The sequence below is a fragment of the Eptesicus fuscus genome (assembly GCF_027574615.1).
Source record: "Eptesicus fuscus isolate TK198812 chromosome 1 unlocalized genomic scaffold, DD_ASM_mEF_20220401 sc13_unplaced_1, whole genome shotgun sequence".
Taxonomy (NCBI): Eukaryota; Metazoa; Chordata; class Mammalia; order Chiroptera; family Vespertilionidae; genus Eptesicus; species Eptesicus fuscus.
Window position 1 is genome coordinate 754 of NW_026557622.1, and position 72,089 is coordinate 72,842.

A 72,089-nucleotide genomic window follows, 5' to 3' on the forward strand; every position below is an offset into this window, starting at 1 on the left:
CAGTTGTAGTTTCAAAATTGTTGTGGTAGGCAACAATCAGGCGCCTGCCCTATGCAGCCATCTTGGTCCTCCAGAAGATTCTTAAGTAACCTTATAAATGTGGTTCTGAACACTGTGTCGTCCATTAGTTTACTTTCCTTCATCCCTTCTATTCGTGACCTGCTTCGGTGTCTTCACCTTTTGTCTGCCTCCCTATAGCTCAGCTTCCCCAATCTCCCTAGGTGGTCGCTCTTGATACCCCCCTTTGTGGGCTGAGTGCAAAGTCTTGGTGTTGTTAAGGCTTGATTGCTGTTGGTACACTGGGAGGATTTGACCTCCAGTCCAATTGGCTGTGAGGATCAGCTGTGTCTATGATGGGAGACAGCCTTATTCAACTAGACTTGCAAAATTGTAAAAGCCTCTGTGCTCAGCTTGGTTGGGGCGGAGTTTCAGGGTGGAGCCTACAGCCTTGGCTTCCTGTGAGCCCTGCCTATGAGGTTCCTGTGTCTCAGTGTCCCTCTGTACTCCCTGCAAACACCTCTGAGAGAAAAGCGCCCCTGGAGTTTCACCCGCCGCCAAACCGTCTAGTCTCTCTCCCAATGAATCTGGATTCCCAGATTCTCGCCCGGAACTGGGTTTCAGTGTAGTCGGAACTGGGGCTCAGCGCAGTCTGGCGCTTTTGTCTCCTTCCCACCAGGGCAATTCAGCGGCACAGTCAACAGACCATCCTCTGCGCGCATTCCCATGCGCGCCTCCGGTGCTCTGCCCTTCGCCACTTCTCTGCGTTTCTGCCTTACAGCCCTGATTCCCCCAGTATGAGCCTGGCTTCCCAGGGTCTTGCCCGGAACTGGGGTTCAGTGCAGTTGGAACTGGGGTTCAGCACGGTCCAGAGCCCCTGTCTCCTCCCTGCCAGGGCAATTCAGCGGCACAGGCAAAAGTCCATCCTCTGCTCACATTCACGTGTGCGCCTCCGGAGCTCTGCCTTTTGCCGCTCCTCTGTGTTTCCGCCCCACAGCCCAGATTCCCCCAGCATGAGCCTGGCTTCCCAGGGTTTCGCCCGGAACTGGGGTTCAGTGCAGTCGGATCTGGGGTTCAGCGCAATCTGGAGCTTTTATCTCCTTCCCGCTAGAGAATGCCGGCCAGGCCGTCAACCGCCCCGTCCTCTCTGGCTCCGTCCTCCCCGCACCCGCGCATGCTCGTGTCTCCGCCCGTGTCTTCATACCTCAGGCTTTTACGGCTCCTCTGATTTTCCTTGTGGTTTTCTCTTTCCTTCTAGTTGTGGGCATTTCAGTCAGCCAGCTTTCCTGTGGTTCTGGATGATGTCCGTTTTGACTTTTAGTTGTATTTTTGAAATTGTTCTGCTAGGCTGTAGGTTAGGTGTTTAACCTATGCCTCCATCTTGGCTTTCCCCTCATTGATGTTTCTAACTCTCCCTTCCTCTCTGTAAAAATTCAATAACTGCAGATGAGACCAGTTCAAACACTTCCAGCATCACATCGCAGTACAGAAGTCTCTGAGCCTCATCAAGGAGCCCCCACTCCTCCTGAGAGAAGGCAATGGCCACGTCCTCAAAGTTCATCTCTGTTCTGCGCGCTGCAGCCTGGGCTGCGGGGGCTGAGCAGCGCCGACCCCGAGGCGGGAGGGCCGATGGGGTGACGCTAAGGGAACAGTCCTGCCAATTGGGGGTCAACCCGCCTCAGACACTCCTGCCCAGTGGGGCGCGGCCTCCCACACCTCCTCCTTCCGCCACAGGAGCGCTGACGCTGTGGGTCTGTGAACTCACAGAACAGGCCACAATCTCTCTGGGCTTTTTGAACTTGAGTGACTTTTCTTCACCAGCTTAGGGATGTCCCTTAGATTTTCCTCATTTTGTTCAAGTTTCTTTTCTTTTACATGCTTTGCTTAGGTCCTTGATGTTATCTTGTCCTCTAATTGGCCTATTCGCACCCTCTGCTTCATGTAACCTGCTCTTGATTCCTTCTAGTGTATTTTTCATTTCAGATTTTGTATTGTTCATTTCTGACTGGTTCTTTTTTATGATGTCTGTGTTTCTTAAAGCTTACTATCTCTTTGTGTAATTTCTTACTGAGATCATCCATTCTTCCCCTTCAAGGTACTTGAGCATCCTCATAACCATTGTTTTCAACCCTGTATTGGTTATTTTGGTTGCTTTCACTTCATTTAATTTTTTTTCTTGGTATTTCCCTTATTCTTTTGTTTAGGGCATTTTTCTTTGTCTCCCCTTTTTTTTTCTGTTTCTTAGGGAGATCTATGACTACCAAATTTGTTATGATGGATTTATGAAGAAGGTGTCTTGTTGGGCTCAGTGGCACCAATCATTCAGATCACCTGAACTCTGTGTTCCAGGAATTATTCTTGTGGTTTATGAGCACCCCCTGTTGTAGTTGTGTCTTGAATGCTGTTGGTTCTTTTGTGTGTGGAGTTAACCCATCAGGCTGGGTGACTATAAGGATTAACCTCAATCACTGTGTTTGGGATGCTGTGCTGGGGCTGCCACTCAAGGTGGGGTTGTTCCCAGGAGGGTCTGCTTCCTGTCAGAATTCTTATTTGGGTGTCCCACTTGTGTTCCTAGTTGGGTCAAGCTCTGGAGTGGTCTGAAGCACACCACTGTTTGTGTTGGTTCTGGGTCTACTTGGGTGGGATTCAGGTTCAAGTTTCTATCAGACATTTTGTGTAACCGGCCTAGAGCTACCTATTTGGAGCTACCACTCTGTTCACTATTTGTGTCTGAGTGTGCAATTTATGTCAAAGGGTCAGCTTCTTCCAGATTAGAGCTGGGGAAAGATATGTAAAAGGACTGAGGCTCCCTGAAGTCTGCCACCACTTGTCACCTACTCTGCCTCACCCTGAGTTTGCCTAGTCTTTCCCCATAGCCTTCTGAAGAGAAACTGTAGGATGAGCCCAGGCTAGCTGAGATATACAGCCCTTTCTACAGGTTTAGACCTCTGTAGGGCAGAGCAATTGGGGTTGGGAGGAGAGATTTAGTTGGTCACTGACTTGGGTGGGGATCACGCATTCAGGTACTCAATGAGGGGAAAGTGGCCCCTGGTTCAAAGCCAAACTGCTCATTTTCTGCTAGAGTCTCCAACTCTGGTGGTTCCACCTGGAATGGCTCACTGCAGGTTCAGGTTGAGTGCAGCCAGCCGTCCCCTCCATAAGAAGAAGCAACCTCAGCCAGCCCAGAGTGAGGGTGATAGATCAAAAGAGTCTCTTTTGGGTATGATGCTGGCCCAACCCTTGGGTGGGGGCTAAGCACTTTGTCCCAATCACAGACAATAGCTTTGGAGGGACTCATACTTGGAATGTGTCTGCATACCGCAGGGGTATCCGGGACTTGGCAAGGATGATCCAAACAGTCGCCCAGCCTGACTGGCATGGCTCAGTGTTTGAGCATTGACCTATGAACCAGGAGGTCACGGTTTGCTTCCCAGTCAGGGCACATGCCCGGGTTGTGGGCTTGATCCCCAGTAGGGGGCATGCGAAAGACAGCCAATCAATGATTCTCTCTCATCATTGATGTTTCTGTCTTTCCCTCTCCCTTCCTCTCTGAAATCAATAAAAATATAAACATTTTAATAAACTAAAAAAAAAAAAATACCGTCTCTCATTGGTGGTGGTACCAGCAAGCCTATAAGAGGGAGGCAAACAATTCTAAACCTTCCTGGTATAGCACAGGTGAACTTGCAGGGGAGATTGGATTTACCAACCCAAAATATAGCCACACAAGCTCAGCACTCACCCGTCTGGCTCCAGAAGTCTCCACAGGAGACCCAGTACAAAAATTACAGCTCTGCATGACTCCCTGGTCACCTCATGTTGCCAAACCAAGCAGGACAGGGTACGTGGTTTCTCTCAACAGGGTGTGCCAAATGTCTCAGTTCAGTGTGGCACCCCTGTGCTGCTGAACTGAGCAGGAGTATGCCAAAAGTCCCAGCCCTGCATCACCAAACTCAGGGAAGTGGGACAGACCAAATGACTCAACAGGATTTTGGGGGGTGGGGCACCAGCTACGCACTTGAAGTAGAAGAGATTGGTTTTCTTTCCCAAGCCACACAGTTTAGTCACTGTCTGGATCTCTGCCAAAAGGCTCCCCAGAAAATAGAGGGCCCCTTAAAGTCACTGCTGGGTGTTGGCAGCAGACCCCTCTGCAGGACGTAATTATGGCACCATGATCTTGCCAGCAGTCAGAGTCCAGGCTGTGAACTCCCCAAGCTGGTGCTGTAACAATAGGAGTGTTCTTCCCTGGGAGTGTGTGGTCTGAGTCTCCCAGTAAGACTAGATCCCCACTGATTTTCACCCCCAGGTGCTATGCGGGCTCCTCTTCCCATCTCTGTTGCTCTTACTTGCAGATACCTGAGAGGTATTGAGACCTTACACTTTTAGGGGGAGAGATTTTTGCAGCCACCATACCCCTCCAGCTTCTCAGCCAATGCAGCACCTGCATACAGGTGCTATCCCTTTCTGGGCCTCTGCCATTCTTACCAGTCTCTATGTGGTGTCTTCTGTAATCCTTGCTTTTAATATTTCAGTGTAGGTAGCCTTCAGTTGGTTGCTCAGGTTGATTGCTTTGTAATTTAGGGGTGAATCTGGGTTTGGACCAGGAGCTGGTGTGCAGCCTACATCTAAACTGCAGCCTCCAAAATTTACCTTTGAATCTTTCCCCCTTATTAACTTCTAAGGCTATCTGATCACTTGAGGCTATGAAACCATTTATTTAATAAAGTTGGTAATCTTTACCCCATTCTTTGCTTTGCTGTTTAACTTTTCTTTTTTACTTTGCTTTTCTGTTTAAGTGTTTCTAGTTATGAAACTGCTTTAAAATGTGTGTGTGTGTGTGTGTGTGTGTGTGTGTGTGTGTGTGTGTGTGTGTGTGTTTTGTGTGTTGTATCCAACTCAGCTGCTTTTGGACTCATGCCTCCATTTTAAATAGACAACTTTAGCTTAAGGAAATCTTAAGTTCCAGGAATATCTTTCAGCCTTACTAATGTTTTTCCCTCTCCATCTGTTTATACATCTTGATCCCTCTGCCTTTGGCAATTTCCCCGTTTCTTGCAAACAACTGCCCATTTCTCAATGTCTGAGATATGGCTCAGAGACAATCTTTTCTCAAACCTCCAAGGCAGAGAGAGATACATCTTTCCTCAACTGTAATCCTATTATGCCTTGATCAAACTTCTCCATATGGCTACCAGACTCTGGATTGCAAGCACCAGGCACCAGCCCAAGCACATAGCAAAATTACAATGAAATAAAATGAAGAATGAATGAAATGGTTTTTCATTTTTGAGGAACGAGGAATATTAAATACTCCATGGATATTAAATACTCTAAACAAATGATGTGTTGCTAAGAGATTCTGGGTTTAATGGCAAGGAAAGTGCAGTATGAGGGGAAATACAAATATATTCTGAGTGAGTAACATGGTTTATTAAAGAGATACAAGTCTAAAAAGGGTAATTACAAAAGAAAGCCCTTACTGGGAAACCTCTTAGGTCTTTTGACATGGCCTGAGTACAATGTTCCCCAAATTTGTATATTGCAGTATAGCCTTGTTTCATTTGAAATATTCTGTATGGGACTCTACAGACAGGGTGACTAAGGGAGTCTAAATAAATTCTGCAATAAGAAAATATGTTGAGAGTGTATAAAAGAGAAAGGAGAGAGGGAAATATATAGCTTAAAGTTCTCAGTCTCCAAAATTTATCTGCACTTGTGATATAAAGGGTCATTCCCTAGAGGCTATGGAATGGAGACAATGAGTGATTCCTTGATTGTGCTGGGTCTGGATGTGATGAAAGAAGCTCTGCTTATTCAAAAACACATGACACTGAACTACACACCCAGGGAGAACAGTTAGATGTAGTATAGATTGAAATGGTTGACCAAAAATAGTCAGATTAATTTAAAAATATTATAGTTGTTACAAAATTAAATGTGAAAAAATTAGCTTTCGTTTTCACAAAAGCAAGAGGTGTTTATAATCCCTCTCCTCAGTTCCATTTTTCTTTTACTATCGGAAGGCTAAAGGGATTTAAAAACAATGATATGTGAGGATTCAAACAGAGATGTGATTAAAGTCACAAGAAGCTGTTATAGGGTAACTTACACAGCAATTACAAGAAGTGTGGCAATTTACAAAGGAACAAAGTAGAGCAACAAATTTGAATCTAAATGTAGCATCCTTCTTCCTCATTTAAATAAATTAATAGAAAGGCATTGATTGTAGTAAAGAGGTAATAATCAAGATGTTTACTAAAAGCTATACCTCCTGCAGTGTTTGTGTTTCAGAAATAAAATTTTGCCTCTGTGGTTTTTCTGAACACTTGATGTCTTACAGAATATGGCAATATATCAGGGACAAGACAGAACAAAGATTGTGGCATAAGTAAACACCATTACTCGCCACCTCCCACAACCACATCAAAATTACAGCTAAAATACAAAACAACCATCATTCAGAACCACCTGAAATCTAGCTGAATGGAAGTCTTACAAGTAGACAAGTAAAGAAGAAAGCACGTTGAGACTGATATCCAGGAGGCATGGAACTGGCTGGTGCAACAACCATGTGTGGCGTTATTTTTCATTGGGAGGGATAGCAGAGGCCTCCTGTGAGAAGCAAGGGGACCCTGCCCCACAGCAGATCCCCAGCTCAGGGCTCCAGACCTGGGAAGAGAAGTTCCCATAACTCTAGGCTATAAAAACAAGCAGGTATTGTGTCTGAGTGACACAGAGTCTCCTGGAGACCCAAGCAGGCCCTCTTAAAGGGGCCAGCACACAAACTTACATGGACTCACTCCTTCTGATCTCCAGTGCTGGACAGTGACTTGGGGGGTATCCAGGGACATACGGGGATCAACTGCATTGTCTGGCATCGTAGCAAGAATTTGGAGGTGGCTTTCTCTCAGGCAAGAGTGTTTGCAGATGTCACTGTTTTTATGTTGAGACCTCTCCCATCACAGAGCTGACTGACAGCCATTTCTGAGTTTCCATCAGCCTGGCTCACACTGTTCACTCCACCCTGGTGATTAGCCTGCCCCATACAATTATCAGCCCCATCCAAGCTGTTTGCAGTGAATGTTCCATATGAATGCCCTGCCCTGGCTCAGGTTTCAGAATTTGTTAAAATCTCTCAAACAAGCATGCCCCAAATCTATCAAGAAAAGACCCAAGACCGGACTCTGGCACCAGCCTGCCTTTCTTCATAGCTTGGCCTCACCTGGGTACTTCTTAGACCAACAGATTTAGCAGACATCTGCTGATCCCTCTATAGCTCCTTCAGGGTGGCCCCAGGCAGTGGTTGCCTTTGCACCTCCTGGGAAACCCCAAAGCCAGTGCACCTGGTGGACAACTTCAGACCATACCAGATTACAACTCTACACATCCAAGAGTGACACACTCAAGGTGCAGATTCAGTGAACACCAAAGCCCCACTGAAGCAAGTCTTAATCCATAGGGGTATCTCCTGCATAGCAATTATTCCACTGCAGTTGAAGATGGTCCTCATAGCCAATTGACCTGGAGGCCAATTCCTTTCAGTGATGCCAACATCAATCAAGGCTCAAATATAACAAGACTGTGCACACAGCCCACACAGGGGCCCACCTAAAGTTCCCAGCTCAGGTGACTGGGGAGGCAGGGCCACTGGGCCCCACAGGACACCTATTACACAAGGCCTCTCTACCAATTCCAGGAGAAGCAGCAGCTCTACTTAATATGTAGGGACAAACACAGAGAAGAAGAAAAATGTGGAGACAAAGAAACATTTTAGTGGGAAGAACAGAAGAAATCTCCAGAAAAAGAATGAAATGAAATGGAAGTAAACACAAGTTCAAAACAATGGTTATAAGAATGCTCAAGGATCTTAATGAGAGCTTCAAGGGACTTAGTAAGACTTACAAGAATGGTAGGGAGAATGTCAAAGACATGAAAAAAAGCCAGTCAGAAATTAAGCATATACTAACTGAAATAAAGAATAATTTACATAGATTCAAAGGTAGACTAGAGGCTTCTGAAAATCAAATCAATGATTTGGAATATGAGGAAGCAAAAAACACCCCATCAAAAGAGCAAAAAGAAAAAAGGATCCACAAATCTGAAGATAGACAGGAATTCACTGGAATTTCTTCATGTCATCTGCTGCATGGACTGAATGGGAGAGAGGTTCAGGCACAGATGTGAGTTTCTGCTGAAACTGTATCAGAGACTTTTTGAAGAGAAGTTCTTCCAATTAAAAGGATCCAGTCTAGACATTAAAAATGGCAGCAAAGTGATTGGATGCTGCACCGACATGCTCCCAGGACCAAACTGGAATTACAACTAAAATACAGGAAAAAATAACTTCCTGAATAATTAATAGAAGTCTCTCCAGAGAGAGCCCTAATGACCAAGGACAGAAAGTGGAGACCACATAGAGATTGGTAGGAGGGTTGGAGGCACAAAAGGGCTGGCCAGGTTCCCACAGACAGCAACTGAAGTTCTAGAGAGATATCTCAACTGTGGGGGGTTTCCACTGAGAACTCTGGGGTCTAATCCCCAAGCTTCCCCCGTTTGCCAGCAGAGAGCAACAGAACTGAGAAGGGTACCCGCATAACATCTGGCTGTGAAAAGTAGCTGGTTGCTGTTGGCCAGGGAGAGATGGCTGGAAATTCAGGCACCATCTTAAAGGGCCAATGTACAAAATTCCCGGTGAAGCCACTCAGCCTGTGCTCTGGCAGAGGGAGGGCAGAGTGTACTGGAGCTCTGTGAGCAGAAGCCAGGATTGGGGGATCTGGGATTAAAGCTCAGAAGGCAGACACCCCAGTTTCCTGTATTGAGTCATTCCAGCGCACTGTGGAGGTCATCTTTCTCATGCAGACATTTAGTGTACAGGCAGCTTTGCCTGAGGGGAAGACAGTTGACTCACCCTCTTAAAAAACACCTTGCCATGCAGTGCAGAGTTTCTGAAGCCCATTAAGAGAATGAGAATAACAATTAGCCTCCAGGCAGAAGAAATTGCTCCACCATGTTGAAAAAATCTCACCACACCTGTGGGTGATTGCCTGAGGGCAGTTCAAGATGGAATCCTATCAGTCTATAGGCAGAGGCGGTCTTTGGAGGCTTTGATTCTTTGCCTGATCTAATTAATCAGAAACAGCATTTGACACTGTCCTGCACTAGAGATTGAGAGGCATAGCAGAACTACCTAATACACAGTCACAAACCCAAATAGGCAACCAAAATGAGGAGACAAAGGAACAACCCCCAAATGAAAGGAGAAGAGAATTCTCTGGAAGAATAGATCAATGACATGGAGATAGAAATTTATCGGATATAGAGTTCAGAGTAATGATGGTAAAGATTCTCAACAATATGTGAAAAGATACAGTAACTCTGTAAACAGAAATGAGGAATGACATAGCACAAATAACACACTGGAAGGAATACCCAGTAGATTAGGGGAAGCTGAGGATCAAATCAGTGAATTAGTGGACAGGGTTAAAAAAAATCACTCAATCAAAGGACCACAAATATGAAGATAGTGTAAGAAGCTTCTGGGACTTCAAGCATATGAACATTCACATTACAGGGATGCCAGAAGGAGAAGAGAGAGAGCAAGATATTGAAACTTATTTGAAGAAATAATGACAGAAAACTTCCCCTACCTGTTGAAAGAAATAGACTTAGAAATCCATGAATCCCAGAGAGTGCCAATCAATAGGAACTCTAAGACACCCACACCAAGACACATCGTAATGAAACTGCCAAAGTTTAAAGACAAAGAGAGAATCTTAAAAGCAGCAAGAGAAAAGCACTTAGTTGCCCACAATGGTAAGCCAGTACATATGTCAGCTGATTTCACAACCGAAACTTTATTTGCCAGAAGGGAGTGGCAAGGAATATTCAAAGTGATGAATAGCAAGAACCTACAACCAAGATTACTTTACCCAGAAAAGCTATCATTTAGAATTGAAGATCTGATAAAGAGCTTCACAGATAAGAAAAAGCTAAAGGAGTTCATCATCACCAAACCAGTATTACATGAAATGTTGAAGGGTATTCTTGAAGAAGAAGAAGAAGAAGAAGAAGAAGAAGAAGAAGAAGAAGAAGAAGGTGGTGGAGGAAGAAGAGGAGGAGGAGGAAGGAGGAGGAGGAGGAGGAGAAGAAGAACAAGAAGAAGAACAAGAACAAGAAGAACAAGAACAAGAAGAACAAGAAGAACAAGAAGAACAAGAACAAGGGCGACAAGGGGAAGAAGAAGAACAAGGGGAAAAAGATAAAAAATATGAACAATAAAAGCACAATAAATACATATCTAAAAACAATTGAATCTAAAAATTAAAATAAATGAACAAGGAAACTAATGAACAAAATAATCTGATAAATGAAATAGAACCAGAGTCATGGAAACATGGAATAGACTGACAAATCTCAGAGGGAAGGGGTGGGGGTGGGAAGAGATTAACCAAAGAACCAGTATGCCATATATGCATTACCTAGGGACACAGACAATATGGTGGTGAAGGCCTAGGACAGGGCTCGAACCAGGTGGAGTGGGGCAATGGGGGGAAAAGTGGGGACATCTGTAATACTCACAACAATAAAGATTTTATAAATAAATATATCAGGAGCAGAGGACTATTTGTCTGTGCATCGTGTTCTAAAGTTAGGCAGCATTTTTTTAGTAGGCAAGAGAACTGAAATTTACCTCTTATTTTGAAAATAAATAGCAAATTGATATATGAATACTCTTTGGGATTCATTTGTTCTAACAATTCAGGTGAAAGTTTGGTTTAGACTGTGAACACATTTTCCACATCAATTGTTGTGATTATCTCCCTGGTTTAGATACTAAAGCATGAATTCACTCCATATTGTAGAAAAATTCAACTATCAAATTTGGTTTAAGGCCTGTGAGAAAGGTAATATAACAGTGGAGAGGATGGAAACAATCTGGGCAAATTAATGCTAAGATTCGAATATCTTAAAGATCCTTAATTCTCTGAGAAGTATTCATCACTTAAGCGCACTGCATTACATTGGTGTTACCGGTCAATTATTTTAAAATAAAAAAGGGAAAATGGTAAAAATAAGAAGCTACAAGCAACTAATTGTTTTGATAAGCACATCTGAAGTATGTGGAATTTTATGCTGAACCTGTCGCTCTAAGTGAATTAAAAATTTCCAAACAGTCACATAAAGCGTGTTTTGGTGAAGGCATATGTTTGAGAATGGTCCACCAGCAGAAGAATCTCCCTTTGTGGAGACCTGTAATATGGTATCTACTAGTCATATGTAACTATGTAAATTAATAAAAAGCAAATAAAGTTGAAAATTTATTCTCTCCGTCTCAATAACCACCTTGGAAATGCTCAATAGTTGCACGTGAATAGTGGGTACAGCAGTATGTACAGCACAAATATAGAACTTTTGTATCAGTGCTAAGAGTTCTGTTAGACTGTTCTGTTCCGTAATCAGTGGACCCAACTGAATTTTTACCCTTCCTTCAGCTTCTGTATATAGGGGTAACCTCTAAGTCAGTTGGTGATGTTTGTTGCAGTAGGGAGGAGTTAGAAAATGGAAATACAAGAGGATGCAAAGTGGTGGCAGAGTAGGGGGAAGTTACATTCACCTCTACCCAGGACCAAAGTGGAATTTCAACTAAATTGTAAAACAATCAACCTGAATGATCAACTGAACACTAGCTGAACAAACATCTTATGACCAAGGATTCACAGAAGAAGCCATGTCCAAACTGGTATAAAGGGCAAAGACAAAAATTGCTGGCCCCACTCCCATGTACAGCAGTGGAGAATCCAGAGTGATGTCTCAGCTGCAAAAGGCCTCACTTTGGAGCCAGAGGTCTCAACTCCATACCGAGTTCCCCAGCCTGCAGCACCAGTGCCAGGAAGAGGAGCTCACATAAAATCTGTCTGTGGATATAAGCAAGGATTCTGTCTGTCAGGGTGAGACAGGAGATGGCTAGAAACTGAGGTGTCCTCTTAAAGGTCAGCAAGCAAAATCTCATTTCTGGCCATTCACCCCGGGCTCTGGCAGAGAGACAGCAACTCAGAGCAGAATGAAGTCATAAAGGGAGACACTAGATTATGTGGTTTTGAGGAGAAAGCTAGAAGGACAGCAGCCAATGTTACTGTGCCTAGTCCTTCTCTAACACTGCCCACAGATGCCATTTTTGCTTGGTTAAGCATTGCTTTCCACACATCATCAGACTTGAGCAATCCATTAGGCTCATCCTACTGATTCCCTGTGGCCCTGCCCCATGAAGCTCACACTCTGTGGAGGAATCAGTTAGCTGGGACCATTTGGGGCCTCTGGTGCAGTTTTCTTGGAAGGCTCTCGAGGTGGTCCTGGCAGACTCTGGGTGTCAGAGATGCACAAGGAAAGACTGAGCTTTGTGGTTCTAGAGTGAGCCATTTTTCTCCCCCACACACACCAACTGATGCCATACTTCCCGTGCAGAGCCCCTCCCCCACGTCCCTCCATACAGACAAATGTTACTTTGTTTTAGCTATATGAACTCTACAGGCTTCAACCTAATGACTCCCCATCTCAAAGGTCCATGGGCCCCAGGGAGGTGGGAGTTGGCCTTGGTGTACCCTGAGATTTTGCAGTGTCCTCAGACCTAGCACTGGCACTAAGTTTGAATTTCTATCAAGTTTGTGAACAACACTCGCCCCTACCTGGTGACTCACCGATAACCTACTTCATGCAACTCACATATTGCCAGAGGCTTTTTAAGTGACTGAGCCTAACAGCCAGCCAGGAGGTGGAGGCAAATCACAGGGAACTTTTGCTGAACCTTCCCCAGGCTTAGTACTGGTGGGAGTCAGTCTTGGTATGCAGTTTGGCACTTCCCAAGCCGATCCAGACCCAGGAGAGGCAGCCACAAAATGTGGATCACTTTATAGCCGCTAACACGTAGCCCAATGGCAGCTTCTGACATTGACTTGCACCAGAGTCCCTCCCAAGAGGACCCTAAAAATCAAAATCATGCCAAGTGATGGCTTTCAGACCACATTAGAGCACAACCCAATTGGCTCCACCAGCAGCATACTTAAAGAGAGATCATGGTAGAGAGACTCTGCTAAGGCAAATTGTACTTCATGTGGTCAGTGCTCACAAAGCAGCTCATACACTGTGATTTGGGTCAGTTCTCACAGCCAGCCAACCTGACAGGCCAATGGCAATCAAGATGCAACTACAACTGTAGGGCTCACATAAGCAACACATGACAAACTCCTGGAGCACCTAATTGAAGTGATCAGGGAGACTGCACTGGTGAGACCCACAGAACACCTATTATATAAGTCCACCATATCAGAAATAGGAGATGTAGCAGATCTACCTAATACACAGAAACAGAGAGAGGCAGGCAAAATGTGGAGACCAAGAAACATGCCCTGAATGCCAAATAGGAGAAATACCTGCCAGGGTTCTTGTCCCAGCATTACCAAGGGTTCAGCAATCTGTAGAAAGGCTATGGGTAGATTAAGTAGGAGTCCAAGGATGAAAGATAGTTATGAAAGGCATTGGGGGTCACAGGAGCTTCAGCTAAAGGAGCTAAAGGATCTCCTTGTCTCAGGACCACATGCTTTTTATTAACACAATTTGTCCTAAGGCAAGGTGGAGACATAAACTTCAAAGGGTAGGGTTTACAGAAGCATTGTCAGATTGGGGAATAGACTACAGCTATTCAGGTGTTTGGCCAACAGGAGGCAATAACATGTAGATTAAGATGCCCTGAGCTGTCTGGCAGCAAGCAATCATCCTATTCAGGTTTGGGGGAGGTGCCTATTAGCCACTCCAACAGGTAATTACATATGTGACTCAGCCCTTATTGAGCCCCCAAGTTTCGTCAACCTTTTGATAAAACTCTTGTAATTATGATATGCTGGAATTGGCTCCCAGCAATACCCAGAAAAAGAACTAAATGAAATGGAGGCAATTAACTTTCCAGATACAGAGCTCAAGGCAATGGCTATAAAGATGCTCAAGGAACTTAAGGAAAGAATGGAAGTGAACAAAGAGATAGTAAGCATTAAAAAGACCATAAAAAAACAATTAAAAAGAACCAGTCAGAAAGGAAGAATTCAATATCTGAAATGAAAAATACACTAGAAAGAATCAAAGGCAGATTATATGAATCAGTGATTTTGAAGACAAGGTAGCAGAAAATACCCCATCAAAGCAGCAAAAAGAAATAAGATTAAAAAAAAAAAATAAGGATAGTTTAAAGGACCTCTGAGACAACATCAAGCATGACAATATCTGCATCATAGGGGTACCAGAATGGGAAGAGAGAAAGCAAAGAATTGAGAATCTATTTCAAGAAACAATGACTAAAAGCTTTCTTAACCTGCTGAAGGAAATAGATACACAAGTCCAGGGGCACAGAGAGTCCCAAAGGAGATGAAACCAAAGTGGCCAACATCAAGATACATCATAATAAAATGGCAAAATTTAAAAACAAGGAGAGAATCTTCAAAGCAGCAAGAAAAAGATAATTATCTACAGAGCAGCTCCCATAAGACTATCAGCAGATTTCTCAACAGAAACATTTCAGGGAGAAAGAATAGGTATGAAATATTCAAAATAATGAAAAGCAAGGACCTATAACCAAGACTGTGCTACCCAGTAAGGCTCTTATTGAAAAATGGAAGGAGAAATAAAGAGCTTCCCAGGCATGAAAAAAGCTAGAGTTCATAACCTCCCGACTTTTGAGAAGATTTTCCTGGGTTAAAAAGTTGTCTTATATGCCAGAGGAAAGTATGGTAAATGGATTAAATGTTCCCTCAAAGACATAGGGTATGGATAAGAAAACACTGTCAATACTTATACAGTCTATAAGAAACTCACTTCAGATTGAAAGGCACATAGATACTGAAGGTAAAGGGGTGGAAAGAGATATTTCATGCAAATGGAAATGTAAAATAAGTTTGGGTTGCAATATGACAAAACAGACTTTACAACAAATGCTATAATAATGGACAAAAAACACTACCTGTTGATAAAGGGATGAATGAAACAAGATATTATAATCCTTGTAAATATGTATGCACCCAACATAGGACCACCTAAATATATAAAGCAAATCTTGATGGACATAAAGGAAGAGATCAACAGTAATATACGCATATTAGGGGACTTTAACATTCTATTGACATCACTAAATAGATCTTCCAGGGTCAACATCAAGAAGGAATGAGTGGCCTTAAATGACACACTAGACCAGATTGATTTAATTGATATTTTAAGAACATTTCATGCCAAAGCAGCAGATTATATATTCTTTTCAAGTGCACATAAAATAATGTCTTACATAGACCACATGTTAGGCCACAAGGAAAAAAAAAAATCAAAAGTTACATTGACACAAGTGTAAAAAATAACACAACAAAAAATCTATAGGATACAGCAAAACCAGTCCTAAAAGGGAAATTCATAGCACTACAGGCCTACCTTAAGAAATAAGAAAAATTTCAACTAAACAATCTAAAGTTACATCTGAAAAAACGGGGGGGGGGGGAAGAAATAATAAACCCAAAGTGAACCGGAGCAAGGAGATAATAAAGGTCACAGCAGAAAGAAAATACAGTCCAAAAAATACCAAAGAACAATGAATCCAAGAATTTGCTCTTTAAGAGATAAATAAGATTGAGAAAAGTTTAACCAGACTCATCAGAAAAAGAGAGATGTCCCAGTAAATAAAATCAGAAATAAAGTAATAGCAGACACCACAGAAATACAAAGAATTATAAGAAAATATTATGAACAACTACATGCCAACAAAATGGACAATTTAAGAAATACATAAATTCCTAGAAACATACAATCTTCTTAGATTGAATCAAGGAGAAACAGACAATCTAAACAGACTGAATATAACCAACAAAATCAAAGCACTAATAGAAACAAACTACCAACCAACAAAAGTCCTGGACCTGAGGTCTTCAGAGGCGACTTTTACAAAACATCCAAGGAAGAACCAACACCTATCAATCTCAAACTAGTCCAAAAATTCAAAAGGAAAAAAAAAATACTTCCAAGGTGATTTTACCAAACGAGCCTTATCTTGATCCAAAACAGATAAAGACACTACAAAGAAAACGATTGGCCAATATCCCTGAAAATATGGATTCAAAAATTCTCAACAAAGTATTAGCAAACCAAGTTCAGCAATGCATTAAAAAAATCATACACCATGACCAAGTGGGATTTATCTGTGGGACACAAGGTTGGCTCAATAGCAGCAAATCAATGAACATGATACATCAAATAAACAAAATGAAAGATAAAAATCAGATGATCATATCAAGAGGTACAGAAAAAGCATTTGACAAAATACAGCACCCATTTATGATCAAACCTATCAGCAAAATGTGAATAGAGGGAGCATAACTTAACATAATAAAGGACTTATATGACAAACCCTCAGCTAACATCATGTTCAATGGGGAAGAACTAAAAGCTTTCCCATTAAGGTCAGGAACAAGATAGGGATGTCCACTTTTAGCACTCTTATGCAACATAGTGCTGGAAGTCCTAGGCACAGGAATCGAACAAGAAGAAAAAAATAAAAGGCATCTAAGTTGGAAAGAAAAAGGTAAAATTGTCATTATTTGCAGATGGCATTATATCTTTTTTTAAAATATATATTTTTATTGATTTCAGAGAGTGAGAGGGAGAGGGAGAGAGAAACATCAATGATGAGAGAGATTCATCGATTGGCTGCCTCCTGCACGCCCCCCACTGGGAACCGAGCCCACAACCCAGGCACATGTCCTTGACCAGAATCGAACCCGTAGGCCCCCAGTCTGCAGGCCAACACTCTATGCACTGAGCCAAGCCTCCCAGGGCGGCATGATATCTTAAAGATTTCACCAAAAACCTACTAGAACAGATAAATAAATTCAGTAAAACAGCAGGATAAAAATAAATATCTATAAATCAGTTGCATTTTTATACAATTATAAACTACCACAAAGAGAAACAATTCCATTTACAACTGCATAAAAAAAGAATATGGCTAGGAATAAATTTAACCTAGGAGGTAAAAGACCTGTACTCAAAAAAGTATAACACACTGAAGAAAGATATCGAAGAAGATAGAAATAAATGGAAGATAGACCATGCTCATGGATAGGAAGAATTAACATCATTAAAATGGCAATAGGCAAGGCAATCTGTAGATTCAATGCAATTCTTATCAAAATGCAAGTGGTGTTTTTCAGAGAGCTAAAACAAATAATCCAAATACTTATATGGTATCACAAAACTTTCAGAATAGCCACAGCAATCTTGAGAAATAAGAACAAAGTTGGAGTTATCATGCTACCTGGTATCAAACTACATTTGATGGCTATGTGGTGAACAAAGCAGCATGGTGCTGGCATAATAACAAATCTATAGATCAGTGAAAGTATATAGAGAGCCCAGAAATAAATCTGTGCGTATGTGGTCAATTAATATATGAAAGTAGGCCAGAATGTACAATGGGGTAAATACAGTTTATTCAATATATGGCATGGATAAAACTGGACAGATAGCTAAAAAAAATGAAACTAGATCATCTTCTAAAACCATAAATAAGAATGAAAAAAAGAATAAATTCAAAATGGATTAAAAAGTTGAATGTAAGACTCTAAAACATAAATCTTTTGTAAGCCTACATAGAGAGTATAATCTCTTATAGTTTTCTCAGAATTTTTTTTTCCTGATATGAATTATTGGGTGAGAAAAATGATAGAAAAATAAACAAATGGGACTACTTCAAACTAAAAAGTTCTGGCACAGCAAAGGAAAAATTTAACAAAACAAAAAGACAGCCTTCTTAATGGATGAAATATTTGCCAGTGATACACCCTATAAGGTGTTAATATACAAAATTTATAAAAAACTCATACAGCTCAACATGAAACAAACCAAAAATCCAATTAAAAATATGGCAGAGGATCTGAATAGACAATTCTCCAAAGAGGACATATTTATGATTGATAGACAAATGAAAAGATGCTCAACGTCACTAATCATCAGAGAAATGCAAATTAAAATCACAATGAGATATCAACTCACACTTGTCAGAATGGCTATCGTCAATACGTCAATAAATTATAAGTGATGGTGAGGATGGGAGAAAAGGGAATCCTAGTGTATTGTTGCTGGGAATGCAGACCGTTGCAGTGACTATAGAAAATAGTATGGAGGTACCTCAAAATGACCAGCCCAGCAATTCCACATGTGTGTATATGTCCAAAGAAACCCAAAACACTAATTTGAAAGAATATACACACCCCTGAGTTTACTGCAGTATTATTTACCATAGGTAAGATATAAAAGCAACCCAAGTGCCCATCAGTAGATGAGTGGATTTAAAAGATATGATACATCAGTTTATGTTGTATCATATCTTTTAAATCCAAGCATCGATCAGACCGTCAAACCTCAGAGGGAAGGTAGTGGAGGGTGGGGGTAAGAGGGAGAGATCAACCAAAGGACTTGTATGCATGCATGTAAGCCTAACCAAGGGACACAGACAACAGGGGTTGAGGGCATGAGTGGGGGGTGGGAGGGCAGTGGGGGGATAAGGATACATATGTAATACCTTAATCAATAAAGAAAAAATATATAAAATATATGATACATTATACAATGGAGTGCCACTCAGTCATTAAAAAAAAAAATGAAATTATAGTATTTGCGACAGCATGGATGTCCCTAGAGGGTATTGTGCTAAGTGAAATAAGACAGTCAGAGAAAGATAATGCCATATGATTTCATTTTTATGTGGAATCTAAATAACAATATAAACAAACAAACAAAACTGAAACAGATTCATAGATATAGAGAACAGACTGATGGTTGCCAGGTGGTAGGGGGTTTGGGGGACTGGGTAGAAAAGGCGAGGGATTGAGACATACAGGTGGGTAGTAGCAAAAAAGTCATGGGGAAGTAAAGTACAGCATAGGGAATATAGTCAACAATATTGTAATAACTACGTTTGGTGCCAGTTGTGTGGTGGAAATATATGGGGACCACTTTGTAAAGTATATGATTGCCTAACCACCATTCTGTATGCCTGAAATTAATACAAAATAACATTGAATGTAAACTATAATTGGAAAATAACATTTACTCAGAGGGAAGAGAGGTGCGGGGGCTGGGTTGGAAGAGATTAAACAAAGATTTTACATGCATATGTGCGTTACCTATGGACACAGACAGTAGGGTGGCAAAGGCCTGGGGTGGGGTGGGAACGAGGTTGGGTTGAGGGGGACAATGGGGGAAAAAAGATGGACATCTGTGATACTTTCAGGAATAAAGATTTTTTAAAAAGGGAAAAGAAAAGAAAAATAACATTTAATAAAAATGAAACTAAAACAAACCATGGTATAGTCATACATTTAAATTGAATGACCTATTTATTGCTGCATGAGACAACTTGGACAGATCACAAGGTATACATAATTTCTCTTATATATATTCTCAAAATAACATACTTATGGGGAATCGATCAGTGGTGGCCAAGATTTGGGGCTAAGGTAGTTGTAATGGAATAGTTCCATACCTTGATTATGGTGATGGTTACACTAATCTATATATTTGTTAAACTTCATATAACTTTATGCAAAAAGTATAAAACCTACATTTTACAGTGTGATAATTTGAAAAACTAAAATTTTAAAATAATCGTGCTGTCAAGGATATGGAGGAACTAGAACTTGGATAAACTGCTGGTGGGGATGTCAAATGGTACAAGTGCATTAGAAAAATGTATAGTGATTTGTCCATTCAGGCTGCTACAAACAAAATAACACAGACTGGGTGGCTGATAACAGAAATGTATTTCCCACAGTTCTGAAGGCCAAAAAGTCCAATATAAAAGAGCTAGCATGGTCATGGTTTGGTGAAGGCCTTCTTCTTGGTTGGTACCAGGTGCCTTCTCATTGTGTTCTCACCTGGTGGAGGGGTGAGCTAGTTCTCTGGGGCCTCTTTTACAAGGCTATTAATGGCATTCCTAAGGGCTTCCCTATCATGACCTAATCACTTCCCAAAGGCCCCACCTCCTAATACCAACACTTTGGGCATTACGGTTTCAAAATATGAATTCATGGGGGAAACAAACATTAATATCATAGCAGGGAGATTCTTAAACTATTAAGCATATCATATGATCCAAACATTCTTAGTGCTAGGAATTTACCCAAGAGGAAGGAAAACCTATGTACAAACAGAGGCTTCTATATTAATGTTCAGAGAAGAAGCGATATTTGTAATAACAAATAATGAATCATCTCTAATGTCCAACACACAAATGGATAAACAAATTGTGGTATTTCCATATAATGGAATACTTGTAGCAGTAAAAGGGAATGAACTTCTGATACATGCTACATTAATGGATCTCAGTATGCTGAGGACCAGAAAAAAATGAGTATGTACTCTTTGATTGAATTTATGTGAAATTCCAGAAAATGCTAGCTAATGCATATTGACAGAAATCAGTGGTTGCCTGGGGACTGGACGGAGTTAGGAGAGGCGGGAGACAGAGATTACAGAAGAGTAGGAGCAGGGAATTTATCACATCAAAACTTCACTGTGCCACGCCAGCACAGCCAAGGGTTCGGCGAGCCTGAGGGAGGTGGTGAAGGATGGAGAAATGATAGACAAAGAGGAAAAGCTGGGTCTAGGTGGATCTTCTGTGCCTTGCTGAGGCCACAGACAGATCCAGACTGCAAAGCTGAGGCTTTATTTATTGCCAGGGACAAACAAGGCAATTGACAATGTTCTTGTAAGTTTCACTTGTTTTGGCAGCACTTGCTACCCCTCCCACAGCCCACTAGCTACCCAGGAAAGATCTAGGGAGCAGTCACAAGATCAAGCTGGGACTTGTTTGTGACTTTGCCAGCAGGTCAGTCTGAGGCTTAACCCTATAACTGCACCCTACATCTCACCCTTTCTTTTGAATTTAAGCTACTAATAACGGAAGTAAAATTTAAACATCAAGAACAAATTTCTGACTTTTAAAACATGAACAAAGCAATGCCAATGCAAAACCCAATTACAAAACAATGAAAATGCAAAACCCAGACATGGCTAAATAAAACAATGCCAATGCAATACAACAATAATGCCAATGCAACATAACAATAATGCCAATGCAGCACAACAATAATGCCAATGCAGCACAACAATAATGCCAATGCAGCACAACAATAATGAAATCAAACTACAGTAACATTTTCCTACTAAATGAAAGTTTCTTTTGCTGATTTACTCAAGAGTCTTCAGACTTGGCTGTGAAAGAGTTTGCAGAAGACTGGCAGCTAACCAATGCTAGCATGGCCAGAAACATGGTTGAGGGAGTAGTTTCTACTTCCTGCTTTTCTTGCCATCTGCTGGGCCTCAGTTGTTAACGTCTTCAGCTGACCCCATGTTGGCACCTCGGTCTCTTGTGTAGTCTTCGTCATCTTCCTTTTCCACTTTGCTGTCATCGGGGTCAACTTTCAGTCTTTTGAACGATGGGACAAGGAACTTCTCTGGGTCCATTGTGGTGATGCACATAACGCTCTGGCACCCAAATTGGCTGCGCAGCTCCTTCTGGAAAGATACAAACACAACCTCTTCCCCACATCATTACTGGGTCTGGTCCAAACCATTGTCCAGTTTGTGCATCCTTCCATCAGGCTAACCCCGCAGATGCTATTGTACAGGAGGCCCGATGCCTTTCGACTGCTGTATGAACCTCTGCGTCGCAATTCAAAAAATTTAAAGTATAAAGAACATGACTGAGTTTGTTTTGAGGTGACACATAACATCCATCTCCCCCTTTCTGTTTTAGTAATTGCATTTTAAGGGTACGATCTGCTCTTTCCACTATTGCTTGACCTTGAGGGTTGTAAGGGATACCAGTTTTATGACAAACTTGATATTGCTGACAAAAATGTTGAAAAGCAGAACTAGTGTATGCTGGTCCATTGTCTGTCTTTAGCTCTAAGGGAGGACCTAGTACCGCAAAGGCAGCTAGGCAATGATTAATGACATGCTTGGCACTCTCTCCCGTTTGGGGAGTCACAAAATAAAGTGGGAGCAGGTATTTACATTAACATGCACCCATATATGCTTACCAAATTCTGGTATGTGGGTGACATCCATTTGCCAAATTTGATTAGGTTTAAGACCCCTAGGATTAACCCCCAATGATTGTACAGGGCAATGAATTACACACTGAGAGCACTGCTTAACAATTTGATGAGCTTGCTCCCGAGAAATACGGAATTGTTTGCGTAAGGCAGAAATATTTTGATGATGCAAAGCATGGGAGGACTGGGCAAGAGAAAATGGGGTAGCCTCTTGCATTACACCAAGGAGGTGATCTGTAGCATCATTGCCTATAGCTAATGGACCAGGGAGACCTGAATGAGATTGGATATGACCGATAAAACAGGGAAATTGTCTTTCTCTAATGACTTTTTGAAGGTTGAAAAATAAATGAAAGAGTTACTCTGAATTAGTGTGCCCTATAGTAGCTGTTTCAATAATTTTGGCCATACTTACCACATAGGCACTATCACTATATAGGTTAATGGGCTCTGTAGCAAAATATGTCGAGGCATAGATAAGAGCTTGTATTTCTACCCGTTGCGCTGAAATATAAGGGGTTTGAAGGACTTTTACACCTCTGCTGCAGTAGTATCCAGCTTTTGTAGAACTGGATCCATCTGTAAAAATGGTTAGTGCCTGAGGTGTAGGTTGTGACTTCACTATCTTTGGGAAGGTAAAGGTAGTAACTAAGAGAAATCGTAAAACCTTTTTTGCTGGATAATGGTTACCAACCTGTTCGGAGTAATTAACAAGTGCAACTTGCCAATTTGTTGACCGTTGCCAGAGCCAGTCTTGCTGTATAGCTGTAAATGGCACTACAATAAGGTCAGGGTCTTTGCCCATTAATTGGCCTGCTTGAAGGCAGGCTCGAGCTATTAGCTGGGAAACGGAATCATGGAAAGGAGTTAATAACTTAGTTGGGAGAATGAGCCAAATATAGCCATTCAACAACTCCTGGAGCTTGCCAAATGACCCCAGTGGGTGTATGTGTCGTAGGAAAAATTAAAACCTGTAAGGGAAGGGTGTAATCAATTCTAGTAAGTTGTGCTGAACTTAAAGCATCCTCAACTTTATGTAAGGCTGTCTTGGTTTCCTCTGTCAAGCAGTGTGGGGATGATGGTAATGAATCTCCCCTTAGTATATGAAATAAAGGGCTTAAGTCAGCAGTGGTTAATTTTAAAGCAGGCCGAACCCAGTTAGTATCTCCTAATAATTTATGGAAGTCATTTAATGTAAGTAAAGTGTCAGTCCGAATTTGAATTTTCTGAGGTTTTATTGTTTTCCCCTCAATAATGCTGCCAAGATAAGAAAAAGGAAATGTCTTTTGAACCTTTTCAGGTGCTATGCATAATCCAGCACAATGCAGGGAATCCTGCAAATCTATATAGTTATTATTTAGATGCGTTTCATTTTTATGAGCTAAGAGAATGTCATCCATATAATGAATAATATAAGCCTCGGGATATTTTTTCCTTATAGGATTTATGGCTGCAGCTACAAAATCCTGACATAAGGTAGGACTATTGGCCATGCCCTGAGGCGATACTTTTCATTGATACCTCTTTATGGGCTCTTTAAAATTTATCACAGGGACACTGTTATGCCCAGAGTTCAGGGTCCCCAATAATCAACCACCAGGGAGCCTTTTCTCCAATGCAAAAGCAAAGAGTCTTTATTCAAACCCGGGTTTGACTCCAGGCCTCTTTCTGGCATAGCAGTGAGACCAAAGAGAGAGGGCCCCGGGAGAACGGTAGGTTATAAAGGGTTGGTCATTTGGGTGGGCTTAGGGAAGTGACGTGGGTTACAGAGATTGCCTAATTTGGACTGAGTCTACTTCTCTACATTCCTATTGGCAGGTTTATGCAATTGTTACATTCTCGCAGTTTTCTAAGAAAAAGGAGTCATATACATACTTATACAGGATGGTGGGTACAGTACATTTTGTGCTGTCCTGCTCTGCCCTTTCAGACACTAAATGCAAACCTTTGCAATCCTCATGATGGAGAGGAATAGTAAAAAAACAGTCCTTAAGATCTAAGACCAGTAAATGATATTTCAATGGGATACCTGTAGGGGATGGTAACCCTGACTGAAGGGGACCCATAATCTCCATGGTTTTATTAACTGCTCTTAGGTCTTGCAACAGTCTCTATTGACCAGACTTTTACTTTATTACAAATATGGGCGTGTTCCATGGACTGTGAGTGGGTTCAATATGCCCTGCCTCAAGCTGTACTCGAACCAATTCTTGTGCAGCTTTTAACTTCTCTCCTAATAGGGGCCATTGATCAACCCAGAGAGGGGGTATCTGCAAGCCAGGTAATTTTAGCTGCTGTACGTTGGGTTGGAGAGATATTTAGTTACTTCATTTTTCCCTTCTTAGAGGAAAAAACCTTCATAACATTTAAAATATATTTATTAATTTTTATTTGATAAGGCTTTCCATGCAATTTCAAGTATATTAGATCTGTTAAATTTAAAGATTTCCTTTAAGAAGAGAGAATAAATTTCTTGTATTACTCCAGGCCCTTGGAGCTTTCCAAGAATCATCTCTGTTAAAGCCTTGAAATTTTAACATGGAAAAAACCATCAAATATATATATATATCCATATATGATTTAAATATTATAATACATTTTATAATTATCTTAACATATCAATTAGATTTTAAACTAGTTTTTGCATAGGAAAATTTTGGTTGGGATCACAGAATTAATCCTCTTTTTTAATTAGACCAATAATTAGCAACTTATTTTGAATTCCTAATTATTAAAGAAAACACATTTTATTTTCTCAAAAATAAGTTCTTATACATTAGGCATTTAATTACCACAACTATATAATTTCTCCCAATTTAATTTGCACTTTTAACTTTTAAAGCTGGCAAGTCAAATATATTTAGCATTTCCTAGATTAATAACACTTTACATTTTTAAGAATACAAGCCTGCAAGTATTCAAATGCAAAGATTGTCCTTAAAGAATGGCTACTGGTGGGAAACTGATTTCAAAGGTTTTTTAAGAATTTGCCACCCAGGGAGGGGAAAAAACTTTTAGGCTACTGAAACAGTAGCCCCAGCTGCTTGACTTTTCAAAATGACCAAGATTTTTCTGCTGGGGAAGTCAAGAAGCAAAACTGTAGCCATTCAAAGTAACACATTCTTCAAAGATAGCTGCTGGCAGGAAACTGGTCTACCTGTATGCTGGGGGAAGGGCAACTCCCCTTCTTCCTCCATTAACAAAGGGCGTAGCCAGTTACCTGGGCTATTTAGATCTTTATAATTAATACATTATTTATCTATATTTCAACAATTTTTGAGGTCCAATTCCAATTATTTTAAGGCATTTACTTTGGATAAATTCTATAACAGAGAATTTACTGGTTTTCTTGAAGTTAACTTTTTAACAAGGTTCATGAGTATTTTGAAAACAAGTCTTTATTATGGAAATGCGAATCCTGTTGCAGGAATTTGTTTGAATTTCTTAGGAGAAGACCTTTTTGCCATTTTTCTCAGGAAAGGAAAAAAAAAAACAGTTCTGGGTTTTTCATTTTCTATAGCTTTTGCAGAGAGATTCTAGCTTAAGACAATCTAAATGTCCGAAATGGGACCATGTGCACATTCTGTCCTACAGCTAGGTGCTCCCCCCACCAGCACAGAAATTCCTGACATATTTCTAAATTTTTAAAACTTTTTCATGGCAAAAAAAGGAAACTTTAAATTAGCATACTGAGAGACTGGGCTTCCATATTGGATCACCCCATGTTTCCCTTATGCCACATCCTGCTTACTTAGGGGGAAGTTTCAGCAAAAGATATTAATTTTTTTCTTTCCTTTTTGCTTTCTGAAGTAATAACTAATCACCCAATTTGGGCACGATTTGCATTTCCCGGCCACATTCCTCCACTCCCCTTCTGGAGTGGGCTCTAGGCAGTCCCGAATCAGGGACCACAGACTGAAAGCAGAGGCAGGCATTTTCTCTGGACCTTCAGCTATATAACGATTGCAATATTGTTTTCCTACCTTTTTCCATGCCTCTATATTTACCTTTCCTTCCTCAGAAAATCATGGGCAGGTTTTACTTACAAAATCCAAAAAATCGAAAAGCTGTTCATACCTCACAGAACAGCCCCTTGCTTGGAGCATAGCCTTAAGCATGGATACGCATACATTCTTTCCCTGTGATCCTGAATTTCCCATATTTAACACCTAGCTAGTACTAAATTGTGCTCCTTACCTTCCTTTTTGCACGTGCTTCACTGGAGTGTCCTTTTACCTGACAATCTGCAGTTCCCTCACACTCAGGTTCGCATTGAGTGCCACTTGGGCCGAACTCAGCACCATGTTGGGTACCGCTTGTGCCACGCCAGCACAGCCAAGGGTTCGGCGAGCCTGAGGGAGGTGGTGAAGGATGGAGAAATGATAGACAAAGAGGAAAAGCTGGGTCTAGATGGATCTTCTGTGCCTTGCTGAGGCCACAGACAGATCCAGACTGCAAAGCTGAGGCTTTATTTATTGCCAGGGACAAACAAGGCAATTGACAATGTTCTTGTTCACTTGTTCACTTGTTCTTCTTCACTTGTTTTGGCAGCATTTGCTGCCCCTCCCACAGCCCACTAGCTACCCAGGAAAGATCTAGGGAGCAGTCACAAGATCAAGATGGGACTTGTTTGTGACTTTGCCAGCAGGTCAGTCCGAGGCTTAACCCTATAACCGCTCCCTACACATCACATTGGTATTTGTCCCTTGGAGGGGGGGGGGTGTATGAAAAAAAGGGCAAGAAGTAGGATAACCCAGGGTGTCTCTCAGTTACACACAAAATTTCAGTTATTAGAGCAGTGATCACTCATTCCAATTGATTAACGTAGAAATTACACACAAAAAAATTATACACCTTTCTATATGTGAAAAGCATTTAGAAATTGCATGGAAAATCATGAAAATTATGTATCTAATTCATTTAAACAACTGCAACTATAGAGTTATACTTCCAGCCAGGGATTCATTCAGTTTTAGAGATGGATGAAGTACTGTAAACATCAACTGTGAACTTCTCAGTTTATATGGAGAATAGTAAAAGGACTTGCCTCAGGTCAAATAGGATTCTGGGTGCCAGACTATTCTGATTCTGCTTTGACTCTGCTGGCCATTATGGTAACCATGCCTGACTTACCTTTGGAGGTTGGGTGACAGCACTTGGCCCCTGCTACTTGCTCCCATTGCCTTTAGGTTCCCAGTTCAGTAGCTGCAGTTCCCACTGTAAGTTCTCATCTACAGAGAAGAGTGATTATGGAGCTCTTCAAGGATGCTGGGGCTCCCCTCATACATTCATTTCTCACAGCTGTGGTGAAAGGTGTGTCCTGAGGACCCTTTCAGGGCGGGTGAGCAGGTTTTGAATAACAAATGCACTCTAAAACTCCAATGTCCCCAAGCCTTTGAATCCTTTCTTCTACAGTAAACCAAGGTCATTTCTAGTTTACTTATTCTTGGCCACATTTTAGGCCATGTGCTAGCTGACCATCCAAACCAACTCTTAGAACCCTTCATAACTCTCCAAGCTGCAACAAGAAAAGCAGAATCTCTGCTTAGTCGGTCAGTAAAGTCACCCTGGTCCAAATTTATGTTCCTTCCACTGTTGTCCTACACTTTAACATCCAACCCGACCCATGCCTCCCTACTTATGTCTGTATAGATTAGAAAAATCTAGTAGCTATTTTGGAGTACAGCACACCTTCTCATGGGTTATACTTTTTAACCTCACCTTAAGAGGCTTAGTGAGACTTGAGTCTTGTTATAGATGTAGAAGCACGAGGGGAGAGGGTGGGGGTCCTGTGGAGCATCAGCAGTGTCTTTCAAGGACATTTCCTCAGGGGAGGCCATTACACTTTGCTCTGGCAATTAAGGGTTAATTTCCTCAGACTCGGGTGGGGAGGCTGCTTCTACAGGGCTTGGAGAGGCTGCTTCCACTGGTGAAGATGACTCATGAGTATTTAGGGGCTCGATGTTCCCAGCTTCACCACTGTCTTCCCACATATTCCCATCCCAACATTCAGGACCCCATTCCTTCCCATTCAATGCCTTCACTTTAATGGTAGATACACAGTGAGGTTGGGAATTCAATTTGCATTGTAATTCAGCCACCCACAATGAAATTCTGCGTTTTGTTTTCAGCAAGCTCAGCCTCCAGGCTCCAGAAAACTGGGCAAACATAGAAGCTTTTAGGTCTTTTGTGCAGTGTTGGAGCAGGGAATTGAAATCTCTGAGCTCATCCTTTTCCTGTCTCACTTTGTTCAGTGTCATTAGGAGCAACTGGACACTCTCATGATATTCTTGAGTTTGACAAAAATGCTTGAAGGTATCATATACATGGTCACTCAGTTCCTTGCATCTTATAAGTATTTGCTTAAGAGTATCCAATGATGAGACTTTGTGTATCTCTATTGCCACATCACACCATGGACTCTCAGGGTGCAAATTTACTGCTGGAGATACAGTCATTAGTGCTTTTAAATATAATCATATTTGAGAGCTAAATCTAGAACCAATTCAGAAAATTCATTCTTAAGATTCTGTTCTTTAGAAACAGCCCTGGTGCCAAAGTTTGCATGAGTCGGTTCTTAGAGAATCAGAACTAATAACATGCACAAGTGTGTGTGTGTGTGTGTGTGTGTGTGTGTGTGTGTGTGTGTGTGTGTGTAAAGGGGGAGAGACAAGAGAGAGGGATTTATTTCAAGGAATTGGCTCATATGATTATGGATACTGGCAAGTCCAAAATCTATAGGATGTGCTCACAGACTAGCTACCGAAGGGAGAGCCAAGGCTGTAGTTTAAATCCAAAGGTGGTCAAGCTGGAGACACAGAGAAGAGCCAGTGTTGCAGATCAAGTCCATAGGTCATCTGCAGCAGAATCCCTTCTTGCTCAGGGGAGATAATTTTTTTGTTCTGTTCTGGCTTTCAGTGGATTGGATAAGGCCCACCCTCATTATACATGGCAATTTACCTAAAGTCCATGGATTTAAAACTTATCCTCATCCAAAAGCACCCACACAGAATCACCCATAACAATGTTTGGTCACATACCTAGGCACCATGGCCCAGCCAAAATGACACATAAAATTAACCATCACACTTTCTTTCAGTCTTTTCTATTTCATTCTCTCTTTGTCTCTTTCTCTTTTTAACACAGAGTATTGTATGGAAAGATGTTCTCGGCTTATGATTTATATAAACTTTCCTTCACTTAAAGTATTCTATGTAATTGCCACCACAACTCTATGAACTAGATAGCAAAAGCATTTATATTTTATTTTTACATGCAAGAAGACCACATCTCAGGAAGGCGCCGTGACTTGCTCAAGACTAAACAGACAACAATAGCCCCTTCCAGGAGTCAAACACAGAACTTCTGAATTAAGATTCCTAGCTATTTCAAATGATGTTTAGCTCCCAAAACCTCAGCTGTGAGTGCACTGAAAATTGCAACACTGCCCATATTTTAAACCACTTATTAACATCCATAGTATCCCTGGGTCACCCTGTGTCATTTGCCGGGTATGGGGCAAAGGTCGTCATTCTCAGCTGCATGTTCCAGATCCCCCTTTATTATTTCTGTCTGTATTATGTTAGCTTTGTGTTGCCTTGGACTGTAAGCAGCACTCAAGAGAGCCTGGAATTGATGGTGTGGTTATAGCAGGAGCAAGATGGATAAGGTTCTTCTTTCCATTTAGCCATTTGACCTTTCAAACTGGAACCACCAGAGAATTGGTAAGAAAAGAGGACCTGAAGCATTTTCATCCTCTCATAAGACTGCCAATTTGTTTGCTCTTTAGCTTAGACAATGTGATTTATTAACTTTCATCATGAGCCTAGATGGACTGTGCTGTCTTGGGTTCAGCCCCATTTTGTGGCTGAAGCAGCAGATATTTTAGTTTTAAATGATAAGCCCATGGATCAGACGGTATACCTTATACCTGAATTAACCTCCAGCTCTTAAATAATAACACTTAAACAATATCCTTCACAGGATGGATGAAGTGCAAAATAAAGAAAAAGAGATAAACAGAACCTGATGATTTCAATAAAAATAATACAAGGGGCTCAGCAAATTAAACCGTAAGCTTGAACAAGCAATTCATATCATATTAATTTTTTCACAATGCCTTTCTTCTTGCATAAAATACACCCGAACCAGGAAGGTTCAACTGATCTCCATGATGGCTCCAAAGCACTTTCCTGTCTATCATGAAAACAACAACAGGATACTCAAGAGGACATAGTCAGTCCAACTCAGTGAATTTATGTTGTGCCTGGCAATGTGCTAGCAACTGTAAGGAATTCAAGGATGAAAAAGAGGCATAGGTTTAATGCACAAGCACACATGTGCGGTGGCCATTTATACGGCCAGCCCTGTTCCAGGCATCATGTTACCTGGGAAGAAAACTGAGAGAAAATAAATAAATAAATCATTAGTGGCCTTAGAATTCAGTTGGAAATAATAGTGAGACAGAAAACCTTACACATAGGAAAGCAGAGTAGCCATTAATCGTAGGCTATAAGTGCAACTAGGTTTCCGAGAAGAAAGACAAGGAGGTGGACTAGTCCATTTAAAATGGGGGTGGCAGGGGATTGCAAAACTGGGACTAGAAGAGCGAGTAAAAATTATACAGATGGAGGAGAGAAGAAAAAGTATTCCTAAGAGAATGAGGAAAAGGGGAACCCAGGCACAGAGATGGGAATGGGCATGGCAAATGTGGGAAGCAGCAAGGAGAGTTATCAGGACATGAAAAAAATAACTGTTGCCCTGGCCGGTGTGGCTCAGTTGGTTGGGTGTCCTCCCATGCACCAAAGCTCCCCAGTTTGGTTCTAGGTCAGGGCACATGCCCGGGTTGCGGGCTCGAGATCCCAAGTAGGTGCCGTGCAGAAGGCAGCTGATGGAAGTTTCTCTCTCGCAGCGATGTCTCAATGTCTTCTCTCTCTCTCTCTCTCTCTCTCTCTCTCTCTCTCTCTCTCTCTCCCTCTCTCCCTCTATCTTCTCTCTCCCTTTTCTCCCCAATAAAAAACATTATGTAAACATATACAAGTATGTATATGAAAGAACTATTGACGGCATCATAGAAGTGGCCTCATGGGGCCACGAAGGAACAGTGGACTAGGAATCAGAGGGCCCTCAGGTCCAGAGGCATCATCCTAGCTTTGTGCTTATTATGTGTGTGGCCTTGGTTAGGTCAGTTAGCTGCTCCCTGCCCTGCTGCCCTGGCTTACTCTGTCATGTGAGGATACTGACATTAGCCTGCTGCTCTAACTCTTGCTGTGAAAACAATAAGAGATGATGCCTGAAGAAGTGTTTTTTGTTTGTTTGTTTGTTTGTTTATTTTTTAAAGAGTGAAATAAAAATCAAGTCCCTTTCTTCCATTTTCTATTACATCAGCATAGTGAAGAAATGGTTCTTGATTTGCTCTCTGTTGGGCTGTAGGCAGGGTATTATGTGTGTGTGTGTGTGTGTGTGTGTGTGTGTGTGTGTAAGGAGGAGAGAGTGGGTACTGATTAATTGACATGAAGGCAAATTTTTGCTCTGGGAGAGTGACAGGCCCGGGAGTCTGGACACAGGGGAGACAGGTAGGCCTTGCAGGAGGTATTTCTTTGGTCCCCTGCTGGGTTGTATGAGACCATTACCTCTCTGAAAGAGGTCACTGGTCTCTGACATCAGATGAAATAGGTGACAGAACTATACATGAAGACCAGTGAGATGTGGTCAAAAGAGACCTGAACCTGAAGTGAAACTTATCTGAGATAAGTTTCCACCCTATACTAAATATTTGAATGTAAGCAATCAACTTCCTGTCTCTGGGTCCGGGTCCTCATCTGTCAAACGGAAGCAAAAACAGTACCTGTCCCACTTCCTTATAGAGTGGGTTGTGATTACGATCAAATGCACAACATATGAGAGGTTTCTATAAACTCTAAAATGGCAGGACAACACCGCTTATTTTTCTTGTCAATAAATGAAAACTGAGTTTTATGATCAGTTACAATCTACTATCTCAGTGTGCTCTGTCCTCACCTGGGAAAGGCTATATTTCAGAAAGCTAGCTGTACCTTAGCACAGTATCCTGTGCTGACATTGGTTCAGAATAGGAATAAAATAAAACACACTCCCACATAGGCTTTGGGAAGCCAGCTTGCAGGTACTCTGGCTGCAGAGTTGGAAGGAGGCCCTTGGGCAGTGGATAGACATTCTTCCCGGGTTCTTCCCTGACACAATGAGATGAACCACAGCGAAGAACTCAGGCAGGATCAAGGCTCCATCACAGTCAGCATCACTAAGCTCCCATATATAAGATACTGAAGTTAGGCTGAAGTATGAGGGTTTCTATATAATTAAATCTGAAGACCAATTCAGGATGAAGATCAGACAGCTATTTGAAAAACAAAAAAAAAGTTTGTATTTGCAGTTAAACACAAGGGAGAATTGCCTGAACTCTGTTTCACTCTGTGAGATCATTTGCTTTATGTAGGCAAGAACACAGAGTTCAACAGGGTTTTCAGAATATTCTAGTTACAAAGGTGTTCCTACTCAGAGTCCCTGCTTTAGAAATCTAGCATCAGTCTAGAATATAAACCTGCACCAGTTTAATGTCCTCTCAGTACTAGAGTTCTAGCCCTGGCAGGTTTCCTCTGCCTCTCTGCAGGAAAACAAAACAAAACAAAACAACAGCAACAAAATGAGACAGTGGGCTTCTTTGATTGGGCGTTCATTTCATGTGGTTATCATTTACACAAAATGCGGTTGTCTCGAATTACACAAAATGCCTCACTCACAAAGGGGGCACACAAGGGGTTGGAAGAGGACCTGGGTTTTGCCAGAGAGTATGTAAGAAGTGCCCTTAGAAGGCTGTGGATCTCCCCAGCCAAGGGAGAGGGATGTAAAGTGGGTCCTCTCTTCACGTCCACTCAAGCAAGCAAAAGGGTCTTCAAGAAGACCACTCCATAGAGCTTGTGTGTGCTCCTTCTCTACTAGGAACCAACCAAGAAGCGCTGTGATGTGGAGCCAGGAGCACGTGGCAGAGCTCATATGCCCCGCCCCCTAGCTAGAGGAGAGCCTAGAGCCCCATTGAGACGTCACCCCCTGCAGCCCTGTTCATCCGGGTCCTGTTTCCTAGGAGACGCTACAGACCTCTCCCAAGAGCCTCAGTGCCAAGGAGAGTCCTCAGGCCTGACCTAGACCCTCCCAGAGCAAGGCTCCCGCCTCCAGAACCACCCCCACCCCAACCCCGCCCCCCACTCCCACCCCGCCTGCCCAACTACCTAGGAGCAGATTTCCCTGCGACTCTAGGAGCAAGAAGAGAAAGGAAGGCCTCATGAGTGAGGCAGGAGAGGCCACCCTCACGGAGGTGGCCGCCTCCGTCTCCCCCCAAGCCATCTCCCCCCAAGCCGTCTCCCCCGAAGCTGGGCAGAAAGATCTGTCGTCCTTGGGAGGCGGAGATTCTGTCCAAGCCCTAGTCGCCAGCCACCTCAGCGGAGACTCCGTCCCCGAGGCCACCGTGGCAGCTGGCACCAAGGAAAAGGCGCCCAAGAAAGTCATCGCCAAGAGGGTGAGTGGATCCGTCAAGTGGTTCAATGTAAAGAACGGGTACGGTTTCATCAGCAGGCATGACACCCAGGAAGATGTATTCGTTCACCAGACGGCCATCACGCGGAACAACCCCCACAAGTACCAACGCAGCGTGGGCGAAGGCGAGACCGTCGAGTTCGACGTGGTGCAGGGCAAGCAAGGCATCGAGGCTGCGAACGTGACCGGGCCAGGTGGCGCCCCAGTGGAGGGCAGCCGCTTTGCTGCAAACCGCCCCCGCTTCCGCCGTGGCTTCTACACCCGCCATCGCGCGCCACAGCATCGCAGTGCCAGGGGCCCCGAGGGGGATGTCTATGACTACGGCTATGACTACCACTACAACTACAACTACTACTATGACTACTACGACTACTACCACTACTATGGCTACTACGGCTACTATGACTACCACTACCAGTGCAGCAGAGAAGACTTCGCCTTAGCCCAGGGCCAGAGGCGCCGCCTGCCCCGCCGCCCCCAAGACCAAAGGCTGAGGCGCTTTCCGCCCTTCCGCAGAGCCAGGGCTGTGACCCGCCGCCCTTCCACCTTCGCTCCCGCCAGTGGCCCACGGGCCGCCCAGCTGCCTGGGTCTGCACCAGCCACCAGGCCTGAGAGCTCACCACCACGCCGCGGACCTGGCCCTAGCTACCGCTTGAGTCGCCCTAGGGGCCGAGGCATTGCCCCTGGTCCAAAGTCCTCTGAGCAGATGGAGGCAGAAAACAAGGAGAGCGGGAGCGATGCTGGCTCTGCAGCCCTCAGCCCCAACAACCCCCTCCACCACCCACAGCAGCCGCCTGGTGCCCAGAACCAGAGCCCTGAAGGAGGAGAGGAGGAGACCTGGAAGGGCCCTGCTGGAAAACCCGCTTGCGCTGCCAATCAGAGCAGCGCCTCAGAGGAGGATGCCGCAGTTGCAGATGCCACCTCTGCTGCACAGGCCCAGTGACACTCCTGCCCCCTCCCAGGGACTCCCTGGCCTGGGGCTGCAGGTGATGTCCTCTTGAGGTGCCCTTTGACGCTACACAGTCCAAACATCCAGATTGACTGTTAGATTTATGCCCTGAGAAAAAGACACAGCCCTTCCCCAAGGTTTCAAGATAAACGACAAGATCTGTATATTTCTGAACTCCCTCTTACCATCTGCCTTGGAAGTTTCTGTACACACACACACACACCCACCACACACACACACACACACACACACACACACACACACACACACCTGTATCCATTCTTTTAAAATATCTGACCAGGATCACAACTATGATTCTACATCCCCAGGTGAATTAGATGGAGCACTTAAAAATGTTCTTTCTAATGCAAAAACAAAGATGATCTGATATTGAAGATTACCTGACATTGTGTGATATTATTTAACTGAATGGTCATTTCCTCAATAAATCATTTCATGTTCATTTTATCTGTTATCGCCGTTGTCTGATTTTTTTAAAAGCCTGCCAGCACATACTTATACTGAGACAGTCCTTTCAGTCCTTTTATCAGAACCAATTTTAGCAAACATCATACCTGTCACTCTTTTTACAAGTCACAAACTTAAGACTAATTCTGGGCTTATGGATTGAACTTCTAGGGATATTCTAAAGGATTAGAAATGGCCCCATCACTTTCTTTTTCACCACCCCTTCCCACCCTGCATTTTAGCAGTAAGTCTGGAGCACCACCTACCCACACTTAATGCTTAGGTACTCTCTGAGGCAAAACACGGAAAAACTGAGCAAAACATCATGACGAGCAAGACATTTGGCTCTCTGGAAACAGAACTTGCTTCCTCTGTATTTTTTTTCTTTTCATGGATTTGACCTAATACCATTTAAGTATGTAAAAGAAAATGGACCATGAGGGGCTAGAGGGTGGGAGAACTGGGGAGATGTTGGTCAAAAGGTACCTAATCTACAGCATGGTGACTTAGTTAAAGATATTCCTTGGTATACTGGAAAGTTGCACTGAGAGTACAGCTTTAGTGTTCTCAACATGACAACAACAATAAAATGGTAATTGTGTGAGGTGCCAGATGTGTTAATTATCCTTATCTTGGTAAACATTTCAGAGTAAATACATGCATCAAATCATCACATGATACATCTTAAATTTACATTATATTAAATGTCAGTTATATCCTAACTAGAGGCCCAGTGCATGAAATTAGTGCACGAGTAGGGTCCCTAGGCTAGCCTGTGATCAGGACCGATCAGGGCCTTCCAGCTGCCAGCCAGGGTCTTCCTTCCCCCAGCTGCCAGCCGGGGCCTTCCTTCATTCTGCACCGCCCCCTGGTGGTCAGAACACATCATAGTGAGCGGTCAAACTCCTGGTCAGTCAAACTTCGGAGGGGAAAATTTGCATATTAGCCTTTTATTATATAAGGATAAAGATGCGGGGCCGGGGGGGGGGGGACTAAAGAACAAAGTGGGCATGGATGCAGGTATAATTATTATTGTGCGTACCTGTGGAACTGAAGAGAAACATCTAGTCCATAGTTTCCATCTGTGCTTCCTGGTTAAGTCCCTCTAGGGTAGGGGTGGGGGCGGCGGCTCTGGAGGATTCATGGAAGGCTGAGCAAGTGAGGTTTATCCCACCGCTGGCCCTTTCCCCTCAAAGAGAGAAGTTCTGTCTTCCCTATCCTGGTTTTCATTTGGACATATAGTGGGTTGGTGGGTAGGAGGCAGGGGTTGGGTTTGCGGGGAGTGGGTGATCAATACATTTGAAGCCAACAGGAGTCTTTAAAACCTCATTTTATAAATTAAGGAAATTGGATATCCAATAGCAAAATCAAAGTACTTATTTTACTTTTTAAGTATTTATTTATTTATTTATTTAATCCTCACCCGAGGATATTTTTCCATTGATTTTTTGAGAGAGTGGAAGAGAGAGGAAAAGACAGAGAAATATCGATGTGAAAGAAACACACCGATTGGTTGTGAGGAGCCTGCAACCGAGGTATGTGCCCTTGACCGGCATCAAATCAGGGACCCTTAGGTCTGCAAACCGACACTCTACCCACTGAGCCAAACCGGCTGGGGCGTACTTTTCTTATTTTAATGTTGAGGCATTTTACACCGCATTATAGACTAGCATAAGAGGTTAGGAGAGGGAGTATTTGATCATTCAGTATGGCTTAATAGCCTCAATCAATTTGAGTAGAAGCAGTAGAGATTACTCATTTAGCAAATATTTGGGTGCCTACTTGTGCCAGACACTTTGCCAGATACTAGGAGTTGCATCATGGCCAGGAAGATGGTCCCTACTCTTAAGGAGCTCAAGGTCTAGTGGAAAGTGAGACGGACCTAGCAATGACTACGGGATGGAGTGAGTGCTCTGCCGAGAGGAAACACAAGTGATCCAGATGATGGCAGGGTTGGCACCAGGGATACTTGAATTTAAATTGTATCTTGGTGTTGGGTCCAAGATGGTAGGGTAGGACACAGGGAATATACACCCACATACAGAGCAATTCCTCCTGAACAACGAACGAGAGAAAGACCACATGGAGAAGGGTAGGAGAGACTGAGATGGGGTAATCACGGGAACCTCACCCCAATGGGGAGACCTGTGGTGGAGAGGGATATCACTGAGGGGCTGGTGAGGGCAGACTTGCCTGCTATGAGGCACAGTGATAAAACAGCGATTAAAAGGGCAACTAAACTACACATGAAAATAATCCATTTACTAAACCCCAGGCACCTGCTAAATGAATGTGAGGGGAACTTGCAGGAACTCACTTGGATCTCAGGAGCTGGCACTTGCCATTGTTGACACTCCTCCTCCAGCTAGATAGCACTCCAGCCACCCTGCAAGGCCTCCGCAGCCGGACCTCCCCATCCTAGACCACCTTGTTCTACAAGGGTGGCAGCCAAGGCCAGCTGGCCCACCAGGGCACCCCAGGCTCCCTGCACCCCAGGCCAACTCAACCAGTGACCACTGCAGCCCCAGTCAGCTGGACTGCCAGAGCAACCCCCATTAGCTGAAGCCCAAGCCTGCCAGCCCCCCAGAGCCTTGCATCCCAAGGCCAACTCAAGTAGCACCTGCTGCTGTCCCCTTCACCCGGGCCCCCAGTAAGCCCCCTGGAGCCTAATACCCCTACCACCTCACCCTGCAAACCCTGCAAGCCCAGCATCTGGGGCCCTGGGGAGCCCCAGGAGCCCAGGGACTTTGGATCACCATGCCCCACGTTCCCTGCAGGCCCAGAAAACCAGTCCACCTGGGCACCCCAGGTGCCCCATACCCCTGGCAACCTCAACCAGAACTTGTTGAAGGCTCCCCAAGGCCTAGCTACATGCCCAGAGTGGGCTGCAGCCCCTGCTAGCCCAACCCCCCAGGGTAGAGAGCATAAACATTGTGAAGTGGGGACTTGAGGAAGGCAGTATTCAGGTAAGTGATGGGGAGCGTATCTTTAACTTATCACACTACTCCATGAATTTAGATTTGAGTTTAATGGCTACAAGCCTCACATGAGCTTCCTACTATAAAAAGTAATGTAAACAGAGCCACTTTAATATGGAGCAGGGACTGCCATCCCAGAGGAACTGCCTTGCATGTCTTATGCCTTGAACCTTTGAAATGTTAAAACAGGGCAAAAATAAAAACACAAACAAACACCAAAAACAAACAAACAACATCAACAATAACACTGGGACTGGGCCTAAGCCAACAGTATGTCTCAAAGAACTGTTTGCAAAGATAAGAAAGCAGATGTTATGACTACGGGACTGATGGCTACTGGACTGAAAATAAAAATGTTTAGAATCAGCACCACTTATGTTAGCTTATCTCCACCAATAGGAAAAATGTTTTCCTTCTATGTGTGGATGAAAGGGGACACATGCTATCCTGACAAGCTCAGAGAAGGTCTTGCAAACTCAGAGACGTAAAGTAATCACAAAGGATGGTCTGAAATTAAACTTTAACTAAAAGCAGTTATGGTGGGTAGTTACATACTAGACCCGTGTCTTCACTGACAAGGTCAACCTTTACCTTAACCGAACCTATCTGTCTTTTTGCATCAATAATAACATACCCCTGAAATGTCTGGGTAACTTGTAACTTCCCTTTTTCTGGACCCCTTGGGGCACAACCTAATGTGCCCGGGCACCAGGACAGATACCACAAATTCCTTCATTGTTATCATGTTAATTGTTCCTGCACCCACCTAAGTTTGTGTCTATCATTTTACTTTTTATCCAGTCCCAGTGGTTTCCCCGCTTTGCTTTCTCCAGCCTCTCTAGTCTATCACCAATGGATTTCATGTAACCCACCTATGTCCCTTCCTTTGATTGGAATGTATAAATATAGACGTAACCCACCATTCTCTGGAGCATTATCTCAATCTGTTGAAGTTCTGCTTCCAGGCAATTGTCAACAGTTTGACTCAAATAAACTCACAAAAATTCTTTACAGGTTTGAATGTTTTTTGTTTGTTTGTTTTTATCTTAACATATTGATATAATTGTTCCCCCTTTGTCTCCTATCGGGAACACTATTTGGGTCTGCCTAAGTCAGTGTTTCCTGAATCACTATTCTTTGCTTTCTTTCTTTCTTTCTTTCTATTTTGACCTCATGTAAATGCTTGTTGCCTCTGACTTTGAAAGGGCTTTTATTTTTAGGTTAACATTGTTAGTGTCACCGAAGAAGGAACACACGAGGCCAAAAGGGGTAAAGGATTATGCATTTATTAGGTCATCTGGATGCCAGATGGGCTGAGCCCCCAAAATGGCGCCAGCACCCGAAGATGGGGAGTCAGGTTTTTAAAGGACTCTAGGCGGGCTTTTTCTGGGCAGAGAATTCTCTGTGCAAGTCTGAATTCCGGGAAACTCCGGAGGGGAGAGATAATGGTCTTAGCAAGTGGAATGTGGTCTAAGTATGTGGTATGTCCAATGTGAAGTGGCCTAAAGGTCAGCTCCCAGGGGAAGGGGTATCGATTCAATTCTTTGATCAGACCTAACATTCTAGCCTTTTTGTTTTATGGAATAGGGATGAAGGGCATATCTTCTGTATTTACCTCCTGCTGAGGGGGGGGCATGGAAATCATGGGGGAATGGACTTTGATAGTAGTAGGCTGGACAAGCGGTTGCAGCAGCATGGTTTCCCCAAGAGAATGGTTGGTGAAGGCTCAAAAACGGTCCTGTTGAGTGACTTGGGAGGTAAAAGCTGGTCCTGAGGCTGCCACAGCATCACTTGTCTGGTTTTGCTGCTTTTCTGGGCCTGGAGTTGAAACAAAACTGAGGCCGAGATGTTATCTTTAGGGATGAAAAAGTCAGGGGTGTAAGTTGCCTGACTAGTGATATGAAAGGGGAGCATAGGTTACCCTGGGGTTGAGGTTTTTGTTTTCCCAGTTTTGCCCCTTGGTAGGCATCCAGAGCTTTCTTGTGGGTCCTGAGGCAGGATTTCAAAATAGGATGAGCAGTGGTTAGGCCCCCCATGCCAGTTCCAACCTTTTCTGTGATGCCAAGGGTTATTAAGAGAGGGATTATCTGAACTGCCTTTTTGTCAAATATGGTGGGTTTTGGGGACCGGTAGAGACTGATTATTGGGGGCTACATCTACATTGGGTAAGAGATACAGGTTCCTGTCCAGTTGGTGGGAGACAGATGTATGTGTTCTCCCTACAGGGGAAGAAGGATCCCTGATCATGGAGACAAGCTGAAAGGTATAGAGAGAAGAGGTGGACTGAAGGGTATGAGTTTCCCTTTCCCAGTTCCACGCTCCACGCTGAGAGGATAGTCGCCATGGCACTATCAATAAGGGGTTACAGAAGAGTGGTTGAGATTTTATTGCAGTGAAAGTGGGAGGGAATGCTAGAATGGGCTGTTATTCAAGGGAAAAGAGAAAGGGAAGGAAAGGGGCAGTTGAAGCCGTGGGCCTGGATGGTTGGATAAGAAGTAAAATGGATTGGCTGTAGGAAATAACCATTGGCTTCCAGGAAGACCTGGTGGTTAACCCATTGGAACCAATGGCTGTTTGGCAGTTCTGGATTAACTGTGGTGTTGCAAGCTGATGATGGGAGATGGCCTTTTGTTATATTGCCCTGGGACCTTGTAAAGCATAAAGGGGCTTGGGGGATTAGTGGGGTGTGTACTTTGATAGGACCTGTGACCGGGAGGGAGGAAGGAGCTACCTTAGTAAGAAATAGAATACAAGTACAGAAAAGAAGGGAGGCTTGATTTGCCTGGGTTGTAGGATAATTACCTAGAAGGGTGTCTGCCTTTTTGAGAAATATAGTTTCCTTTTCCTTTTTATAAGCTAAAGTGATTTTTGCCTGATTCTATCTCTTGATTGACATAGGGGTGGTGGTATACACTGAAGAGGAGAGGGAAAGGCAGAGTCAGCAATTCCTGGCTAAGGAGGGAATGGGTAAGGTTAAGTGTTCATTCGAGATGACTGGAGGTGAGAAAGTTCCTTATGGGTGTAGGAGAGGAGGGTTGGAATAGGATGAGAAGGAGAGCTAATTCCCACTTCCAGGGTCGGGATTGTCCAAAGGGGGGCAGGGGAGGATATGTTTAGGATCTATAAAGAAGGAAATCTCATCGCATGGGTAATCGAAGTCCCTTTGTAGAAGGCAGTCCCATGGAAAGGTGAGAATCCTGATGCAAAGGGAGAGGGGGCAGTAGCTAGGACCTGGAGGATTTGTATTGGGAGAGGAGGTGGGCTTTCAGGGAAGTCAGGGTTATTAGGGTACATAGAGAGCACCTGCAGGAGTGCTCACTCCTTCGTCCTCTTCTTCTGAGATGTGGGTAAGGTGGAGTCTGGTGGGCCCAGTCTGGTGGCTGTAATACTTAGGGGACTCCATCTCATGTGATGGAGGTGTTCCTGGAATGGGTTTTAACCTGGAAGGTGGAACCCTGGGGTATGCCCTGATAGTTTAGCTGCAATTGGGGCAGTTAATAGTACCTGATAAGGGCTGTAAATTATTGATAGATTTCCTTTAGGAGGAGTAGGGGGGATGTTTCCTGTAAAAGTTGAGGAAAGACCTGATCAGCATGTTCTTCAGTAATTGTCAGATGAGTTTTAAAATGGGGACATAGACTCCAAGAGGGGTCTCTGTGGAAGGGAAGTTTCCTAATAAGAAGGGTCTTCCATACATGAGTTCAAAGAAAGGAGAGTGCATGGGGGAAGACTAAGAAAGGAGAGTGCATGGGGGAAGGGCCCTGATGTGCAGAAAGGCTAGAGGTATGAGAGTAGTTTAAGTTTCTTTAGTTTCAAAAGTCAATTTAGTTAGGTGAAACTTAATTAAGAATTTTCCTTTTCTCCTTTGCCTGAAGATTGGGTCTGGTAGGAAGATGTAAGTTCCACTGGATGTTCAGAGTGTAGGAGATCTGTTGAGTTATTTGAGATCTGAAAGCAGGTTAATTTTCTGATTGTAATGAGGTGGGTCAGAAGTAGTAGGGAATGGCTTCTACCCACCCAGAGACAGTATCTATGAGGATTCAAAGATATTTGTTTTTTTTAAATAGGGGGCTTGTGAGTGAAGTCAATCTGCTAGTCTTGTCCAGGGATTTGGCCCCTTAAATGATGAGCGAGGAAAGAAGGAGGTCTGACCTAACCTGTCCTTGGGGAGATATGGAATAATAAGTAGAACAGGTTTTGGTGATATGTTGCAGTAGGAAGGCTAGGATAGAACATGTGATGAGGGGATTTAAGAGTTGGAAATGTATCCTATATGTAGGGAATTGTGAATAGCCCATAAGATATCACAGGCCTGACCCTGGGGAAGGTTACGTTTTCCCTGTAATTTAAACCATGGATCTTCCTGAGTGGCCCCAAGAGCCAATAGGGGCTGAAGTTCCTCTGGAGTGTATTAGGGTGTTATATGGGTTATAGCCAAGAGCTGGGAAGACGGAGGCTTCCTCTGAGCTGCTGTCTTAGCCTCTTGGTCTGCTTTGTTATCTCCCTGTATTACAGGATCATTCCTGACTCAGTGTCTTTTGCAGTGTATGACTTTTAAGAAGGCTAGAAAAGGGGAGAGATGTTCCTAAATATCAAGAAGGAAGACCTGTTGAGGCTTTCAATGATAGTGCCAAGAACTGTGAATGAGCGGTGGAAATAAAGAAAGTCTAGGCTCAGATATAAGGACTTAAAGCATCAGGAGAAAGCCTTGGCGGGGCTGCTTTAGCTTACTAGGAGAGAAGGGGTCCCTTCAGATGTCAGGGGTGATCAGGTCCTGATGCACTGGACAACACAAACCTTCGACCCATTCACAAATAACCAGCTTTGGTCAAAAAGTAAACAACCAGCATTTACATTTATGAACACACTTTAACCACACTCTTACTTTCAAGAAACTATACATTCAACGAAGTACAAGAGACTTTCTGTAATAAAAAATAAGAGCAGGCCAATTAAAACGTGTCTAGCCATCAATGTTTCAGTATTGTATGTTATTTTAAAATATTTAGATGTTTATCATTTAACCCAGAAATGCTCCAAAGTCTTTAAAGTTAATAAAGACTTTGAAAAATTATGTATAGGCATATGAGACTGGAGAAAAGGCGGGGGGCGGGGGAGGGGCGAAAGAAGCAGGCCCAGCAGGCCTCTAGCCACTTGGATTTAAAACTGCCACATTTTTCCTTAGAGATAACATGCTAAGGTTTGGGTGATAATAAGTTCAGGTTTTGATAGTAGCCATACTGTTAAGTAATATGTGCAGTAAGGGAAGTTGTTCTTTGGGAAAGGTGTGGTGGGGGGTGTGAGAAGGTGCTGAGGTGAGAGCAGTTTTCAGAGCATTAAAGGGGTAAGAATGCTGGCCTTGGGATCTAAAGGCTCAGTGAGTGATTCCTTTGCTCAGTGGGAGAAGATGAAAGTTGGGAACCCTGAGGTGAAAGTATCCATTGAGCCCAAGAAAGGAAACCATTTCTTGTTCAGAGGAGGGTACAGTCATGGAGGAGATGAAGAGATAAGGAGTTTACAGTCCAAGGAATGGCTCAGTCTTGTGGGGTGAGATAGTGAAACTGAGGTAGGTGACTGTGGTTTGGGACAACTGGGCTTTATGAGGGGGTGCATGGTAGTCCTGACCAGGCACCGAAGTAGAATGAGAAAAGAGTGAATGGGTGTATTTAGTAAGATGCAGTGTAGAGGTGAGGTGGCTAATGGCTGTGAGACTAATCCATCAACCCCCATAGTAGAGTCTGAGGAAAGGACAAGGGTCCTAGCGATTTCAGAGAGGGCAGAATAAGTGGCCCCAGTGTGAATTGAAAAGAAGATTGGTTTACCTGCCACCACAGTCGTTACCTGAGGCTCTGTCCTGGTTATGTAAATCTGTGGGTCCCTGAGAAGCTTCAGTCTTTGGTGGTCAGTCACAGGAGGTCTGGGAGCTCCAAACTGAATCCAGAGGGCGGCTTTGTTGGACTGGCTGAGGTCCAACCCGGAGGAGCCAGACTATAGTCTGATTTCCAGTGGCCTTCCCTTCCACACCCTGGGCAGGGGCCAGGCAGGGATCTCGAGGTTGAGCAGGACTTGGCTTAGTGTCTTCCTTGTTGCATTTGAAGCATGAGCCCGGAGGAGGCTTAGCCTCTGTAGGAGGACTGGCACTTCGTTTAGGGTTCATGAGAGTGCTGGCTAGGAGCTGGAAGGCTTCCTTCTGGGCCTCAGCCTTGGCCTGATCTTGCCTTTGTTTTGGAATTTGGGTATCCTTGTCTCTATTATTAAAGACTTTAAAAGTTAGGTTAATGAGGTCTTGTTGAGGGGTTTGTGGACCTGTGTCTATTTGTCAAAGTTTACAGCATATGTTGGGGCTGATTGGGATTGTAAGATGGGTGTTCAGAAGAAGGACTCCTTTGGGAAGCTCGAGTCTAAGGAGGTAAATTTCTGTAAGGCCTCTGGGAGGAGGAAGAGAAAGAGAGCTGGGTTTTTGGCAGGGTCTTGAGTGATTTCAGTAAGTTTGTCATAATTGACCACAATACCCTCAGTTCCTGCAGCCTCCCTCAGGGGTAGAATGAGGGCGGGAATAGAAGAGGTTGCTGAGGAGGGTGGTCTTTGGGGGGCCCGAGAGCAAGTGTTAGGTGGGAAAAGGTTGTTTTGGAGCATGCATTCTTGGGATTTGGGCTCTCAGGGGCCAGGGAAAAGATGGTTGCAGGTTAGGAGGGTCTGGGTTTTGGGAATCTCCTGCAGGTGAGGGAGGGGATGTGTAAGGGCTTGGAGGTCGGTGGTCTGCTGGTTGAAAAGTAGATTCAGAATCAGAAGTGTTAGGGATATGATGTTGTGGCAGAATGCACGGGAGAACAATCAGCCAGCACTCTGAGGGAGGAAAGTTTAACCTTTATTTCACAGATCTGCTAGTCGAGGGGAATTCCAGATCCAAAGCCGGAAGTGAACCAGTGGGGAGGCTCTGATCTATATATCTCCTCCGGTGGTGGGCCCCTGAGGGTCCCCATAGCTCTGCCCAAGTCAGTTAGAGTGGCAAAGTAAGACTACAGTTTTAACCAGATACTGAATTAGGTTGCAAGCCCTGAGAGCCAGGGTAGGTTTCTCTCTATTTCAAATTCTATATGGTAGACCAAGGGGAGATTTGGGGGAAATAGGAAACTTGAACTTGAGAAACAGCTACAAGCACTTGAGAAAACTATCCTTGAAGTCCACAGATGCATTACTGATCAATTGCCCATCTCTCTAGGAACAGTTGTGCACCCTCACAAGCCTGGGGACCAGGGTTGGGTACAAGATTGAAAAAAGGAACCCCTTAAGCTGATCTAGAAGTCGTACTAACCTTATCCAGTCGTACTAACCACCCCCTCAGCTCTCAAAGTTGCAGGACTGGACACCTGGATCCACCATTCCCGGGTAAAGGCAGCCCACCAGCTGGACAATCAGCATCCAGAATGGAAGGTGACCTCTGACCTGAACCACCCCCTGTGGATCATCTTCAAGAAGATGGCGAATGCAGATAACCAACCTGAATCTCCTCATCCCCTCTTATCTGGATAATTATTGTTATGTTTTTTTCTTCTTCCAACAGTTTTATTCTGTCTTCATACAAGTGTCGCCGGAACTCCAGACTGGTACCGGGAGAACTTCTATGCCCTTGCTACTCTGACGACCCCTTTGGGGAAGATGGGGAAGATTCGGGATAATGAAACCCCTTTTTTGTTGCCCCCCTTTAGCAGGAAATAGCTAGAGCGTTGACATTATCCCCAATTGCTGAGTCTTTTATAATTTCCAAGGCTAAGAATAGCTTGTGGAGCAAGAGGGGGAAATGAAAAGGAAAATGTGGGGGGGTGGCAGAGAGGAAGGCAGGGAGCTTGCAAACTAGTTCAATATCTGGTTAAAATTGTAGTCTTACTTCCCCACTCTGACTGACTTGGGCAGAGCTGTGGAGCATGGCCCCAAGGGCCTCCAAGACTTACTTGGGGGGAGCTGTGGGGATGCTCAGGGGCCCACCACAGGAGGAGATAGATATATAGGTCAGAGCCTCCCTACGAGTTCAGCTCAGGCTTTGAATCCAGAATTCCCCTGGACTAACAGATCCGCGAAATAAAAGTTAAACTTTCCTCCCTCGGAGTGCTGGCTGATCTTTCTCCCATGCATTCTGCCACAACACTTCCTTGTCTAATAATTAGACTTTTTTTTCTGTTCCTAATCAGTGTTACTGTTTTATTACTGTTATTTTTGTTCCTAGTATGTAAATGTTATTACAGAAAAACAAACCTTGACAAACAGCAAAGAGACTCGGATCATGGGGCTCAAAAATTAGAAATGATCCAGAATACTTTTTAACAAGGACATATAGGATATGACTGCCTCCCATTTACCTGCCCTTTTTTTTCAATAATAATAATTCAACCTTAAATGCCATCTAAAGTTGTGGCTTTGCCCCATCCTCAGTGGTCCACCCTGTTCAGCAAGACAAATGCTGACAGGGAGACATCCTAGGAATGAGCTTTCCTAGCACCACAGTACTCCAGACTCCATTATCCAACCAAAAGGGCTGTCATCAACGCATCCTGTGGATTGATTTATGACCCAAAGGGGGATGTATGGACAAAAGGGGCCACATGCTAACCTGGCAAGCTCAGGGAAGCCCTGCATGGCAGTCTTGTAAACTCAAAGACCTAAAGTAACCCACAAAGGATGGTCTGAAATTAAACTTTAACTAAAAGCAGTTACGGTGGCTAGTCATCTCCTAGGCTGGTATCCACTGAAAAGGTCAACCTTTACCTTAAGGGAGCTTCCCCGTCTTTTTGCATCTATAATAATGTCTGGGTAACTTGTAACTTCCCTTTTTCTGGACCCCTTGGGGCACAACCTACTGTGTCTGAGCACCAGGACAGATACCACAAATTCCTTCATTGTTATTCTTATCATGTTGATTGTTGACTGTTAACTATCCTGCACCAACCTAAGTAAGTGTCTATCATTTTACATTGTATCCAGTCCCAGGGGTTTTCCAGCTTTGCTTTCTCCTGCCTCTCTAATCTATAACCAATGGATTTCATGTAACCCACCTATGTGCCTTCCTTTGATTGCAATGTATAAAAATAGATAATAGGATCATGCCATCTTGAGAAACAGAGCTGCTTGAGACTAGGATCCTGGCCTCAGTTCCACCCAGTCTGGTCTCAGATGCAAACCAGGACCCTGCAGCCACTGGGGACAGAGACCTGCAACCACAGCTGCAGACCCACAGACACTAAGAATCCAGACATCTCGGCCGCAGATTTCTGTGAGTCACAGAGCCTATCCACCTCCCTGCAGGCTCATGGGCAGCACCAAAGAAAGTGATAGACCTGCTCCTTGCAGAGGCCACAGCTCCGCTAGAGGTATTTGAGCCTGGGAGCACAAGGACACTGGGAATCTGTTTCCCCGCAACTCAATCAGGTAACCAAACCCCAAGCCCACACAGGGCAACAGTGCCACCTGACTTCGATTCTGGGCAAGCGCACACGGAAGTCTGTTTACAGCAGCGCAGGAGTGGACCTCCTGCCCACACAGTGCTACTGTGCAACCCAGTCCCCCAAGCTGACCAGGACCCTGTTCTCCGGGCGGGAGGCACCACTGAGCACCAGTGACTTGACTCTGTTTCTTATTGTGTGCGCCTGGGACCCCTGACTCCCAGTGCATTCACACTAAGAGCCAGTGACTCCAATTCTTGGTGCATGCACACACAGGGACCATGATTCTCAGTGTGAGGCAACACAAAGCAACAGAGACTCTGATACTTGATTCTTGGTGCAGGCACAGGGGAACTCTGATGCCTGGCATGCACTAGGGGACTCTGATTTTCGGTACACACCAGCGGGGTCTCTGTTTCATCAAAGTGCAGGCAGGGTCCCTGATTCTAGGTGCGCACACGAGACCACACTGAGCGCTGGTAACACTGACCCTGGGCGAGCCTGGTTCCCAACAACCCACGGCAGCCAAACATATTGGTGTCAGAGCTCTTCAGTGACACTGGGGTTGTGTGAAACTCCCACTGCACACGGCACAGGCCCACACAACTCAACGTTTGAACCTTCTGGTGATAGTCAGAATGGGGAGACAACACAATTCCTAGAGGAAAGAAAATGAGGAGTCACGGAGAAACCAATATGGCGGCATAGGTAAACACCTAAACTGTTGCCTCTCACAAACAATTTCAAAACTACAACTAAAAGACAAAACGAACATCATCCAGAACCACAGAAAAGCTGGCTGAGTGGAAATTCTACAACTAGAAGCAAAAAGGAAAGCACATGGAGAATCAAGGAGCTGCAAAAGGCTGATGTATGGAGACATGCGTGCGGGCGGCTGAGTGCCTGGCTGGCTTTCTCTAGCAGGAAGGAGACAAAAGCTCCCAACTGAGATGAACCTCAGTTCCAGGCGAGACCCTGGGGACCCAGGCTTATACAGGGGCAATCTGGATTGTTAGGCGGAAACTCAGGGGAGCCGCGAAAGGCAGAGGTCTGCAGGCACGCGTGAGTGCACAAAGAGAGGACTGACTGCTCAATGGTGCTGGCATTCTCTAGCGGGTGGGAAACGGAAGCTCCCCCACTACGCTGAACCCCAGTTCCAGGCAAGAATCTGGGAATCCAGATTTATTGGGGGAGAAACTGGACTGTCTGGCAGCTGTTGAAATTCAAGGGCGGCTTACTGTTAGAGGTGCTTGCAGCAATTACCAAGGTACACTAAGACCCAGGGGCATCATAGGGCAGGGCTGACAGGAAGCCAAGACTGTCTGTTCAGCCCTGAGACTCCGCCCCATCCAAGCTGAGCACAGAGGCTTTTGCAATTTTGCAAGTCTTTTCTCATAAGACTGTCTCCATCACAGAAATTCTGCTGGCATAGACACAGCTGATCCTCACAGCCAATTGGCCGGGAGGTCAATTCCTCCAAGTGATGCCAACAACAATCAAGACTTAACAGCAACAAGGCTGTACACACAGTCCACAAAGGGGTGCACCAAGAGTGTCCACCTCAGGTAACTGGGGAGGCCGCACCACTGGGCCATATAGACACCTAGCACACAAAGCTACCCTACCAACTCAGGGAAGCAGTGAAAATGCGGAGACAAAGAAACATGTGACAAACGAAAGAAATGGAGGAAAACAAACGACTGGACATAGAGTTCAAAACCACGGTTATAAGGTTTTTCAAGAATTTCCTAGAAAAGGCCAATAAATTTAGCAAGACCCTCAAAGATATGAAAAAGGACCAACTAGAAATTAAACATACACTGAATGAAATAAAAAATATACAGAGACCCAACAGCATACTAGAGGAACACAAGAATCAAGTCAAAGATTTGAAATACAAAGAAGCAAAACACTCTCAACCAGAAAAGCAAAAAGAAAAAATAATCCAAATATTTGAAGATATTACAAGAAGCCTCTGGGACAACTTCAAATGTACCAACATCAGAGTAATGGGGGTACCAGAAGAAGAGAGAGAGCAAGATACTGAAAACCTATTTGAAGAAATAATGACAGAAAACTCCCCCCACCTGGTGAAAGAAATAGACTTACAAGTCCAGGAAGTGCACAGAACCCTAAACAAGAGGAATCCAAAGAGGACCACATCAAGACACATCATAATTAAAATGCCAAGAGCAAAAGACAAAGAGAGAATATTAAAAGCAGCAAGAGAAAAACAGTTAATTAACGACAAGGGAGCACCCATACGATTGTCAGCAGATTTGTCAACAGAAACAATGCAGGCCAGATGGGAGTGGCAAGAAATATTCAAAGTGATGAACAGCAAGAACCTACAACCAAGATTACTCTACCGAGCAAAGCTATCATTCAGAATTAAAGGTCAGATAAAGGGCTTCACAGATAAGAAAAATCTAAAGGAGTTCATTAACCCCATATCAGTATTATATGAAATGCTGAAAGGTATCCTTTAAGTAGAGGAAGAAGAAGAAAAAGGTAAAGATAAAAATTATGAACAACAAATAGATATCTATCAACAAGTGAATCTAAAAATCAAGTGAATTAAAACTCTGAATAACAGAATAAACTGGTGAATATAATAGAATCAGGGGCATAGAAAGGGAGTGGACTGAAAATTCTCAAGGGGAAAGGAATGTGGGGGGTGCGGGAAGAGACTGGACAAAAAATCGTACACTTACAGATGAGGACAGTTGGGGGGAGGTAAGGGCAGAGGGTGAGGAGGGAACCAGGTGGAGGGAAGCTATGGGGGGAAAAAAGAGGAACAATTGTAATAATTTGAGCAATAAAGATTTATGCAATTTTAAAAAATCAACATATCTTAGGCATGATATAGAGATTTTTAAAAATAAATCTAAAATTTCATATTTTCCAAAAATTTAGCTAAAAGAAACCATGTTTTCGTAAATGAGACACATTGTATTTGCAGTTCATTCAGTTTTATGTTAGTGGATTAAATGTGGAAACTCACAAAAAGAGAAAAAAAGAAAGAAAATGAGGAGTCGCCAAGAAAGGAAATCAGTGAAATTGAAGCATGCAACATGACAGAAAAAGAATTCAGAGTAATGATCATACTATTTTTTTTTATTTTTTATATTTTTTTATTGAGGTATTATATGTGTACATATCTTACCATTACCCCCCCACCCCACACCCATACATGCGCTCACCCCCCAGAGTTTTGCATCCATTGGTTATGCTTATATGCATGCATACAAGTCCTTCGTTTGATTTCATAACTCCCCCACCTCTCCCTAACTTTCCCCCTGTAATTTGAAAGTCTGTTTGATGCTTTACTGTCTCTGTATCTATCTTTTTGTTCATCACTTTATAATGTTCTTTACTATCCATAAATGAGTGAGATCATGTGGTATTTTTCTTTCATTGACTGGCTTATTTCACTTAGCATAATGTTCTCCAATTCCATCCAGGTTGCTGCAAATGATGAGAATTCTTTCTTTTTTATGGCAGCATAGTATTCCATTGTGTAGATGTACCACAGTTTTCCGATCCAGTCATCTGCTGATGGGCACCTAGGCTGTTTCCAAATCTTAGCTATTGTAAATTGTGCTGCTATGAACATAGTGGTGCATATATCCTTTCTGATTGGTGTTTCTAGTTTCTTCGGATATATTCCCAGGAGTGGGATTACTGCGTCAAATGGGAGTTCCATTTTCAGTTTTTTGAGGAAACTCCATACTGTTCTCCACAGTGGCTGCACCAGTCTGCATTCCCACCAGCAGTGCACGAGGGTTCCTTTTACTCTGCATCCTCGCCAACACTTGTCGTTTGTTGATTTGTTGATGATAGCCATTCTGACAGGTGTGAGATGGTACCTCATTGTTGTTTTGATTTGCATCTCTCGGATAATAAGTGACTTTGAACATGTTTTCATGTGTCTCTAGGCCTTCGTTCTGTCTTCTTTTGAAAATATTCTGTTTAGGTCTGTTGCCCATTTTTTTACTGGATCATTTATCTTTCTCTTATTAAGTTGCATAAGCTGCCTGTAGATGTTGGAGATTAAACCTTTATCAGTGATAGCATTTGCAAATATGTTCTCCCATGCAGTGGGCTTTCTTGTTGTTTTGTTGAGTGTTTCTTTTGCTGTAAAAAAGCTTTTTATTTTGATGTAGTCCCATTTGTTAATTTTCTCTTTAGCTTCCATTGCCCTAGGGGCAGTGTCAGTGAAGAAGTTCTTTTGACATATGTCTGAGATTTTGTTGCCTGTGGAGTCCTCTAGTATTTTTATGGTTTCCCGTCTTATGTTTAAGTCCTGTATCCATTTTGAGTTTATTTTTGTGTATGGTGTTAGTAAGTGGTCTAGTTTCATTTTTTTTGCATGTACCTGTCCAATTTTCCCAACACCAGTTATTAAAGAGACTGTCTTGACTCCATTGTATGTTCATGCATCCTTTGTCAAATATTAATTGAGCATAGTGGTTTGGGTCGATATCTGGGTTCTCTATTCTGTTCCATTGATCAATATGTCTGTTCTTGTGCCAGTACCAGGCTGTTTTGAGAACAGTGGCTTTGTAATACAGCTTGAAATCTGGTATTGAGATCCCACCTACTTTATTCTTCTTTCTGAGGATTGCTGAGGCTATTCGGGGTCTTTTTTTATTCCAGATGAATTTTTGGAGAGTTCTTTCTAGGTCTGTGAAATATGCCATTGGTATTTTAATGGGGAGTGCATTGAATCTGTAGATTGCTTTGGGTAGTATGGACATTTTAATGATGTTGATTCTACCAATCCATGAACATGGTATGTTCTTCCATCTGTGTACGTCTTCCTCTATCTCTTTTTTCAGTGTCCTGTAGTTTTCCGTGTATAGGTCTTTTACCTCCTTAGTTAAGTTTATTCCTAGGTATCTTAATTTTTTTGGTGCGATGGTAAATGGGATTGCTTTATTAGTCTCTCTTTCTGTAAGTTCATTATTGGTGTATAGAAAAGCCATAGATTTCTTGGCGTTAATTTTGTATCCTGCTACATTGCCGAATTCATTTATTAAGTCTATTAGTTTTTTTATGGAATCTCTTGGGTTTTTTATGTACAATATCATGTCATCTGCAAATAAGGACAGCTTCACTTCTTCTTTTCCAATTTGGATGCCTCTTATTTCTTCTTCTTGCCTAATTGAGATAGCTAATACTTCCAGTACTATGTCAAACAGGAGTGGTGAGAGTGGGCATCCCTGTCTTGTTCCTGTTCTTAGAGGAAATGGTTTTAGTTTTTGCCCATTGAGTATGATGTTTGCTGTGGGTTTATCATATATAGCTTTTATTATGTTGAGGTATGAGCTTTCTATTCCCACCTTGTTGAGAGTTTTTATCAAGAAAGTGTGTTGGATTTGTCAAATGCTTTTTCTGCATCTATTGATATGACTATGTGATTTTTATCTCTCAGTTTGTTTATGTGATGTATCACGTTTATTGATTTGCGGATATTGTACCATCCTTGCATTCGTAGGATAAATCCTACTTGGTCATGGTGTATGATATTTCTGATGTACTGCTGGAGCCGATTTGCTAGAATTTTGTTGAGGATTTTGGCATCTATGTTCATGAGGGATATTGGCCTGTAATTCTCTTTCATTGAGTTGTCTTTATCTGGTTTTGGTATTAGGGTGATGCTGGCTTCATAGAAGGAGCCTGGAAGTGTTCCTTCCTCTTGAATTTTTTGGAATAGTCTGAGGAGGATAGGTTTTAGTTCTTCCTTGAAAGTTTGGTAAAACTCTCCTGTGAAGCCGTCTGGCCCCGGGCTTTTGTTTGCCGGAAGCTTTTTGATGACTGCTTCAATTTCTTCCATAGTTACTGGCATGTTGAGCTGTTTAGATTCTTCCTGATTGAGTTTTGGAAGGTTATATTTTTCTAGGAATATGTCGATTTCCCCTAGGTTGTCCAGTTTGTTGGAATAGAGTTGTTCATAGTATTTTGTAACAATCCTTTGTATTTCGTCGGTGTCTGTTGTTATTTCACCTCTTTCATTTCTGATTTTGTTTATTTGGGTCCTCTCTCTTTGCTTCTTGGTGAGCCTGGCTAGAGGTTCATCAATCTTGTTTATCCTTTCAAAGAACCAGCTCTTGGTTTTAATGATCTTTTGTATTGTTTCTTTGATCTCTATGTCGTTTATCTCCGCTCTGATCTTTATTATTTCTTTCCTTCTGCTTACACTGGGCTTATCTTGTTGATCTCTCTCTAACTCTTTGAGTTGTTGGGTTAGGTAATTTATTACCATTGTTTCTTGTTTTTTGCAGTAGGCTTGTAGAGCTATGAACTTCCCTCTCAGAACTGCTTTCGCTGTGTCCCATAGATTTTGGATTGTTGTGTTTTCATTGTCATTTGTTGCCATGATGTTTTTTATTTCTTCCTTGATGTCTTTGGTAACCCAGTCATGGTTTAATAGCATGCTGTTTAGTCTCCAAGTGTTTGCTTTCTTTGGGTTGTTTTTATTGTAGTTGATTTCCAGTTTTATGCCACTGTGATCTGAGAAGATACTTGATATGATTTCTATCTTCTTGAATTTGGAGAGACTTTGCCTATGTCCTAACATATGGTCTATCTTTGAAAATGACCCATGTGCACTTGAGAAGAATGTATATTCTGTGGCTTTGGGGTGAAATGTTCTGAAGATGTCGATTAATTCCATCTGTTCTAGTGAGTCATTTAGGATTGATGTTTCTTTGCTGACTTTTTGTTTAGAGGATTTGTCCAATGGTGATAGTGGGGTATTGAAGTCTCCTACTATGATTGTATCGCTGTCAATCTCTCCTTTGATATCTTCCAGGACTTTTTAATGTATCTTGGTGCTCCTGTATTGGGTGCATATATGTTTACCAGAGTTATTTCTTCTTGTTGGATTTCTCCCTTTAGTATTATGAAGTGGCCTGCATTGTCTCTAGTTATGTCCTTCACTTTGAGATCTAATTTGTCAGATATAAGTATTGCTACCCCGGCTTTTTTTTCATTTCCATTCGCCTGGAAACCCTTTTTCCAGCCCTTTACTCTCAGTCTGTATGCATCCTTTTTTTTGAGGTGGGTTTCCTGTAGACAGCAGATATCTGGGTTTTGTTTTCTTATCCAGTCTATTACTCTGTGTCTTTTGATTGGGGCATTCAATCCATTTACATTTAGAGTTATTATTGATAGGTACTTATTTGACGCCATTTTTATTCTATACCCCTGTGTTCCTTCTTTGCTTCCTATTTCTTTCTTTTTTTTTTACAGCAGACCCTTTAGCATTTCTCTCATTGCTGGTTTGGTGGTGATAAACTCCCTTAGTCCTTTTTTGTCTGTGAAGCTCCTGATTTCACCTTCAATTTTGATTGATAGCCTTGCTGGGTACAGTATTCTTGGATTTAGACCCTTCCTTTGCATGACTTTGTATATTTCATTCCATTCCCTTCTGGCCTGATGAGTTTCTGTTGAGAAATCAGTTGCTAGTCTGATGGGGGTTCCTTTGTATGTAACTGTCTGTCTCTCTCTGGCCGCTTTTAAGATTCTTACTTTGTCGTTGGTGTTTGCCAACTTAATTATAAAGTGCCTTGGCGTCGGTCTTTTGGGGTTCATTTTGCTTGGAACTCTGTGAGCTTCTTGGATTTGTGTGGGTTTTTTCTTCCCTATATCAGGGAAGTTTTCTGTTATTATTTCTTCAAACAGGTTTTCTATTCCTTGCTCAGTTTCCTTTCCTTCTGGCACCCCTATTATCCTGATGTTGTTTTGTTTTGTGTCGTCCCGAAGTTCCCTTAGGCTCTCCTCAATCTTTCTAATTTTTGTTTCTAGAAGCTGTTGTACTTGGGTATTTTTTTCCATCTTGTCTTCTAGCTCACTGATGCGGTCCTCTGCTTCGTCTAGTCTACTCTTGATGCTTTCTATTGAGTTCTTTACAGCAGCGATGTCATTTTTCATTTCTTCTTGGTTCTTCTTCATTTCTTCTTGGTTCTTACTCATATTGTCGAATTTGTCTTCCATCCTTTTCAGCCACTTTATGACCATTTCTCTGAATTCTTTCTCTGATAGGTTGTTTGCCTCTAAATCGTTTACTTCCTTTTCTGGTGATGCCTGCTTCTCTTTACTGTGGGGGCTCTTTCTTTGTCTCCTCATGGTCTCTCTTCTACGGATGTCTGGTTATATAGATCTCTCTCTCCGGCGTTGATTTAAAGGTACAAAATACAACACAACCAGGCACAACACATAAGGCACTGAGCAGAATTGTATTCACGATATTAATAACCTCCAATAAAGGTAACCACCAGAGAAAGACAAATTAGGGAATAGGAGTGGAAGAGGGAGAGTAAAAAGAAAGAACAACAACAACAACAAAAAAAAACAAAGAGTGTGAATCTGAATTTGGGAAAAGAGCAGAAAGAAGGAAAAGAAAAAAAAAGAAAAGAAAGAGAAAAGAAAAGTAAGAGAGACAAGATCGATACTAAGAGAGAAAAGGGGAACAAACTATATATATGGGGAGTAAACTCCACTAGAACAACCACTATTCCCAGCAAATTCCAGCAACACGAGCCTGGAGATTAATACAAACTGCAACACCAGCTAATATCAAGTGAGGCAAGGGAAAACAAAAGTAAAAAACAAACAAAAACAAAGCAAACAAAAGAACCAACCAAACCAACAAAAAGAATAATCAAAACAATCTCATAAAAAAGCATAAAAATTCAATCTAATCAACATTCAAGCAAACAACAACAAAAGGCCAGAGAGAAAAATATTTTTTTTTTGGTAGCGTAGAGAGAGGTTTGTATGGATTTGGAGCAGGGGTTTGGGAATTAGATATATAAGTAGGGTGAAGTTTTAGCAGAGAGTAAACTGAAAAAGTAGGGAAAATCTAAGGCCAGAAAGGGTTAAGATAAACTGGAGACCAAAAGGGGAAAGGTTAGGAGGAGAGTGATGGCGTAATGTTAGCTTTGAGATAGGGTAAAACGATTGTAAGGGAAAGATGCAAATCGAATGTAGGACACTAATCCAAAATTAAAAGAAAGAGAAAATCAAATGACATTAAAAAAAGTAAAATAATAGTAATAATAATGCTGATTGAAAATAAAAATGTAATAATTAAAAAGGTGAAAGTCGAGTGAGGAAAAAGAAAAAAATTTAGTTTCTTAAGTAAAAGATGCAAAAAATGAAAGTAAAAAAATGAGAATAAAAAATTTAAAAAATTGAAAATTAAAAAAATAGGAAGACTAAAATGTGCAGTAGCGACTGTCATTCACTTCCTCTATTATTCTGTTTGGTACGCCTGTTTCCCAGTCTGGGCAGTATTTCAGTTCAGCTTCATTCCAGGGCTCCTCAGTGTTGGAAGCCAGTCCTGCTTTTTAAGCCAGCAGTGTCTTAATTTCTCATATTTATTTTTGATTACACCAGAGACAATTAGCGTTTCAGTCCCTGGGTGGCGGTGTTTCTGAATTGACTTCTGGGCCTCTCTAGCTTTTTTTTTTTTTTTCCCCCTCTATGGCACTCACTACCTGTTTGTGGAGGTGTGCGCCTCAGAGCTGCCTCTCCGATGGTCACACCCAGCTCTGGTCCCCAGGTTCCGAAAAACACCTTCCCCCTGCAGTCTTTCAGGGCCCCTCCAGCTGGGTTTTTCTATGTATTGGGCTTAGCAATCAGAGTCGGAAAGAGCCCAAGTGTGCGGAGAGTGGGTCTGTGCGCCAGACTAAGGATCCTGCACTCCTTTGAAAATTCTTAGTCTGACCCTCCTAGTCAGATTAAAATGAGTTGCTTTCAAGAGGTCACTTCTGTTAACAGCTCAGAAGACCCCCCTCCACATTCACGGATCACAGCAGTTCCAACTGCCGCTGATTTTTCTAGGCACAGACCTCCCAGTTCCTGCCGGTCCTGCAGCTGCCGCGCTTCCCTCACCCAGCGCTTCCCTCACCCACCGCGGGGATTAGAAACCACTCCTTATTTCAGCCGAAATCTGACCTTTCCGTGGTGCGGTGAAGAGTTCCTTTGAATCCAAATGTAGGGGACCGGTGGTCTGGTGATCGCAGCAGTTCAGTGTTTGCAGTTGTCGCGGAAAGTCAGGTTTCCAATAAAATCCTCCTTTCCTTGCAAGATGGCGAGGTGCCCGGTGAGCCTGCAGCTCCGGGAGGGGACCCAGGCCCTGTGGGTGCTGCACGGTCAGGGGAACACTGCCCAGCACTCCCCCGCCTTCTCCTGGAGTTTAGCTGTCCCTTAGCTTGCCCACATACACTCCCTCTGCGAGCCTCTGCTTCTCCTACACTCAGCCCCAGGAACGGACTCCAAACCCGACTCTATTCCGTCGCCATTTTTTTCTCTCCATGATCATACTATTCATACCCTGGATGGATGAGAAAATCAACAACCTATGCAAGAATTAGGAAGAAATGAAAAGTGATATAGCTACAATAAAAAACACCATGGAAGGTTTCATCAGTACACTAGAAGAAGCAGAGGACTGAATTAGTGAGTTAGAAGATAAGGTAGAGAAACAAGCTGAATCTGAAAAGCAACTGGAGAAAAAATTAAAAAGCAGGAGGAGAGCCTAAGGGAGCTTTGGGACAACATGAAACGAAGTAATATATGTATAATGGGGCTTCCAGAAGGACAAGAAGAGCAGCAAGGATAAGAAAATCTATTTGAAGAAATAATGACAGAAAACTTCCCAGATATGGGGAAGAAAAAAGTTACACAAGTACAAAGAGTCACAGGCAAGATGAATCCCAAAAGACCCACACCAAGACATGTCATAATTATAATGGCGAATGTTAACAACAAAGAGACAATCTTAAAGGCTGCAAGAGAGAGCCAGAGAGTTACCTACAAAGGATTCCCCATCAGATTATCAAATGATTTCTTAACAGAAACACATAATCTAGAAGGGAATGGAAGGAGGTATACAGAGTGCTGCAAAGCAAAGGACTCAATACAATAATACTCTATCCAGCAAGACTATCAATCAAAATTGAAGGGGAAGTCAGGAACTTCACAGACAAAAAAAGGCTAAGAGAGTTTATCACTACCAAGCCAGCAATGCAAGAAATGCTGAAGGCAAGGCTGTAAAAAGAAGAAATGAAAAAGTAAGAAGGAACACAGGCACAAAAATAGAAATGACTACAAACAAGTACCTTTCAATAATAACTTTAAATGTAAATGGACTAAATACTCCAATCAAAAGACATCGAGTGGCTGAATGGATAAAAAAACAACAACCATATATAAGCTGTATACAAGACACCCACCTCAGAACAAGGGACTCACACAGACTGAAAGTGAAGGGATGGAAAAATATCTTTCAGGCAAATGGAAATGAAAAATAAGCTGGGGTAGCAATACTTATACCTTACAAAATAAACCGCAAAGTGAAGGCCATAACAAGAGGTAAGGAAGGCCACTTCATAATACTAAAGGAATCGATGCAACAAGAGAATATAATCCTGAGAAAAATATATGCAGGAGCACCCAAATACATTAAAAAAAAACTCCTGTAAGATATCTAGGGAGAGATCGACAATAATACAATCATAGTAGGGGACTTTAATACCCCACTGACATTCCTGGATAAATCCTCTAGACAAAAAATCAGCAAAGAAACAGCAATCCTAAATGACTCACTAGGTCAGATGGACTTAATTGACATCTTCAGAACATTTCACCGCAAAGGAACGGAATATACATTCTTCTCAAGTGCACATGAGACATTTTAAAAAATAGACAACATATTGGGTCACAAGTAAAATCTCCCCAAATTCAAGAAGATTGAAATCATACCAAGCATCTTCTCAGACCACAATGGCATAATATTAGAAATAAACTACAATAAAAACAATAAAAACTCAAACACTTGGAAGCTGAACAGCATGCTATTAAATAATGATTGGTTTACCAATGAGATCAAAGAAGAAATTAAAAACATCATGGAAACTAATGACAACAAAAACACAACAATCCAAAATCTATGGGACACAATGAAAGCAGTCTTGAGAGGGAAGTTTATAGTTCTATAGCCCTACCTCAAAAAATGAGAAAAAATGGCAGTAAATCATGTAACTCTATAACTCAAAGAATTACAAAGAGAGCAACAATAAAAGCCCAAAGTGAGCAGAAGGAAGGAGATAAATCACATAGAGACAAAAAAAAACAATACAAAAGATCAATGAAACTAAGACGTTTTTCTTTGAATAGATAAACAAGATTGATGAACCTCTAGCCAGGCTCACCAAGAAGCAGAGAGAGAGGACCCAAATAAACAAAATCAGAAATGAGAGAGGCAAAATAACAACAGACACCACAGAAATACAAAGGAGTGTTAAAAAATACTATGAACAACTCTACTCCAACAAACTAGACAACCTGGAGGAAATGGACGTATTACTAGAAAAATACAACCTTCCAAAACTCAATCAGGAAGATTCTAAAATTCACAATAGGCCAATAACTATGGAAGAAATTGAAGCAGTCAGTCATCAAAAACTTCCAGCAAACAAAAGCCTGGGGCCATAAAGCTTCACAGGGGAGTTATACCAAACATTCAAGGAAGAACTAAAACCTATCCTCCTCAGACTATTCCAAAAAATTCAAGAGGAAGGAACACTTCCAAGCTCATTCTATGAAGCCAGCATTGCCCTAATACCCAAACCAGATAAAGACAACATAATGAATGAGAATTGCAGGCCAATATCCCTCATGAACATAGATGCCAATATCCTCAACAAAATTCTAGGAAATCGGCTCCAGCAGTACATCAGAAAGATCATACACCATGACCAATTAGGATTTATCCCAGGGATGTAAGCATAGTACAATATCAGCAAATCAATACATGTGATACATCACGTAAACAAACTGAGAGACAAAAATCACATAGTCATATCAATTGATGCAGAAAAAGCATTTGACAAAATCCAACAGCCTTTCTTGGTAAAAACTCTCAGCAAGGTGGGAAAAGAAGGATCATACCTCAACATAATAAAAGTCATATATGACAAACCCACGCCAATATCATACTCAATGGGCAAAAACTAAAATCATTTCCCCTTAAGAACAGGAACAAGGCAGGGATGCCTACTCTCACCATTCCTGTTCAACATAGTACTGGAAGTATTAACCATTGCAATTAGACAAAAAGTATAAATAAAAGGCATGCAAATTGGAAAAGAAGGAGTAAAACTGTGCTTAATCACAGATGGCATGATATTGTATATAAAAAACCATAAAGACTCCATCAAAAAGCTATTAGAATTAATAAATAAATTTGGCAATGTGACAGGATACAAAATTAATGCCAAGAAATCTATGGCATTTCTATACACCAATAGTGAACTTACAGAAAGAGAGACTAAAAAAGCAATCCATTTACCATTGCACCAAAAAAATTAAGATACCTAGGAATAAACTTAACTAAGGAAGTAAAAGACCTATACCCGGAAAACTACAGGACACTGAAAAATGAGATAGAGGAAGACATAAACACATGGAAGAACATACCATGTTCATGGATGGATAGAATCAACATCATCAAAATGTCCATACTACCCAAAGCAATCTATAGATTCAATGCAATCCCTATTAAAATACCAATGGCATATTTCACAGACCTAGAACGACCTTTCCAAAAATTCATCTGGAATTAGAAAAGACCCTGAATAGCTGCAGAAATCCTGAGAAAGAAGAACAAAGGAGGTGGGATTTCAATACCAGATATCAAGCTGTATCACAAAGCCACTGTTCTTAAAACAGCCTGGTACTGGCACAAGAACAGACATATAGATCAATGGAATAGAATAGTGAACCCAGAAATCCACCCAAACTACTATGCCCAATTAATATTTAACAAAAGACGCATGAACATACAATGGAATCAAGACAGTCTCTTCAATAAATGGTGTTGGGAAAATTGGACCGATACATGCAAAAAATGAAACTAGTCCACCAACTTACACCATACACAAAAAATAAACTCAAAATGGATAAAGGACTTAACCTAAGACAGGAAACCATAAAAATACAGGCAGCGCAATCTCAGACATATGCCAAAGCAATTTCTTTACCAATACAGCTCCTAGGGCAATGGAAGATAAAAGAGAAACAAATGGGAATACATCAAAATAAAATCGTTTGCACAACAAAGGAAACCATCAACACAACAACAAGAAAGCCCACTGCATGGGAGAACATATTTGCCAATGTTATCACCGATAAGAGTTTAATCTCCAACATTTACGGGGAACTCATACAACTTAACAAAAGGAAGATAAACAATCCAATCAAAAAATGGGCAACAGACCATGTGTCCCTGGATCCGGGTGAGGCCTCGTGCACCTAGGCCCGGGTGAGCCCAAGTGGCCCTGGGTCTGGGAGAGGCCAAGCGTCCCTGGGTCCGGGTGAGACCATGTGTCCCTGGATCCGGGTGAGGCCTCGTGCACCTAGGCCCGGGTGAGCCCAAGTGGCCCTGGGTCTGGGAGAGGCCAAGCGTCCCTGGGTCCGGGTGAGACCATGTGTCCCTGGATCCGGGTGAGGCCTCGTGCACCTAGGCCCGGGTGAGCCCAAGTGGCCCTGGGTCTGGGAGAGGCCAAGCGTCCCTGGGTCCGGGTGAGACCATGTGTCCCTGGATCCGGGTGAGGCCTCGTGCACCTAGGCCCGGGTGAGCCCAAGTGGCCCTGGGTCTGGGAGAGGCCAAGCGTCCCTGGATCCGGGTGAGACCATGTGTCCCTGGATCCGGGTGAGGCCTCGTGCACCTAGGCCCGGGTGAGCCCAAGTGGCCCTGGGTCTGGGAGAGGCCAAGCGTCCCTGGGTCCGGGTGAGACCATGTGTCCCTGGATCCGGGTGAGGCCTCGTGCACCTAGGCCCGGGTGAGCCCAAGTGGCCCTGGGTCTGGGAGAGGCCAAGCGTCCCTGGGTCCGGGTGAGACCATGTGTCCCTGGATCCGGGTGAGGCCTCGTGCACCTAGGCCCGGGTGAGCCCAAGTGGCCCTGGGTCTGGGAGAGGCCAAGCGTCCCTGGGTCCGGGTGAGACCATGTGTCCCTGGATCCGGGTGAGGCCTCGTGCACCTAGGCCCGGGTGAGCCCAAGTGGCCCTGGGTCTGGGAGAGGCCAAGCGTCCCTGGATCCGGGTGAGACCATGTGTCCCTGGATCCGGGTGAGGCCTCGTGCACCTAGGCCCGGGTGAGCCCAAGTGGCCCTGGGTCTGGGAGAGGCCAAGCGTCCCTGGGTCCGGGTGAGACCATGTGTCCCTGGATCCGGGTGAGGCCTCGTGCACCTAGGCCCGGGTGAGCCCAAGTGGCCCTGGGTCTGGGAGAGGCCAAGCGTCCCTGGGTCCGGGTGCGACCATGTGTCCCTGGATCTGGATGAGGCCTCGTGCACCTAGGCCCGGGTGAGCCCAAGTGGCCCTGGGTCTGGGAGAGGCCAAGCGTCCCTGGGTACGGGTGAAGCCAGATTCTGGGTCCGGGTGAGGCCGTGCGCCCCTGGATCCATCCGGGTGAGGCTGGGTCCCAGGCCCGGGTGAGACCACGCGCCCCTTGGGTATGGGTGAGGCCACGTGCCCCTTAGTCCGGGTGACGCCGTGCCCCTGGGTTCGGCCGAGACCAAACCAGAGGGAGTCGGACCTCCATTACCACCATTTGTCCACCATCCAGAGCTGAGGGGTCAGTGCTGACATGTACACATAAGGAACTACTGGACATTGAAATTGGGTCTCAAAAGAACTGTTGGTCCAGGGGGAAGCTCGCTACAGATTGATTCATTTGCCTGTCAGCATAACTATTATTGCTCGTCTCACATTCAGTTCTTATTAGTATATATCTAGTGACATATGATCTCGCTCATCTAGGGGAAATGATGAACAACATAGACTGAGGAACAAGAACAGAACCAGAAGCAAGGAGGCATCGATCGGACTATCGGGCCTCAGAGGGAGGATAGGGGAGGGTAGGGGGAGGGTGGGGGGATGGGGAGAGTTCAACCAAAGGACCTGTATGCATGCATATAAGCCTATCCAACGGTTAAGTTCAACAGGGGATTGGGGCATGCGTGGGGAGAGGGGTGGGATGGGAATGGGGGGATGAGGACAAATATGTGACACCTTAATCAATAAAGAAATTAAAAAAAAAAAAAAAAAAAAAAATGGGCAACGGACCTAAATAGATACTTTTCGAAAGAAGACAGAAGGAAGGCCAAGATACATATGAAAACATGCTCAAAGTCACTGATTATCCTAGAGATGCAAATCAAAACGACAATGTGGTATCATCTCACCTGTCAGAATGGCTATCATTAAGAAATCAACAAAGGACAAGTGCTGGAGAGGATGCAGAGAAAAAGGAACCCTTTTGCACTGCTGGTGGGAATGCACACAGGTGCAGCCATTGTGGAGAACAGTATGGAGTTTCCTCAAAAAACTAAAAATAGAACTCCCATTTGCCCCTATGATCCCAATTCTGGGAATATATCCCAAGAAGCTAGAAACACCAATCAGAAAGGATATATGCATCCCTATGTTCATAGCAGCACAATGCACCATAGTTAAGATTTGGGAACAGTCTAAGTGCCCATCAGCAGATGAGTGGATTAAAAAACTGTGGTACATCTACACAATGGAATACCATCCTGCAGTAAAAAAGAAGGAATTCTTATCATTTGCAACAGCATGGATGGACTTGGAGAGCATTATGCTAAGTGAAATGAGACAGAGAAAGTTAAATATCATGTGATCTCACTCATTTATGGAATATAATTAACAACATAAACTGATGAACAAAAACAGATCCAGAGACTGAGAAGCATTGATCAGACTGTCAAACCTCAGAGGGAAGGTAGGGGAGGGTGGAGGTAAGGGGGAGAGATTAACCAAAGGACTTGTATGCATGTATATAAGCCTAACGAATGGACACAGACAACAGGGTGGTGAGGGCATGAGTGGGAGGTTTGGGGGGTAATGGAGGATGAGGACACATATGTAATACCTTAATCAATAATGAAATTTAAAAAAAAGAAAAAATGAGTAGTACCTATGGATGGTCAATTTAAGACCTCATAAATGATTGCTTCATATGCCTCATGTATATTGAATGTATCATTAATATTTGTCCTTCCATCCCTTTCTATCTTCATCCTTCTTCTCCCATAACATTAATAATAGTAACAACAATTATAAGGATAGGCTTTTGTTGAATGCCTTTGTGTTGATGCAAGCAAGAATGCTTCATATAAAACATTTCTTTTAATCTACACAGAAATTCTATAAATAAAGTTTATTTTCCATTTAAAAAAATAGGAAAGAAACCGCCATTCTCTGGAGCATTATCCCAATCTGTTGAGATACTGCTTCCCAACAATTCTCGAGAGTTTGGTTCAAATTAACTCACAAAAATTCTTTACAAATTTGAATGTTTTTACGTTAACAATTCATCATAGGTTTGAATGCTTTTATGTTAACACATTCAAAGTGTGACAAATTTTGTTAGTTTATTTGAGCCAAACTATCGACAATTGTTGGGAAGTAATATATCTACACATTGCTATAGAATGGCACTTTTGAATCTTATTTTATATATTACAATCAAAAGAGAAGACTTAAGTGGGTTGTATTGTTATCGGAGTACTGCACAGGTGGAATTTCTCTGTTGCTAGTAGGAATGGAATTTTTATTATATCTTTAGAAAAAGAATTTTCTAAGACTCTAATGAGAGAATGAGAATTGGTAGAAAGGGTTATTCTAGTGAAATTATATTCCTCAATTTAAAAAGTCCCATTTCCCTTAACCCAGTCCTCGAAAAAGTGCAACTGGGGATTCATCAGAGCTAAAAACAAAGCCAGTGTCCAGCGTTTCCACTGGTGAGTGCAGCAGAGCATCAGGCTAGTTGTAATCCATTAGTCTATTGTGTGGGGTCCTCATGACTGTGAGCCATCTGGGTCAAGGAAGGGGAGTGTGCCCCCTGCAACAAGAGAGCCAAGAAAGGGAATTTCCTTTTGTTAACGTAAAAACAAAACAAAACATTGAAACCTGTAAGGAACTTTTGTGTTTATTTGAGCCAAACTAACATATGCCAGGAAACAGAACCTCAACGAATTGAGATAATGCTCCCGAGAATGACAGGTTACATCTGTATTTATACAATGCAATCAAAGGAAAAGGCATAGGTGGGTTACATGAAATCCATTGGTGATAGACTAGAGAGGCTGGAGGAAGCAAAGTAGGGAAACCACAGGGATTGGATAAAAAGTAAAATGATAGACACATACCTACTTAGGTGGATGCAGGAACAATTAACGTGATAATAATGAAGGAATTTTTGGTATCTGTCCCAGTGCTCAGACACATTAGGTTGTGCCCCAAGGGGTCCAGAAAAAGGGAAGTTACAAGTTACCCAGACATTTCAAGGGTATGTTATTATAGATGCAAAAAGACAGATAGGCTCAGTTAAGGTAAAGGTTGACCTTGTTAGTGAAGACACGGGCCTAGTAGGAAACTACCCACCATAACTGCTTTTAGTTAAAGTTTAATTTCAGACCATCCTTTGTGGTTACTTTAGGTCTCTGAGTTTGTAAGACCGCCAAGCAGGGTTTCCCTGAGCTGGTCAGGTTAGTATGTGGCCCCATTCTTCCACACATCCCCCTTTTGGTCATAAGTTAATCCAAAGGATGCATTGATGACCACCCTTTTGGTTGGATAATGGAGTCCCACGGTGCTCAGAAGGCTTATTCCTAGGATGTCTCAGTGTCAGCATGTCTTGGTGAACAGTTGGACCACTGGGGATGAGGCAAGACCATAACCTTAGATGGCATTTAAGGTCAAATTATTATTATTCAAAAAAAAAAGGATAGGTAAATGGGAGGCAGTCAGATCCTATACATCCTTGTTAAAAAATGTATTCTGGATCATTTCTAATTTTTTAGCCACCATGATCCGAGTCCTTTTTGCTGTTTGTCAAGTTTTGTTTTTCTGCATCCTCTATAACATTTACATACTGGGAAAAAAAGTAACAATAATAAACCAGTAACATTGATTAGGAACAGAAAATGTCTATTATTAGATAAGGGAGGATCTGAGGGAAAACAAGTATTTGCTATTATCCAGAAGTTCCAATTTTTCTTCTGAGCAGTTAATTTCATCCATTCCTATATTTAGACAATATTCATCTAAAATACTCATCTAGATTAGATCTATATATTATTTTACCAGGGGAATTATTATGGCAGTGTTCTTGGAGAGGTTTGTCCAAGGTAGGTCCTTTATAATAGATATAGCCTTAAAAATGTACCAAAGCTTATATTGTTAGTAGAAGACCACCACTGTGTGATCCATAAAACATTAACTTCATTATTATAGGTGATAATTAGAATATCACTGTTTGGTATGTGGGAAAGATTAGCAGATACCCAAGTTAAATTTTTCATGTCTAATAGGAAATGGGGTCTAGGGAGACAGATATACATTCAATCAATAACAATTAGGTGATTTAAGAACAAGGTTTGAGCGGCATCAATTTGTGAGTATACAGGCCTTGGTGATGTCTTGGGATGGCTGTCTACCTCCTCTCTAGTCCATGGCTTCTCATCCTTGAGAGTGTCAGCGACAGGGGCAAATGTCCATTCGTGGTTAGGTACCTTATAAGGTAAGGTCTCTTTAACACTGTTGGAGAGATTCTTTCATTAATGTATTTCCCAATGGACAAAAATCTCTGGGTTGTTGGAGTCTTTGAATCTTTGTCTCCTGGGAGTACTGTGAAATGAATGTTACTAATTTGTTAGTCCCTACAATGCAGAATGCATGCTTTTTAGATTTCCTTATATTTGGGAAACAAAAGATTTAAAAGTCAACAATATTTTAAACAGAGTCATAAGAATAATTATTATCAATTCATTTAGTCCCATAGTTATTTTTGTTTATCCTGATTATTTGCTGGTAGTTTTTTTTTTTTAATTCAGTTATTCCTTGAAGTTCTATAAATCTTCATCCAGTTCAAAGATATGACCTGCTTAGAAGCCTGCAATTTAGAGTAAGTCAGAGACTTTTCATGGATTTTTCTAAAGATATAATATACCTACAAATGAATCAGAGTAAAGCAACGGCTGTCCATGAATGACAAAATTTAAAAGTGGCATGGGTTATAGATTAGATAAAAACTTTGCTTTCTTATAAAATATAATATTCCAAGATAATAATTTCTTGGTAAATAATAATTACATAAAATGACATAGAGAATAATATAAAATTTGTATACTTTTAGATTCAATATATAATTTCAGCATATAAAGTAAGATTTAAAACAGGGCACATGGCTTATTGCAAGCAGTGTGTTGAGCATTGAAATTAACTCATAAACTCCCAATATGTGAAACGCAAATACCCAGAGTATCACTGGCAGACACAGAGAATCACCATGCTTGTCTGATGTCCCTGACTGGATACATGTCACCCCTGAGAGTTTCCTGTTAGAACTTGGCTCTGAATCTTTGCAAGTTCCTTTCTGAAGTAGACTAAAATTTCTATAACATCCATTTTAACAAAACATATGTATGTAAATAGAACATAGTTATTAGTTTTATTTGACAAAGCTTCCCATGTGATTTCAAGTACATTAAATCGGCCTAATTTAGTGCAAAAATATTTTTTTAAGAAGAGAGAATAAATTCATGAATCATTCCAGGGCCCTTGAAATGTCCCAAAGCTATCTCTCAGTGAAAGTCTTGAAATTTTACTTGGAAAGACTGTCAAATATACACAATCCAAAGATTATATCACACACTCTTTGTAATTATTCTAAAATACATCAATTAAGCCTAAACCAGTTTTAATATTAAAAATTTGGTACAGACTAGAGAATTAATCCTTTTCTTAAAAAAATCAGGCCAATAAAATATTATATCCTAGGTTGAAATTTTACCACACGTAGTACACAGACACACATAAAAATAAAGACTATAATATATTTTGAACTACTAATTTTTCCAGAGAAAATTATTTTCCTCAGAAATGAATTTTCATACTTCATGCATTCTATTATCAGAACCATATAATTTCTCCCAACTTAGTTTGAACTTTTAACTCTTAGAAGCCTCAGATTTTCAGGTGGCAAGTTAAATACTTAGCATTTCTCAGATTAGTAATACTTTCATATTTTTAAGGATATAGTTCAAATAAAATACAAATTATTAAATTAATAAATTCAAATCTATCCTCTAGATTCTCCATAGCAGGAAAACTCAGATTAATTAATGTTTCAGTATCCTCTCATTTCAAAATACCTAGATATTTAATTCAGCAAACTCCAAAGTTTTAAGTTACCAAAGACTTTGGAAAACTATGTTTAGGCATATATAATTACCACTGAAAAAGATTTACCATACAACCTTCGTTTTAGTTATATATACCGTATTTTCCGGCATATAAGACAACTTTTTAACCCACGAAAATCTCAAAAGTCGGGGGTCGTCTTATATGCCGGGTGTCATCTTATAGGGCGTGTATATCCCAAACTCTATATTTTAACTGGAAAAGTTGGGGGTTGCCTTATACACCCAGTCATCTTACACGCCGGAAAATACAGTATTTTGCCTTAACAACTTTGAGATTTTAAAGCCAATTATTATTACCCAAGGCATTTTCCTTGGCAAATTCTGTAACAGAGATAACTCACTGGCTTTCAGTGGCTTTAATGTTAAAGTACTATTTTATTTTTTTTATAAAAATGGGAGCGGCCCCCCACTGCTATTTCTGCAGCCTACTGGAAGGCACATCTATAGGTCTAATCCTCCTAGGAAAAAGACTTGGGGGATTTAAATGATTATTTCCCATATTTTTCTTTCTGAGTAGACTAACAATATGAAATCTTGCATATAAGAAGAGATCTTAAAAACAGAAAAAAACAAAAACAAAAAAAACACCCTATAGTATATAGATGAGTACTCACAAAAGAGTGGACTGGGACATTAGAGCCTTAGAATCTTCAAACTAAGTCCCCCAAAGATAAGTAAGCAAGCAAAGAACATCAATCAGTAACCAAGTTACGTTACAGACAGAAAAGAACTTTCACTAGTTAAGAGTTTCTAGTAGCTGATGACTTGAGAGGGAGAACATGAAGAATCCCCAAGATTAAGAATTCTTGGCAGCTTCTGGGACGTCCCTGCAATTTCTCTCACATTTTCTACCTCACCACACATAACTGGGCTTCCCCAAAGCGGGACTTGCCCTCTCTTTAAACAAATTAAACCACAGAGTCACAAAACATCAACACTCTTATATAGGCTCACACAACACACTAAAAGTTTATCACTGAATGTCCAGCATTAAAAACCACCAAAGCAATGTCTTTTGTCCCTGGTTCAGGAACTGCCCCTCTCTAGGACCTCAGCATTCTCCCAATGAACAATTTAAAAAATGGGCTGGGGAATTTTCTAGTTGCCTCTACCTCCCTTTGTCTAGGGGAATCTTTCTAGGGCTGTGTCATAGGCCACGTGTTCCACTCATACCCTCTTTCTCCACCCCCACATACTGTTTGCTGTGAGGAAATTCAGTAATGGCCTGGCCACCTACTGTTTCTTTTCTATGGAGATAAATCAGAGGCATGCTTCCTATAGGGAGAAAAATGGGGTATAGACATTTATTAACTTCAGAATACTTCTGAGACAGTCTCTAAAATTTCTTATTAATTTCCATCTTTTTGGAAGATTTTTTTTTCTATGCTTTTTCTTAGAAGTTTCTAATTTCCAAATCAAACTTTGCTTCCCATATACTCATTCAGTTTAATTTCAGAGCTGGCATTTTTCTAATTTCTGCATGCAAAATATTAATGTAGGTACCCAAAACAAACTGCAGTTTGGCCATTTCTCAGTTAATATTTTGTAATTAAATCTTCCCATTTCTGTAAAGTACTTGCAAGAAAAGGCTTCCTATCAGGAGTATTAAATGAGGGGTGGGGTTTGGGAGCTTCTGGCCTTGGAGGCACAATTTCCCATGTTAATTTTTTTTTTTTTTAATATCTGTAGTCTGATAAAATTTTCTAGACATGTTATGTAGTGCGTCAAGTGTGGCCTCAGTTTCTCTCCCGGCTGTCTAAAACCACAAGAAAGGTTTGGGGCCCTGGCAGACCAAGCCTTATGGTGGCCCCCTAGACAAGCCATTTAGTTAATTACAGTTGCGTTGGGACTTCCCTATGGGGCTCCTGCATTTCTAACACCTCCACAAAGAGTCTTTGTCACCTAAGAACACCCCAGAATCGGACTGGAGAGAGGATGTGCCCCTTTATCTTTGAAGCTGAATGAGTTCAGCTCTTTTATATGGTGAAGGTTGTTTTTTGTTTCTTTGTTTGTTTGTTTTGTTTCTTTACTCAGACTCTCAGCAATTCCAATTGAAAAGCCAAAATCAAAACCAACCACCCATTTATTTCCTCCAGTCCCTCCTTAGGTTGGGTTCTGTCAACCCTTAACCTGGGTTCTGTCAACCCTGGTTCCACCTTGAGGAATTTTAAAACACAGCTCATATAAAGTCAGACCTTCTACCAAAGCAAGGGACGGTCCTGGATCCTAGAGACAACTCACCCAAGTTCACCTAATGGGCGGAAAACCAGTGGGCTCAATGGGCCCTTTGCTGGATCCTAGCACTGAGTCCGAGTCCAAGGGATGGTCCTGGGTGAGCTTCTTTGGAATCCTGCTGTGACTACACCAAGTAATGTTAACATAAAAAAACAACAACATTGAAACCTATAAAGAATTTTTGTGAGTTTATTTGAGCCCAACTGTCGACATATGCCGGAAAGCAGAACCTCAACGAATTGAGATAATGCTCCAGAGCAGTGGTTCTCAACCTTTCTAATGCCGAGACCCTTTAATACAGTTCCTCATGTTGTGGTGACCCCCCAACCATAAAATTATTTTTGTAGCTACTTCATGACTGTAATTTTGCTACTGTTAATGAATCGTAATGTAAATATCTGTGTTTTCCGATGGTCTTAGGCAACCCTGCTAGCGGTTCTCAACCTGTGGGTTGAGAACCGCTGCTGTAGAGCCTAACACAGATATTTACATTATGACTCATTAACAGTAGCAAAATTACAGTCATGAAGTAGCTACAAAAATAACTTTATGGTTGGGGGTCACCACAACATGAGGAACTGTATTAAAGGGTCACAGCATTAGGAAGGTTGAGAACCACTGCTCCAGAGCATGGCGGGTTACATCTGTATTTATACATAGCAATCAAAGGAAAGGACTTAGGTGAGTTACATGAAATCCATTGGTGATAGACTAGAGAGGCAGGAGAAATCAAAGCGGGGAAACCTCTGGGATTGGATAAAAAGTAAAATGATAGACACATACTTAGGTGGGTGCAGGAACAATTAACATGATAATAATGAAGGAATTTGTGGTATCTGTCCTGGCACCCAGCACATTAGGTTGTGCCCCAAGGGGTACAGAAAAAGGGAGGTTACAAGTTACCCAGACATTTCAAGGCTATGTTATTATAGATGCAAAAAGACAGATAGGCTCAGTTAAGGTAAAGGTTGACCACAACCTAGGAAGATACCAGCCTAGGACATAACTACCCACCA

The 72,089-nt window shown here is 42.4% G+C and overlaps 1 protein-coding gene across 1 annotated transcript; it reads left to right on the forward strand.

Annotated features, from left to right (window-relative positions):
* Positions 1-33,456: 33,456 nt before the first annotated feature.
* Positions 33,457-34,701, forward strand: LOC103305057 (Y-box-binding protein 3-like). Its single transcript, XM_008161771.2, has one exon. The coding sequence runs from the start codon at positions 33,457-33,459 to the stop codon at positions 34,648-34,650; it is 1,194 nt and encodes a 397-aa protein (XP_008159993.2). The 3' UTR covers positions 34,651-34,701.
* The last annotated feature ends 37,388 nt before the right edge of the window (positions 34,702-72,089 follow it).

Bases quoted from the DNA above. Each gene is read 5' to 3' on its own strand.
- LOC103305057 (XM_008161771.2), top strand. From the start codon at position 33,457: ATGAGTGAGGCAGGAGAGGCCACCCTCACGGAGGTGGCCGCCTCCGTC.